General features: G+C 42.3%; 2 protein-coding genes and 1 non-coding gene across 3 annotated transcripts; 1 reads left to right on the forward strand and 2 right to left on the reverse strand.

Annotated features, from left to right (window-relative positions):
• Positions 1 to 4,267: 4,267 nt before the first annotated feature.
• TRNAH-GUG (transfer RNA histidin (anticodon GUG)) lies at positions 4,268 to 4,339 on the reverse strand. The gene has a single exon. It is a non-coding gene; the product is annotated as a tRNA-His (tRNA).
• A 136-nt stretch (positions 4,340 to 4,475) lies between these two features.
• LOC147898829 (transport inhibitor response 1-like protein Os04g0395600) lies at positions 4,476 to 8,317 on the forward strand. The gene is made up of 3 exons (XM_087378978.1): positions 4,476 to 6,020; positions 6,310 to 6,805; positions 7,102 to 8,317. Exons 1-3 carry the CDS (start codon positions 5,281 to 5,283, stop codon positions 7,852 to 7,854), a joined length of 1,989 nt encoding a protein of 662 aa, XP_087235104.1. The 5' UTR covers positions 4,476 to 5,280; the 3' UTR covers positions 7,855 to 8,317.
• A 24,298-nt stretch (positions 8,318 to 32,615) lies between these two features.
• Positions 32,616 to 55,209, reverse strand: LOC147898830 (guanosine nucleotide diphosphate dissociation inhibitor 2-like). Its single transcript, XM_087378802.1, has 13 exons — positions 54,993 to 55,209; positions 54,583 to 54,645; positions 54,420 to 54,503; positions 44,065 to 44,172; positions 43,679 to 43,851; positions 39,907 to 40,018; positions 39,657 to 39,737; positions 39,375 to 39,437; positions 39,177 to 39,278; positions 33,518 to 33,642; positions 33,168 to 33,378; positions 32,949 to 33,023; positions 32,616 to 32,802 (listed from the first exon to the last, which is right to left on the reverse strand). The coding sequence occupies exons 1-13, from the start codon at positions 55,077 to 55,079 to the stop codon at positions 32,752 to 32,754; spliced, it is 1,335 nt and encodes a 444-aa protein (XP_087234928.1). The 5' UTR covers positions 55,080 to 55,209; the 3' UTR covers positions 32,616 to 32,751.
• Positions 55,210 to 72,089: the final 16,880 nt, after the last annotated feature.

Here is a 72,089-nt window from a genome sequence, read left to right on the forward strand (position 1 = left end):
CGCTCTCAAATCACACGCTAGTTGAGTGGCATTTCTGCATTCCAATGGAGCAAGCCAGACCCTGAGACATCCTGTTCAAGTTTGCAAAATCCCTTCTTCAGCTACCGAAGTTTTGTGAGGAGGTCAGAGCATTGTGGTAGAATTCAACCGTATGGATTTCGAATCCATGCCTGAGGTGGGATATAGGGATATGAAAGGTACATGTGCTAGCGAAGGCGTGGCAACACAATTGGAGGAGAGTCAGAAAGGAGGCGAATGCTGGAGTAGTGGAAATTCGGTAGTCACTGGTACTAGCACTAAAAGCAAATCCAAAAGATCAGGTTATAGTGACTCTGTTGGTTGAAGTAGAAGAAGCGCTTCATGAACTTGAATTGGAGACGAGGGAGGTTGCGCATATTAATAGTAAACAATCATGGCTCGCCTTTAGGAACTATCCCTCTAAAGCCTTCTTCCACGCTTTGAAGGCCAAACAACAACGGGATAACATTGACTAGGTAATGGATGAAAAGGGTGAAATCGTCGTCGAGTTTTAGCACATGATTGAGATCTTCTGTAAAGAATTCAGGGCTATCATTGGGGAAGCCCCAGTACAGGATGGCGAATGGAGGCGCTACATGGAGGACACTCTTTTGGGTCTAGAGAATGCAATGAGTGAATAGATAGAGTTAAGGTTGGGTCGCCTATATTCTAATAAGGAGCTGGAAGAAGCCATTCATGCCATGATGGAAGAAAAAGCTCCAGGGCCAGACGATCTCAGCGTGGAGTTCTTTAGATTCTTTTGGGATACCTTAGGGCAAGACTTGATAGAGATGGCCAATGAGGCCGTGTGGAAAGGAACACTGTCTAAGGCTATTAATTCGGGGTTGATGAAGCTGTTCCCCAAGTGATAGGACCCCCTTAAAGTGGGGGATTGGTGGTCGATCACCACATTGTTGAATGTGTCCTACAAGGTGATCGCCAAAGCACTTACCATTAGGATTAGGAACATGCGTGTCAGGATGGTTGACAAGGACCAGAATGGTTTTGTGAGGGGGCGTGATATTTTTGACAATATCCTTAATATCTTAACAGCTCTAGATTATGCGAGGGTGATAGAGCAGAAGATCTTGTGTTTTGGGTTGGACCGCGACAAAACCTATGATAGAATTAGGTGGGATTTCTTGCTGACGGTGCTTGAAAAGCTAGGGTTCGGTGATGGTCTCATCCAAAAACTGTCCTGCCTATTCGACAACGCGGCAACCATTTTGTGTATAAACGGTGGAGTGGTTGGCAGGTTCAGCCTCCGCAGATCAATATGCTAGGGATGTCCATTGGCTGCTCTCCTCTTCGCCTTGGGATCCATACCACTTATCAGATTGCTCAAGCGTAGTGAGTAGTCGCATAATCTAAGTGGTGTCAGCCTCCCCTCTGGCAAGCAGTTCGAGGTGCAAATGTTCGCAGATGGTATGATGGTGCTATCCCAGGAAGACTTGGCCCAGGTGGCCATTCTAATGGACATTTTGAGGCAGTTTTGTCAGGCTTCTGGATCGAAATGCAGCTAGGACAAATCTTTCCTCCTTAGATCGGCACCAGCCCCCCACCTGGGTGGGTGACTCAATTGGGGTAAAGATTGCTAGACAGGGAGAGCTAATTAGGTATATAGGGGCACGGGGGTTACTTCTCAGCAAAGATAAGATTGGGTTTTAGAGAAGATCAAAGGTAAGCTTAAGAGATGGCATGGTAGAGTCCTGGGCTACAATGCATGCGCCATAAACCTGTAACACATTTTAGTAGCAGCATCGACAATGTATGTCACAACATTTTAGAACTTTAGGAAGGGGTTTTGGCACGAATTGGAACAAGTCCTTTGAGCCTTTCTATGGGCGGAAGACATAGGGAAAAGGAAGGCTCATAGCTCTATGGTCGGGATCGAAAGATGATTAGGCATCTCTTTTGCAATTGCGATGTGGTCAGAGAGGTTTGGTACAAGTTGCAAGGCGTGATTAAAGGTGTCGACTTGTGGGCCGCATGTAAGGTAAGCTCGAATTGGAAGGCAGCCTTGCTTGGAGACACCAAGGGGTTCCCATCGACTCTGGCAGCATGCTAGGTTCATCTTAGAGCGGCGGTGTGCTTAGCCATCTCAGAACTGCGTAACAATTGTGTGTTTAAGCGACAAGTCGCAATAGGGTCAGGATAGGTGTAGTGATGTCACTAGTGAAGACTCACCTTGTTGATTTGAGTTGGTTATGGGCAAAATGAAACCCACCTATTGGTAGTTCCCTAGCTCAGGTCGGTCACCTTTTGTAGGATTGTGTGCTGCGTGCAGCGTTTTTGTTGGTAGCTTGTCCCCTTTTGTAGGATTGTGTGCTGCGTGCAGCGTTTTTGTTGGTAGCTTGTCCAACTTTTTGTCAAGGTCTGCGTTTTGAGATTGACTCTCTCCTAATATAAAGTCAGTTTTTCCCCTAAACAAAAGAAAAAATAAAAATAAAACTTTGCTCTTCCAAAGTGTCGAAAATGTTGTACTTTCAAAATTTTGAGAGTGCTTATCTTGGCAACCTTGCTCTTCCAAAATGTCGAATATGTTGTACTTGCAGAATTGAAATTGTGAAATTTTGCAAGTGCTAACATTGGCAACCTTGCTTATTTAAAATTTATGGCGTTTTGCTAAGTTGAAAGCAAAGCTGGACAAGTGGAAGAGTAGCAAATTGTAGTTTGCAGGCAAGATTCTTATTACAAAACACATTTTGTCCTCCTTTGTAATATATGTGTTACAGTTTTTCCATTCTCAAAGAATGTGCTTAAGAAGATTGATGGCTTAATAAGGGATTTTCTGTGGAAGGAACATTGGCATGCTTTCCCATGGGAGTTGGTTGTGGTGGACAAGAAGAATGGGGGATGAGGTTTGAAGGGAGTGAATGTTGAATGCAATAGTTTTATGCACTAAATGGCTTTTAAAATTAGGAGGTTGTCAGCCTTGGGCCAAATTAGCGAGGAATTGGATATGTGAAAGTGGTCCATGGAGTATTAAGTCTCCATGGCACGAGCTTCTCTCGAACATGCCGGTCTTTCTTTTAGCCTTTTTTGGTTTTTTCATACTCAGCATCTTCGGGGCTGTTGTCTTGTATGAAATCTTTCAAGCATTAATAGAAGGTTCCTTTCTTTGAAAAAAAAAAAGAAGTCCCCATGGCATGATGTGCTTTTAAGTGACTGTCATTTGAAGATTCCTCCGTAAGAGCTTTTATCCAGAATGGTCAATGTATGGAAGTTAATGAGTGCAAATACTTTCTTAGTAGGTTGCAAGTCTTTGTATGGTGATGGTTCATTAGGAAGATCATTATGGCTTTCAAATTGGGCTTTTAAGGATTTCTTCCTCTTAAGACATTCCCAAGAGTTGTAAATAAAGGCATGTGAGTTTTTAAAGATGTGGAGACCCTCGTGGTAATAATTGGTTACAAATGCACGAAATATTTGTCTTCACAAGGAGAGAGAGAAATTTTATGAAGGAATTTATGAATTGGATTAAGGATGACTGGCCTACTAGTGCCAATTTCGAAGACACTAATGATTTCAAAGGTTTTATGCATTGCTCAAGCAGATTGTTGTAGAAATGCAATATAAAACAGGATTTGGGTGGAATTGCCTAATGGCACGCAGACAATGCTTGATTAATGCACCGCTTGACAGGATTGCTACGTGGACGCATAGATAGATAAGGGTTTGGGATGCAACTCCATCTTTCAAGCTGAATGTGCTTTTATGGAGAGTATTAGTGGGAAAGATGTCGATTAGAACTAGGTTAGCAAATTGGAACCTGAGAGTTTCACCTCTATGTCTATTTTGTAAGAGTTGCCATATGTGGTATATGGAAGAAAGTATGCAAGTGGCTCATGAATGCTTCCATTTACGTTACACTGACTTGGAAGCAAGTGCTATTACGGGACAGAGGAAAGCTAATTGAGGCTTTGTATGAGATTTCATGAAGTATTGGATGACTTGAGACTCTTTTTCAGAGTTTTTGGCAAATAGCTTTCTTTGAGAGTTTTGCTCTCTAAATGCCTAGGTGGAATTGTTCCTTCTCGTCTTTAATACAATTTTGGGTTTTTGGGAAAAAAAATGAATTTGTGGTCCTACTCCTACTTGCATTTTTGTATTTGGCCAAATCAGTCTAAATACAGTCGTAGGGAGAAAGGGTATTTGGCCAAGATCAATCTCAATCGAAGGAACAAGTCTAAATACAGTCGTATGAGAAAGGGTATTTGGCCAAAACATCAATCGAACGAAAAAATTGTGTGGCTGCTGGGATTCGAGCCCAGGTCTCCACGGCCACAACGTGGAATTCTAACCACTAAACTACAGCCACCTTGCGTTGCCAAGAATTGAAAATGTTAAAAAATAAACCAAGATATGAGTCTGAAGTCAATCAAGCAAATTGATGAAACATGCCCCCTCTCTATTTTTAGTGAAATTGCTCTGCCCCGTCTCACACTAGTTGTGTTTTGAGGCCCTTGATTCATCCACCTCTTCTTGCAGCAGCAGTAGCAGGAGGAGGAGGAGGAGGAGGAGCTGCCTGTGAGGCTCCGTTGCTGCACTCTCTATGACAGCATAGGTAGTCGCATTCCTAGCTCTCTGCCTTGTGAAGCTCAGGCAGGGCTTTTCAAACTTCACTCCTCCCGGTCAGAACTCAGGAGGGCATTCCTGCCCCGACTGCGACTCCCTCGCAAAAGCAGGATAGCTGCAGCTCTCAGCTCCAGAATGATTAGCTGGGGGCCTGCCGACACACAAACCTCCTCATAGGCTTGCGCAAATATAGCTCCCTCGAAGCCCTCCCACTCGACACTGGTCGGTCACTCGCAATATCAATGTTCCAATCCGCCAGTTCCTCCATGCTCTGTGGTCTCAGTCTCTCCACTGTGTACTTACCCCCCCAGGTCCAGACGTTGAATCCCTTCATCCACGAGCTAGATTTAGCTATCTATCCTGAAACGGAGCAGGCGCGCACTGAGGACGGAACGTGGTGGGTGGCTCTTGTAGGAAGCTGCTCTCAGTCGGCGTTGCTGCAGGTCGTGGAAGGTGAGGCCCGGTACAACAGCAAGTGGAAGTCGGCATTCTAGATGTTTGCGAAGGGGAAGGGAGCAAGGAACAGGTTCGAGAGTGTTCTTTGCAAACAGAAAATGGGCCACTGAAGGGGGGAGGGGAGAGAGAGAACGAAGAGATCAGCAAGATCGATCCTTTCTGGGCTGAGGAGAGAAAGATAGGCGCGCGCGTCTACACATACACACACAAAGAGAGGCTGTGGGAGTTATGTCACCGGAGTTGGAGATGCAACAAATGGGTGGAGCTGAGGATTACATAGCAAGCAGTCAGAACGAAGGTAACCAAGAAATTGAGGCCGAGGAAGAAGAGATTGCATCGTCTTTTTCCATAGACCGACATCCGCAGCGAGAGGCGATGGGAGGGATGTCGCTTGGTGTGGAGGTTCAAGCGACGGGTGCAGCAGAAGACTGCAAGGGAAGCATAGAGGGCAATAGGATCCCGAGCGATGGTGTCGAAGGAGACGAAGAATCTGAGAAACACGGAGAGATTGCTTCGTCTTCCTCATTCCCTGACGAGGTGTTAGAGCGCGTCCTGGCATTCGTGGCCTCTCACAGAGATCGCAATGCTGTCTCCCTCGTTTGCAAAGCCTGGTTCCGAGCTGAAGCATGGAGCCGGCGCAGCGTCTTCATAGGGAACTGTTACTCTTGCTCCCCCCAGATCCTCGCCAGCCGCTTTCCCCGCATCAGGTCCCTCACTCTCAAGGGCAAGCCGCGCTTCTCCGACTTCAACCTCGTTCCTCCCAACTGGGGCGCCAATGCTTTCCCCTGGATTCTGGAATTGGCAAGGTGCGGTCCCTTCCTGGAGGAGTTGCGACTCAAGCGCATGACTGTCACAGACGAAAGCTTGGCCTTTGTGGCGCACTGTTTTCCCAATTTTCGGGTTCTTGTGCTCACTTTCTGCGAAGGATTCTCCACCGACGGCCTTGCCATGATAGCCAGCAACTGCAGGTGCTCCATTCTCTTCAGCTGCCTGTACTTTGTTGATTTATGATGCATTTTTGCAGCTCTGCATCTCCTTTTAAGCTTGGAGAAAGCGAGCACCTTCTTGTCATCGTTCGGTTCGAGCAAATTCTTGTGATCATTTCGAGGATGACCGCAAGGTTTCGGTGCCCCGTTGATCTTCTGATGCATCCAGAGTTAATTTACTTACTGACTGAGTATGAACGTAAAGAATTCGGATCAAGCTACGTTTTGCGTTCCCTTCGGAGTGACTTCTTGTCTTTGCGTTTACTTGCAGGCATTTGAATGAATTGGACTTACAGGAATGCCCAATCGATGATCGAGGAGGCGACTGGCTGAGCGCTTTCCCCGATACTTGCACGACGCTCACATCCCTCAATCTCACGAGTTTGAGTAGCGAAGTGAACTTTGAGGATCTTGAAAGGCTCATTGGAAGGTGCAACAACATCAAGAAGTTGAAGCTGAACAGGAGCATCACTCTAGATCAGCTGCGACGCCTGCTTGTGCTCAGAGCTCCGAATTTGACCGAGCTTGGCACTGGATCCTTCACGCATGATCCGAGCGAGGCTGGGATGGATTCACTTGACAATGTCTTCCGCAAATGCTCTAATCTTAGAAGTATGTCAGGATTCTACGAGGTTGTGCCGATGTATTTGCCTCTGGTTTATCCCATGTGTAGGAGCCTAAATTTCCTGAACCTGACCGATTCTCCTATCGGGAGCTCCGAATTTACTAGATTGATCAGTCATTGTCACATACTTCAACGTCTTTGGGTAATACTCTCTTTCTCTCGCTGTCTGTTTTTCTGCTCTTTTACGTTTCCAATCTTGCGTGTGTTCTGAGGATTTGGACGTGAAGGTTCCCGGCTTTTGGTTGCGCGAATGGAGAGTTTCCGGTCTGATATCAGAGCCGAAGTTGCGTCTTGAAGCGCTTGTGAGCGATTGGGGAGGGAAGGGGCTTCGATTCTGTAGCTAGATAGTTCTGTGGGGATGGAAGAAACGTACAGCTAGATAGTGCCTTGTAGCTTGAAGTTCAAATAACGAGTCGTAACTCTGGATGGTCTCGGCAGGTACAAGATTTCGTGCAGGATAAGGGGCTCGAATCTGTGGCCGAGGTTTGCCAAGACCTGCGGGAGCTTCGAGTGCTACCTTCGGATCCATCCCCAGGAGAGCGCAGCCTGGTGACAGAGAGAGGCATAGTAGCGATATCCAGAGGCTGTAGCGAGCTGCGCTACGTGCTCTATTTCTGCAACCAGATGACCAACGCGGCGATGGAGGAGGTGGCTACGAACTGCCCCAAAATGACCCACTTCCGGCTGTGTATCATCACGCCGGAGAGGCCCGACTACACGACCGGCGAAGCGATGGACGAGGGGTTCGGGGCGGTGGCGAGAGGGTGCAGGGAGCTGAGGAGGCTGTCGGTGTCGGGGCTACTGACGGACAGGGCGTTCGAGCTGATAGGGAGATATGGGAAGGAGCTACGCTCGTTGTCGGTGGCGTTTGCGGGGGAGAGCGGGAAGGCGATGGAGGAGGTGCTGCAGGGGTGCGAGAAGCTGAGGAAGCTGGAGGTGAGGGACAGTCCGTTTGGGGATTTGGGGCTATGGGGGGGGGTAGAGGGGGGGAGATACTATGGGATGAGGTCGCTGTGGATGTCTGCGTGCGGGGTAACAATGGAGGGGTGCAAGCTGTTGGCAGAGATGATGCCAATGCTGAATGTGGAGGTAATGGAAGAGGGAGATGGCGAGGTGGTGGAGAAGGTCTATCTGTACAGGTCGGTGGCAGGGCCTCGAAGGGATGCTCCGGCCTTCGTTAACACACTCTGATGGGTCACTGAATGAAGCTGAAGATGAAGAAGGTGGCGATGGAGAGAGGATGAATGACAGAATGAAGCTGAAGATGAAGAAGGTGAAAGAGAGGATGAAGAAGATGAGGAGGAAGAATTTAAGCTCTTTGAGCTCTTTAGTTCACCCTGCCTATGAAGAACACCATCACCAAACAGCATTTTCTGAGTTGTTCATCCTTCAGCCATGGCTCTGAGGAAATCCATCAGCACAGCGTTTCCTTCCCCTTCCTCCCTACAAACTTTTAAGTATTCTACCCCAGAATGTACCTTATACTGCACAAAGGCCATGTATGATGAGTTCACATGCCACCCTGCATCCCAAGAAGGTGTGAAGAAGACGATGATCAGCAGCAGGATTTTCTTGCTGTTCATGTATGTACTACACACCATGCTTGCAGAAGGCGAAGTTCAACGAGCTGATTATCTTTTTCTTGTTATGAGGATTTGCTGCTTCCACTAGTTTTTTTCTCAAGTTTTTGATGAAGCTGTCAACACAGCAGGCCATGTAGGAGACTGAATTCAGAGAGCTCACCCTTTGATTTTTTTCAGTGACCTCCTATTTTTCCAGGGTTCCCTGCTCCCAACCTTGAGTCTCAGATCGTTTTTGGCCGTCTCATGAAAAGTGCACTGTATTTCCTTTTTCTTTCCCAGGATTTGCTTCCTCTCTCTTTGTCCTTAGCTTTTCCCTATTGGGCTCCTAAAGATTATTCTTGTGGATGATGAATCAGCACCGGGACAAAAGTGAAACAAACAGCAAGAACAAACACAGACAACTCGACATGAAGTTCTGCAAGAATCTTAATATTTGTGGTCTACAATGCATGTTATTCATCATCCTGTGATATAATGCCCAAAACCTCTCCAATGCCTTCAAATAAATGCAATGGCCCTCAAAATCTCTTATTCCTTCACACACAGGCATGAAGGCATGCAATGGCCCTCAAAATCTCTTATTCCTTCACACACAGGCCTCCCGAGTCCCCAAGATCTCCATGAATCATTTCCTTTCTTCCACATAGCACAAATTTGCCCCCCAATTATCGTCCCCAGAATGATGAGCTCTGCCTGCCTTTTGGTAAACCCAAACCCCGTTCATCATCATCGCTATCCCGTTTGTGTGCGCTCTGTACAATCAATCCAATCAATCAGCCTTTTTAACGCTTTTCCCTCGGGGGTTCTTTTTTGGGCCTTCTCTCAATCATGCTGTGCCCTCCTCACACATATTGAAATCACAAAAACCTTTCCCTCCAGGATATGTGTAACGACACAACCTTATCCATTTGGCTTTAGTGCCAAACATTATTATATCGCAAGAGCAAAAAAGGAAAAAGCTTAACTCTTTTATTTTATTGCATCCAACATTTGTTGTTCTTACCCTTCCCTTTGAGAAGATCACTAGGTTTGTAATTTTTCCTCCATTGTCACCTTTACTCACCCCTTACCCTCTAGATGAGATTGTTTTTTTTTTGGGTTTAATGGGACACATTCAAGAACCTTCTACAATGGGGAGTGTGCTCCCTTAACATATTGATGTCTTTGCAAACTAGGTTTTGTGGTCTTTAATGTAAAGCCATGATGTGTCTCCATGTGCATCAATTGAGCTAGCTAAGTTTTGGTTTGGCTCTCTCAATTATAGGTATTACTTTTGAGTCAATTATTCAAGTAGAGCCACTAGGTATTTACATACCAAAAAGGATAAGAATATGTTATATTAACTAAATGAAGGTATATGTTCTAATGAAGGGTATATGCAATGTCTTATTTCTATCAATACTTGCCCTATTATTTTACATAAGCTTAGCCAAATTAGGCATTTATAGATGATTTATTTGTACCAGATGTTCCTGACTTTCAAGACTTAATGTACAAAGAAGCTTGTGCTTTTTGGAGAAGGAATCTACCCTCGTGGTGACTCTTGTGAACTGAATTGCCCTTCAAGAGGGGATTCTTGTGTTTTCTTAGATCTTAGACTTTATCAATCTTTCGTAGGATTAGAGGCTGATATATATGATAAACGTGAACAACTTGAATATAGTGGTTTACACATTATAAAAATACCACACTTTGACTCAAACATTTCTGATTTGGCAAGAACTTCAAATTATAAGATCTTTTTTTTTCTAGAGAACCTTCAAATTATAGGATCTATGCTCACACGATTGGAAGAGCACAAGTATAGATGGAGCTATCAAGACCTATTCATCAAGATGTGCAAACTCTTAAAGCATCAATTGGACAATGGTAGGTGTGAATTTTCTTTTCAATCTATTTGATTATCTATCTTTTTTGGTGCAAACATGTAGCAATGCATTCATAACCATTGGAACATTATAACATATGTAGAGGCTATATGCAAAAGATATCTAGACGATATGGAGATACATAGAAATGGTTATGCAAACACATTGAAATTCCTTAAAAGAGAAATCTTTTCGTAAGTGCAAAAGAATAAAGTCCGCAAGGATTCATAGCGCCTATGTCTGGTCCTATCCAACCACAACTGATAAAAATCTAAAATCATGCATATGGATCTCATAAGATTCATAGTGATCTTTTGAATCCCAAGGACCCATATGAAAAACACGTAGGGGCCCATAAGGACTTCTAAGTGCCCACAAAAATCTTTAGCTATGTTATATTTACTCCAGAAGTCTTGTTTGATTTTAAAAATGTAACCAAAATTTGTGAATAAGATGAATTAATTCATGAACTAAGTTTAAATCACAAATTATGGTAATCTCTTGGTTCATATACTTAGTATGAAATATAATTAGTACTAATATTTTTAATGTCAAATAATATTTTTCATAACAAAATATTTTCTCTAAGTTTGTTTTTAAGTCCTTAAGCCTATTAATCTTTGCTTCTATAATTCTCTAAGGTTTTTTCTAGGTCTTTAAGTTTTTCAAGCCTCTAAGTTTCTCTATGCATTTATTTCAAGTTTCTAAGTTTTCCTGTACCTATTTGTTTTTAAGTCTACCCTCTCTATGCTTAGCATATCCTTTGAGTTATCTAGAATTTTGTTTTGTTGATGGAGTAGAATCTATAAAACATATTAGATTTCTATAATACTATGCCATTTTACAATGATTAGAGATGTTTTATTTGTCGTCATATTGCTTTAGGATATAGCTCTTTATCTTTTTCATTTTACAAGTGTTAGGTTTGTTGTGGATTGGGTAATAGTGGTTATCCCATGGTACTTGGTAGTCTAATGGAATTAGACTATAATTAGGTAGCAACGAATGCTAATAATAAAATAGGGAATTAGTAATTTGTTAATTAACAAAGCTTTTTAGAGCAAATTAAAATTGCATGTCAAAGTTTGGCCTTTAATTTCAATAAGTCAATATAAGAAAATTTTGAAGATAGATGAGTAGAAGTTTTTAAATTTAATTTAGATTTTCTAGAGAAATTCTACTTTAAAAGGTGGTATGCGCTCTCTTGTAAACACACACACACACTTGTGCCCCAAAGGGGCTTAAACCCCTAGAAGACTATGGACCCACCCTCATCAATGAGGGGGCCCGCTACATGATGAAAGAGCACTCCTTTGACGGTAAGTCGGTGATGAGACCCCACTAGCTCAATATACATCAAGGGACTAGCATGGATAAAGTTCCTTAATGGGGAATACATTTAGGAGATATAACATACACCGCAAAGGCTTTGGATAGGTTTAGAAGAAGCCAATGGAAAAGGAAAGATTGGAACAAGAAGGGCAATAGTCATGGGAACATATATTAATGCACATATAGAAATGTTCCCCTAAGTGACCACGGGGGATATATATCCTAGGAGAATAAAAAACTATGGACCTATGGCCAAAGAATTGACCCACATAGGAGAAGATAAAAAGGGACCATGGGGGGAAAAAAATCGGGAGGCATATAGATCCATGTCCAAGAATGCATAGCATGGTTCTACCCATGTATTTAGAAATAAAATGGATGAACCTTGTAAACCCAGCTTGAAACAACAAGGGCATATAAAGACATGAGTGGATAGAGGAGGATAATGGATATACTCCCCCACCAGGGAGTACTACATGGTGCGCCAAGGGCAATCAATGCAAATTTTGGTGTGACCTTGAGCCTCGAACCTTGCATTGAAGACTACCTACCATCCCCTTCTTGCCCTGAGGGCAAATGAACACATACAAGGAGATTGGGAATCCGATGCAGCATTGAGTGTGGACTTGGAGAGCACCATACCTGACGCTCCTGAAGAGGAGTAAACGGGAAATGGCTCGAGATAGGGAACGGCTTTGAAACCTTGACATCTTAGCTACAACAACTTGCCAAAGACGTGAACAGCGCTTGGGATCCACAAAACATGGAGAACACCCAGGTCTTATTACCCTTCTCCCACTTCTTCCTTGCTCATGGTCAATGCTTCTCTAATCTATCTCCCGAGGGGTCTGTCTGAGTGCTCATGAGAGCGCAAGGAAGGCAGAGGAGAGTTGAAAAGCTAATGAAACCGTACCCTACATCTCTTACAACCACCACTCCATGATAGCAGCACGAGAAGAATGAGTAGAGACTCCATTGCTCAGATATCGGGCCACAATATGCATGGATGGCACCCAATTGCTTCAGAGTGGGAACGAAGTCGCGTGGACGTATGAAATCATGTGCTTGTTGTTTAACCTCGAATGCTCTTGTCTGTTCGGGGTTTGCATATTGGATGCTAGGAGGCAGCTGGTCCGTTAGCTGGTTCACTCCGTGCTTTGGTCGCTGCCCGATATCCACCCCTGTGTCTCGCTACCCTCCATGCCTGAGATCTCGAACCAACTTCCTACTATCCGAGCATGCATGGGCTTAGAAGCAACTTCCCTTACGTTGAGTGTGTTAACAGACCTCCTTAAGTACTATATAATGCTTACTCTCTCCGGTGGAATACTTGCACTAATGCGGCTTTAGACACCTCACCCCTGTGATAGAATGAAATGGTTCGGTTGTTCATAATAACACACACCTGTTTAACATCGTAAGAGCCGTTCCCTCCATCCGTGTTGACCAAATGCATACAAGAGTACCGAAAAGCCCCAGACTGTATACAATGCATGGGAAAGCCTTACGCTCGTTCTGTTTTTGTTTTTGCTTCATGGATGTGCTACCCGGTACCCCTTTCAGTTTCTTTTTTGTCAATTTCTAATTGCGCTTTCGTGACCCCTTTGCTCATTTGTTTGCTTTCTAGCAGCTAGGAAGTTTTGGGAAGTATCTTGCGTCGCGAGTATCCTCAAACATATATCTACTATTAGCTATTGCTCCATTTAACATAATGCTTGGGAATCTTCGTGATAGGTGGAAGTTACCAGACTACACCAGTTGGTAGTGGCCTTCATGAATCATCATTGGAAATGATGAGATGGGTTGTGGCCTCTAGCTGATCATCACTGACTTATGCCCCATACTTTGTCGACATGGGATGCATTATCTTATGGAACACCTGGCTTTTCTCCATACTTGGTCACATTAGAGAGTCAAGATGAGATGGACTAAGTAATTTATTTCTCTCCTCACTGACACTACTAGATGTGGTTCAGCGGTCTCATCCCTACATGGTCTCCTAGATCGTCAAATGCTAGGTTATTGTGAGCCCTTGAAATGGCATGCATGTCCTCGACCTGAAGCCCCTAAATTGTTTATTTGAAAAAACCCCCAACTTGCCCATCTCTTGTGGCATATGACATAATACATGCCGCATTCTACAACCCTTCATGTTTCATTTTTACATGCTCATCATTTTAAATGCTTGGGTGGGCTATGGCCCCATGCTCACTATCATAGACCCCAATTTGAAGTTTTTCTTAAAGCATTAAACATGTCTAGATAATAAACTAGTATACATGATGTTTGGGTTTGAATATATAGATATATTTCATGATTTTGTAATATTCCTAACCTCTTACATATGCATTATAGAGGCCATACATCCTATGAGGTGGATTAAAAAAATAGAGCATAAAAGGTTCACTTAATAACACTTTGTTTTTTGAAATTCTAGGAAGCTCTTATCCCTTACACTAGGAAACTCATGGAAGAAGGTTAGAAGGCTCCATGAGCTCCCTCTATGCACATTAGGATTATGAGTATACAACTTATGAATCACTTTTTCTAACCAAGTTTTGATTTCATTAAGAACACTAACCCCCAGGCATTCTTTCTAGCCAGTTGTTGATTTCCTTCAGGATAATATTCTACAACAATGTTGTAGCACATCTCTTGCACATCTTTTGCATAGTACTATTCTGCAATGGAATGGCCCTCCATTTGTTGCTATACTAATATGCAATTTTTAGATTATTTCATGATTTCATTAAGGTCTTTGATTTTTTGGGGGATGTATGGAAAATCATGAATGCCCTCATAGTTTTGAAAAAATAATGATGCAATAATTTTCTACGATTCCCTAGAGCAATGAATTACCATGAATCACCGCACTAAAGGGTTGAATAGATATAAACACCCCTTTGGATCTTGAACTTGCAAAAACATGTTGTACGTCATAACCCCCCTTCTTTTTGATTAATCACTGAGATGGACAGGGATAACAACTGTAGTTGGTGGGCCTCGAAGCCTACATTCCCACCCTTAAAGAATTTTGTTCTAACGCATCCTTTTGGTGGATGGATGCAGGTGAGTCTAGCTACCTATCTCAGTGTTTTGATTAAAAAGGCCGGGGACAATGAGACTCCTAGGCAACTTTGATCATTATACAGCGCCCCTCAGTTAAAAAATGTTTATTAGCACAAAGCCTTCTACCCCCGAGGGGACTTGGACACCTTTTTGACATCTTTTGAACAACTCCATACAAGCAATAACAAAAATGACACCTCAATATCTACTGTAATGTGGATAATATAAAAGCAGGACTTAAGTATTAGATGCTCCTTATTATACTAGAATTTGGAATATTGGAAATAATAATTAAAAAAGATGGAAATGATTATTTTGAATCCTGCATTATGTAAATTGTTTGTGACATTATTAATTTAATACGGTATGTCCACAGAAATACGATGGAGAATCAACCTTAGATGGAGGATCAGCATTATCAAAGTATAATGCACCATAGGCTACACTAATGACATGGAATTGGATGATAAGGGAAATTTGATACATGAGAGACACGGAGATGTAATTAGAGAGAAATAGATTTTACTATCTTAGTAGAGGTAACACACACACACACACACACACACACACACACACACAAAGGTGTGTATGTATGCATTTTTTTTCAATGTGTATATTTGCATCTATGTGTATATAGATGCACACACACACACACAAAGGTGTGTATGTATGCATTTTTTTCAATGTGTATATTTGCATCTATCTGTATATACATGTTTTGAATCTAGGATTTGTAAACCAAAATTTGCATTACTTAGGGCATGGCAAAGTGTTTAATACCATGAGGATGCAAAGGCTCGTATTGGGATTCTTAAGATCTCATATGAATGCATTAGTAATAGTGACCTTTAAATATTTATTTCAATATGTAAAGTGTTATGTGTGCACTTTTTTTTTGGGGGGGGAGTGTAGGTATGCATCTATGTCTGTATGTACATAAGTATGTATGTGTGGCATATGTAAATAGAGGTGTACGTGCGCCCACGTGCATGCATGCATGCATGCATGTATGTTTGTTTTTTTGTATATATGCATGCAGTGCATGCCTGCATGTTTTTTTTTAAGTGTATTTGTCCATCCATGATTGCTTCTAGGACAATCTAATGGCTTTGCATTACTTTGGACATCCTCACATTAGGATGTAGCTCTCTCCAAATTTGCATTTGTTAGGATATTACTCGTATCTTTTGCAATACACATGTGAGGCTTGACTGACCTAAAGATATGATCTTGCGCCATGTTTCAAGATTTAGCATGGATGTTTACTCATTACACAACCTCCTAATTATAAGAAAGGGAAAGGAGAGAGGTGGAGAAGGAAATAAAATAGAAAAATATTGAGAAGGGGAGGGGAAAGAAGGGGGAGAAAGAATGTATATTAACATTTGCAAAGACCTCACGGGTCTATGAGAGAAAATACAGACAGCCAAAAAGTGACTTACCACATCTAGATAATATAGAGTCGAGGGAGTGACAAAGCCAATTGCTCCCAAGTTATTATAGGGCATAACTACATTCTAATACTACCATATGGTGGCCTTTATAACATCAATTTAAGACTAATAGTCTTTGGGTTTAATCAATGCTTCCTGATCTTGATAAATCACCAATTTTCTTGCTTTGTATGCTTCTTTGTCTTTGGTGAGTTCACAATTTCTTTGTTTGAGCTAGATTGAGTGAGCTCCTTGGATATCCCATCCTTGTACCCTTCAGCTTATGTGTTTGTATGAGGATCTTAATTCTTGCTGCACTCCCTTTGAAGTAGAGCTATGCTTGTGTGACATTTTTACTAGCACTACATATATCGTTTTCATCCCATTTAACTTGCAAGCTTCCTTGTTAAGGCATATGATTATATCATCTATCTTTCTCCTGATCATCATCATTTTGTGATGATGATATCATCTATCTTTCTCCTCCTCATCATCATGAAGGCAAACATATTCCATCATGAAGGAAAACTTTTTTCAACCACCCAAAGAATAAGATCATTCTATTTTTCAATCTAGATTTCTACTCTTTTATTTCCATCTAAAGGTCAACTTTATTTAGTTTTTTGCTAGAGAGAGATAGATAGATAGATAGATAGAGAGAGAGAGAGAGCATGCGAGAGAGAGAGAGAGAGAGAGAGAGAGAGAGAGAGAGAGAGAGAGAGAGAGAGAGAGAGAGAGAGAGGGAGGGAGGGAGGGAGGGAGGGAGTGAGGGAGGGAGAGAGAGAGAGAGAGAGAGAGAGAGAGAGAGAGAGAGAGAGAAAAGGATAGATAGATAGATAGATAGAGAGAGAGAGAGACAGAGAGAGAGAGAGAGAGAGAGAGAGAGAGAGAGAGAGAGAATAGGGGAGCAAAAGTAGATATGGGCCTGCTTTGTCATTCTGTCAACCACCACAAAAATGCTATCCCATCCCCACTCTGTGGAAGGCAACCCTGTGATGAAATCCATAGCAATGTGAGTCCATTTGCCTTCTAGAATAGGTAATGGCTGCAAGAAACCTGTGGGTAACCAGCTGTCCACTTTAATCTACTGGCAGGGCAAACATTCACTACAAATTTAACTACATCTTGCCACAAGCCATCCCAGATAAAGCTCTGTTGGACCTTGTCATATGTCTTAGTAATACCCACACGTCCTGCCGTAGGAGATGAGTGCATTTCCTAGAAGACCAGTAGTCGGTACTTTGAATCTGGCACCAAATAAATTCTGTCCTTGCACCACATTAGCCCATTATGCAGCTTAAATTTAGCATGCCCTTGGCTCGATGGCCTCTATAACTCCACAAATATGGGAGCTGCCTTAGAATCCTGCATGTATTCCTCCTTAATACTAAGTAGAAAAATTCGAATTCGTGATTCGAAAAAATCGAGAAAATTGCTCGAATGATTCGAATGGAAGAAAAAATTGATTAACAAAATGGTGACACGTCACGTTTTTTATATAAATCGCCACATCATCACCACATATTCGTACGAATAACTTTTATTCGTACGAATAAACTTGTATTAGGACGAATACATTCCTTCGATTTTGCATATAATCTCATTGTTTGCCAATTTTTCTTATCTCACGCTTGGTTTCTCAGCCGAGCATAAGAGATCTAAAAAGGAAAAGAAGGAGAACGATGTTTAAGGTTGTGAAAGCAATCTAGAAGGTCTGAAATAAGATATATTTTTGTTAGGGAGCTTTAGGATCTCATTCTGAGTTTATGAGATCTCTTGTTTGGATTTTAGTTTTGATCTTTTCTTTTATTTGTTGGAGTTCGAGGTTCTCTTTATTGAGTACCTTCGATCTCTTGTGATAAAAATATTTTAGATATTTATGTGTTTGAAATTTGTTTGTAGGAGTTGTAGGTTCTCTTTATTGAGTTCCTTCAATCTCTTGTGATAAAAATAATTTAGATATATGTGTTGAAATTTGTTTGTGGGAGTTCTAGGATGTCCTTGTTGAGTTCCTTAGATCTCTTGTGAGATAAATTTTTTTGTGAGAGTTTGAGGATCTCTTTGTTGAGTTCCTTAGATCTCTTGTGAGAAATATGTTTGTTTTTATGTCTATGAAATTTGTTTGTGGGAGTTTTAAGATCTCCTTGTTGAGTTTCTTAGATCTCATGTGAATAGATTTTTGTATGTGGGAATTTCAGGATCTCTTTGGTGAGTTCCTTAGATATCTTGTGATAAATGGGCTTGTTTTTGTGTCTATGAAATTTGTTTATGGGAGTTTTAAGATCTCCTTGGGATCTTTTTGGTGAGTTCCTTAGATCTCTTGTGATAAATGGGCTTGTTTTTGTGCTATGAAATTTATTTGTGGGAGTTCTAAGATCTCATTATTGAGTTTCTTAGATATCATGTGAATAGATTTTGTATGTGGGAGTTCTAGAATCTCTTTGGTGAGTTACTTAGATCTCTTATGATAAATGGGCTTGTTTTTGCGTCTATGAAATTTGTTTGTGGGAGTTCAAATATCTCCTTGTTGAGTTTCTTAGATCTCATGTGAATAGATTTTTGTACGTGGGAGTTCTAAGATCTCTTTGGTGAGTTCCTTAGATCTCTTTTGATAAATGAGCTTGTTTTTGTGTCTATGAAATTTGTTTGTGGGAGTTCTAAGATCTCCTTGTTGAATTTTTTAGACCTTATGTGAATAGATTTTGGTACGTGGGAGTTCTAGGATCTCTTTGGTGAGTTCCTTAGATCTCTTATGATAAATGGGCTTGTTTTTGTGTCTGTGAAATTTTTTTGTGGGAGTTCTAAGATCTCCTTATTGAGTTTCTTAGATCCCATGTGAATAAATTTTTGTACGTGGGAGTTCCAGGATCTCTTTGGTGAGTTCCTTAGATCTTTTGTGATAAATGGGCTCATTTTTGTGTCTATGAAATTTGTTTGTGGGAGTTATAGGATCTCCTTATTGAGTTTCTTAGATTTCATGTGAATAGATTTTTGTATGTGGGAGTTTAGGATCTCCTTGTTGAGTTCCTTAGATCTCTTATGAGAAATGGGGCTTGTTTTCGTGTCTATGAAATTATTAAATTAGTTTGTGGAAGTTCTAAGATCTCCTTGAGTTCCTTAGATCTCTTGTGGGAATTTTCGTATGTGGGAGTTTTAGGATCTGTGTTTGTATTCTCACACTTTTTTTGAATGAATATGTAATATTCTTTTAATAGAATGTGAAAGAATACAAAGAGTTTTAAAGTGTACGAATTGAAAGTTTTAAAAGTTATTAGAAGAGTTGTCTCATTCTTATACTTTCTTTTGAATGAATATTTAATATTCTTTCATTAGAATGTGAATTATTTTAAAAGAGCGTGATTGAATGACAATTAATATATTGTATGCTTGAACGTGTTTTTCAAAGCATATGTGTTGTTTTTTATAAAATGTGTAGTGCAATATGTTTCTATTGTATACTCAAATTAGTTTTTTTTGCATTTTGTTTTTGGCAACTTCAAAAGCATGGTGCACGGCAAGATTTGGTCATACGTGACAGAGATACAAAAAGTACATGCCTCAGTCTCTTTCTTGCAGTGTAAATATGTGGACACAAATTCACAGGTGGTTCTACTCGCATCAAGCAACATTTTCTTGCAATAGGCAGTGACATTGGAGCTTGCACATGCACTCCGTTTGATGTTCTTCCATTATGCAAATCGTATTTAGAGAAAGTGAAGAAAGTGGTTAATCCGATCCTAATAAGAAATTGTGCAACTCAACAAGATGTGAGCACTGAGATTGATGAGACGGTTGAAGGAGAAGCACCAATAAATGCGAGGAGTATATCCATACATAAAGGTGATGTAGATATGCTAGCAAGCGGGTCGCAGGTGAGTTTTGATGCGACTAATGTCTGTCAGGTAAAGAAGAGAAAAATTGGAGAACAATCTTTTATGGAGAATGGATTTCTTCGACAACAAGTGCATGAAGGGCACTTAAGATGGACAAAAGCATTTGTTAAAAATGGTATACCATTCAATGTCATGAGAGATGATACGTTTCGTAATGCCTTGAAATCATGTGCTAGATGAGGATTTATTTTGCCAGATTATAATAAAATGCGTACCGATCATCTTGATAGAGTCAAACAAACTGTGGCAGATTGCTTGAAAAAAAAGATATTGGACTTTATTCCTATATATGCATGCACTCTTACGTTTGATGGATGGACTAGCAAGCATGCCAGACCCTTGATAAAATGTAATGTGCATTACTCCCAAGGGAACTATGTTTTTGGAGAGTATTGATACGTCTCTCAAAGAAAAAACTTCGACATATATTATAAAAATATATGAAAGAGCAATCCGCAAAGTTGGTGGCAGTGAGAATGTTACTGCATTAGTAACAGATAATGCATCGAATTACAAGAATGTAGGTGAGATGGTCATGGTAAAGTATCCCACTTTGACATGGGTGCCATGTGGCACTCATACTCTCAACTTATTGTTGAAGGATATTGGACAGTTACCATTTGTGCAACCAGTACTGCAAGATGATAACATCGTGGTGAGTTTTATAAAGAGTCATCAATACTTGCATGCAGTATTCAAAGAGCACTCTGTGAAGCAACTCATGCAATTTTATCAAACTAGATTTGCCACTTCTTTTTTAGTTCTTGCTAGATTATTGGAAGTGCGTCAAGCTTTAGTCGAGACTGTTACTGATAGACGATGGGCGAATTGGCTAGAAAAGAAGACGCAGTACACAATACCAGGCTCTAAATGTGTACATCTTGTACAATCATCTCTACTCTGGAAAAATGTTGAAAGAATAAAAGGTGTAGAACCATTTGTAACAGTATTGAGGATGGTTGATGCTGATGCCTTTGTTATGGGTAAAGTGTATTGGAAGATGTCAGAAGCAATACGACAAGTTAAAGAATTTGTGCGCTTTGCTCCTAGGGAGAAGTAACAAGTGGTATATTTGGCCGGTAAAAGATACACCCCTTTGCATGGAGCTGCATTTATAGTACATCCACAATATCAAATGAATGCTCAATCACAGAGTCCTGAAGTCATAAGTAACTTTCGAGAGGTTGGTAAAATGTTACTTCCTGGAGATTAAGGAAAACTGGCCTACTAGCAACGAGTGAGATATACGAATCGTGAAGGCTCTTTTAGAGATCCTTGGAATCTTGATGCTATTAAGACAACTATTGCACCTACTTGGTGGAAGGAATATGGTGGAGAGACATTGAAGTTACAGCATGTTGTAACTCGTGTGCTCTCTGTTGCTGCATCATCGGGTGCATGTGAGCGAAATTGGAGTGCATACGATTTTATTCATTCGAAGAGACACAATCGCTTAAAGCCATCAAGAGTTGCAGATTTGGTATTTTGCTTTGGAAATCTACGATTGTTGAAAGGATTTAATGTTGCAGCTAGGGCAGCAAGCAAAGCTATTGTAATGAGAATTGCTGGACAATGATTGACTATAGAATTAGTTGCTGAGGGTGCATTCAGTGAAGACAAAGATGAGCTTGAGCTACTCAGTGACAATAGCGAAGTCGAAGAGATAGACGATATTGTACTTGTGTTGAATGCAATATGGAGTGATAGAGAAATATGATAGGTGATAGAAGTGGTGGATGAAGCTCTAATTATATCGGATATAATGTTGTATGCGAGGGGATGTTGTAATTATTGAGATTGTGGATGATTTTGGTATACATAATAGTTAGAGACAACCTTGTGACTTGCAAATACTTTCAAGGCAACATCGAAGGGAACATCAAAAAGTTGGAAAGAATAATCAAATATGCGCAATCGAATTTTATATTTTTAAGTCTTAAGGGTTGATGTAGCTATTATGTGCACTAATTCACGTCGATATATTTTAATATTTTTGCATTAACTTTACAAGTCCACCTAATCCATTGAAAACCACGTAAAACACTTATCCCACTTAGTTCACTTAAATCACTTAGTCCACTTAAATCACTTAAATCACTTAGTCTAATTACCACTTATACCACTTAATTCACTTAGATCACTTAAATCCATAGAAAATTACACAAATCAATTATACCACTTAGTTCACTTAGATCACTTTAATCACTTAAATTACTTAGTCCACTTAGATCACTTATACCACTTAAATCACTTGGTCCACTTAAATCACTTATACTACTTAATTCACTTAGATCACTTAAATCACTTAGTCCACTTAAATCACTTAAGTCACTTAAATCATCTAGTCTACTTAGATCACTTATACCACTTAAATCACTTAGTCCACTTAACTCACTTATATCACTTGAACCATCGTTGTAGAAGAAGAGTATTATAAAGTTATATATGAAGTTTACAATGTACATAATTATGGAGTAGGGTCCACATCTACCATTCCCTGAGTGCTTGGTCCTCCACCCTACGAAATGAGGTCCTTAAAATCAAAAATATCGGTATCCTTAGCTGCATCCAAATCTCCAAGGACTGTCTGTAGCGTCCAAGCTCAGACTCAAACATATGTACATGTGCTTGTAGGTCCTCGATCTCTTTAGCTTGTGATGCCATGCGATCTTGTATCTCCTCAGTAGTAACACCTTGTTGACAGAGAGGTATGGCAGATGTGGCCAAGTCAATAAGATCACTGTGTGCCTAGGGAGTTAGCACATGAGGTCTCTGAGACATGGGCTCTTTGTTCTCTGTCCTTGCTCACTTGTGCTCTGCAAGATGTCCCTTTCCTGTTCCTGACAAGTGATGCTTGTTATTCCAATCCACGCATCGATGCAAGACATCGTAGACATACACCTGTTGGATGAAATACATGGGAATTTGCTGGTTATTGGGAATGCTTCCTTCCACCTCTATGAATCGTTGGAGAAGGATGTGGGCTAGGGTTTTATGCCGCAAGTTTGACAACTTGGGCTGTGCATATTTATTCCTAGCACTTCCTGAACGAAGAAACAAGGTGTTTCTTACGAACTCTGATGGGCATAGTCTCTGTACTTGTCAAAGAGAGACCGGGTCGCCTTGCATGGTATCCTCATCCACTGGACTAGCAGCAAAAATACCTAGTCCCTCTTTGCCCAGCATCTCTCTTTGCGCTTGTAAGATAGCCTGAGCCTTAGCGTGATTTAGCTGGCCTGCTAAATCAGCCTCTTGAGGCACAAAAGCACTTGTGGGCCCTCTTGGACTGGAGGTTGCTTTGGTTAGGGAGGATCTTGAGGGAGAATGTTCTCCAAGTTCTCTCTCTCCATGCTCATACTTAGCCTAAAAAATGACAACAAGATAAAACTAATTTGCAACCACAAATAATATTAAATATTTAAACAATATTAAATAATTAAATCATATTAAACCTATACAAATAATACTTAAATATTTATTATCGCATCATTTATCATATTTTAAGATTGGACCATCATTTTTATCGCAACATTCAATTATACAAATAAAATTTAAACATTAATTATTGCATCATTTATCATATTTGACAATTGGATCATCATTTTTATCGCATTATTATACAAACAATATTTAAACATTACTTATCACATCATTTATCATGTCACTGTAAATATACAAACTGTTCGAACAATGGAGTGGATCCAAACTTGGATGATAAATAAAACTAAAAATGTTACAAGTTCCATGATCGGTCACTCATGTTACATCTTGGCATCCAAGAAAGACTCAGTCATTGGCTAGTCTAAGTCCTCGATTTGGACTGAGTTGTATACCACATCTTGGAGCAATGTCAAAAATCCCACAAAAATCTGCAGTACTTGGACGTCTATTCGGTTCGGTTGACTTTCCCTGAACCGTAAACTGTCGTAAGTGCCTAATTAAAGCTTCTGCGGGCCCCGTACTTGGCGATGGTGCACAAATGTCCAAAATTTTTAGGATGTGATGAGACATGGCGTACACATCCTGAGCAACATCGAAAGGTGGGGGATTGGTGCAAAGGCACTTTGGAGCAACGTGACGAAACCTAGCAATGGAGCTTCGCACAGTGTTGGGGCTATCACTCAGTAATGCAAGATAGTGCTTTCTAGTGCTGCATGGGGTCATCATTCCCTAATCACAAATGCCCAGATACACCTCCTCGGATGACTCCGAGAAGTGTAGCATAATGTTTTGCGCATGCAAATCATTATACAAGACATTGTGTTGGTGCATGTAATGAATAGTGCGAACTCGTGCACTTAAAATATCAAATACATGCTGACGGACCCGTGGAGCTCTAGCATGCATTTTCGCATCATCTCTGTGAAACACCGGAGATGGTCTCTTTCCGTCATGTCCAAGGTAGGTTAGCCATCTTTCCAAATGATTTCCATTCCAAAACCGAAATAGTATCATTGGGTTATCATCATGGACTAGACCTATTGCCCGGATGTACGACATTGCCCAAGCATCTGACTTCTTCCAATGCGCTAGCCTTCAATGCATCAACGGACACAGAAACCCTCAGCACCTTACATGCATAAATCTTGTCCCTTTCAAAGGGAGCGATAAGAATATTGCACATGTTGACTGTTCCTTTCATGCCTGTGCCCACAGCTGCACTAGGCGTGAATCGAATGTCTCGTTGCTAAAGCAGTATGGGCCGCATGGGTCTTGGCACTTCTACATGATCACGCAAGCCATGTGATGTGCGTGGTGTTGTGCAGGAAAGAATGAAGGAGATGGGAATGTATCTGCTTGTGCAAATAGATTGTGCATTTGTGGTGCAGGCAAAAATATGAGAGATGAAAACTGGTCTCCACATGCGGTAGGAGGCACAAATGGAGGCACAAAAGATGTGAAATGTGATCGTGCATGTGGTGGGAGATGTGAAAAAGGAGGAGGAACTTCTAGGTATGAAAGATCTTGGAAAAAAGGAATGACATGTTGTGGTGGATGCACTAGTGCATATGCGTGGCATGGCTGCAATGGTGCTTGTGGCTGCGTTGGGTGGAATACAACATATGACTATGGATGTGGGTGCATTGGTGCTTGTGGTTGTGGTGGATGTAATGCAGCATCTGACAGGGGGTGTGGGTTCATTGATGCTTGTGGTTGCGACTATGCTTGGGGATGCGAGTGCATTGATGGAAGGGAGGTTGAGGCAACTCCTTTGCCTTTGCAACCTCGCCACACATTCTTGATGTACGTGACCCTGGCATCTACAACAGGACCCTCCCACTTTGTGTCACATGAGTTTATGTCTTGATCTATTTGACCGAGGCATCATTGACCCTCCATCGCTAAGTGGTACAAATAATCTCTATAGACTCTATTGTGAAAACATCTGGAAATCGATCACGCAAGGTCCTCCTTCCACGCTCTGCCATTGTCCTCACCAAATTTTGTACACCACTTTCACCATTTTGGAAAGCTGTCTCAATGATGTCCTGATCGACATTCATTAAGAAGTGTACATTCTCATTTTTTAGCACCTTCCTCTGAGACTTTGTGAGATCAGGTTGTTGACACTTCCTCTTCTCACTTGCGTGAGCCATCTCATATGCAATAAGCTGCAACATAGAATTCAAAAAAGAATTCAGTGCCAGGTGCAATAAGAAAATCAATGCAAGCAGTCTAAGAAATTACTTAGGTATAACATCTCAACTCAAGCTCAAGCCTCAAATCATGTAACATACTATAGAAAATCAAAACACAAAAAATGACCTAGGTATAACCTAATTGTGGACTGCACCATCTAACACTAGGATTCAACTGCAACACACAACTATCAAGGGATAGTTGAGTGCCAGACTAAGTGTCTAAAAGCACATTGCATGATTTCTAACTTAGGCTGCAACACACAACTATCCAGGGATAGTTAAGTGCCAGACTAAGTGTCTAAGACAAGGTCGCATGATATCTAACTTAAACTGCAACACACAACTATCAAGGGACAGTCAAGGGACAGTTGAGTGCCAGATTAAGTACTTGAAAACATCTCTAAACTTAGACTGTAACACACAACTCTCAAGGGAGAGATGAGTGCCAGAATAAGCATCTATGAAAACATCACTAAGCTTAGACTGTAACACACAACTCTTTTAAGAGAGATGAGTGCCAGCCCAAGAGTTCCCACAAACAAACATTTTTATACAAACTGAGACTGCAACACAACTCTCTTAAGAGAGATGAGTGCCAGTCTCAAGTAAAAGATAATTATTTATATTATAATTAAAATTGCAACACACGACAAAAACAGACTGCAACACACAACTCTCGCAAGAGAGATGAGTGTCAACCTGTCTACACACTTAAATACAATACAAAATAAATATCAAACAATTTAAAAAGACTGCAACACACAACTCTCCTAAGAGAGATGAGTGCCAATCTTAAACAACACAAGAGAGAGAGAAACAATGATTACTAATGAAAGACTATAATAAAAGTAAGGTACCTATGACGAGAGCTGGTAGGTATGGAAGTAAGCAAGAGGTAGCACGTAGGCAACCAAGAGGTGGCAAGCAGGTGGCTCAAGAATACAGCTGGATGTATTCGTACGAATACAAAAAATAACAATTGTTTCATATTTATACTACATTTATTCGTATGAATAACCTATTCATACAAATAAATTAGGAAAAATCGTTGGATTCGTTTTAATTCGAGAAAATCGCAAATCGAAAAAAAAATTCGAGTGAATTAATGCAACTTAGCCTGAATACCATGAATCCACTCCTAGTAGATGGTAGAAATGGCAGACAAACTGCAAGCCCACATACACGATAAGGCATTTGCAACCACGTTTTCTTTCCCTTTCTTGTACTCAATGTCAAAACCATAAGACTGAACCTTAGCCAGCCACCTCTTCTACTTCATTGACAAGTTAGGCTACGTAAGGAAATACCTGAGTGTCCTATGATCTATCTTAACCTTGATTTTGCTATCGTACAAGTAGTGGTGCCATTTTTCAAAAGCATGGAGGATAGCCAACATCTCCTGATCATACACATGATAATCTAGTTCCTTGACATCCAATTTCTTGCTTTCAAAAGCAATTACCCCGTGTTCTTGCCTTAGCACAACCTATAAGCCTTTTCCATTGGCATTTGGCTCCAGAATGAAAGTACGTGAAAAATTCAGGGCATACCAACACAGGAGCATGAGTGAGAGTAAATTTTAGGTCTTCAAAGCTATGTTGTGCATTTGTAGTTGTAGACCACATAAAAGCATCCTTCTTCAAAAGGTCTATCAGAGGGGCTGCCCTCTTGGCAAACTTGCGAATAACGCGCCTATAGAAGGAAGCAAGACCTAGAAATCGCCTCAACTGAGTAGGGTTGCGTGGCTGCGGCAATCCTTAATGCATTTCACCTTTGCACGATCCACTCGAATGCCATCCTTGCTCATAATGTGACCAAGATACTTAACCTCTTGTGCCATAAAAGTGCATTTGCTGGCCTTAGCATAAAGCTGATGCAACCTTAAAATTTCCAGCACTTGCTTGACATGTTTGATGTGCTCCTACTTATCCTTGTTGTAAATGAGGATGTCATCAAAAAAATACCAGCACATATTTGAAAAGGAGAGGCTGCAAAATCTTATGAATGAGTGCTTGGAAGGTAGCTGGTGTATTGGTCAATTCAAAAGGCATCACCTTGAACTTATATAGTCCCCTCTCTGTGCGAAAGGTTGTCTCATGCTCATCCCCAACTTTCATTCTAATTTGATGATAGTCGGACCTCAAATCAATCTTAGTGAAAAACTGAGCACCCTTGAGTTCATCCAACAGGTCATCTATCCTCGGGATTGGAAACCTATTCTTGATGGTGACCTTATTCAAGTCTCTGTAGTCAATGCACATACAGTAAGAACAGTCCTTCACCAGGAGCACAGGGGATGCAAAAGGAGAAGTGCTATGAGTGATGAAACTCTTCTAAAGTAAGTCCCTCACTTGAGTTGCCACTTTCTCCCCTTCTACTTTAGAGAGCCAATATGGGGCCTTATTGATTGGCTTACTGCTAGGTTCCAGGACTATGGCATGATCTACATCTCTTCTCGGAAGCAACTGTGATGGCTAATCAGCAAACACATCTACAAACTCTGCATATCACAATCATCAACACGGGGAGTGCCACCCTCCTTAGTTACTGACACATTTAATGCATATATGGCGCTGCCCCTCTTGAGCTCTCTGGCCAACTGCCTTGTTGAAATGACCTACAATTTAGGAGCTGTAATACCATGCAATGTAACTGATCCATCCCTGTGGACAAAGCCGAGTGTTAAGGCATTGAAATCCATGCTGATTTTGCCTAGTGATTGCAACCAATCACAGCCTAGGACATCTATTGGGCCCATGTCAAGTGCCAATAGATCACCTGCAAATGTATAGTCATCAGAGAACTTAATCCTTGCATCTTGGCAACAAAATCTACTGACCATATGTTGTCCATTGGCCACTTCTACTCTCAGCCCATGGTCTATCTCAGTAGCAATCAATCCCACCCTTTGTAAGGTCTTGCGATTAACAAAACTATGGGTGCTATCGTTGTCCACCAACACATGCACAATCCTGTCATTAATCATCCCTATAAATATGATAGTATCAACACTTTTGGTACCCATCAAGGCGTGCATGGAAATAGTATAAAGTGTTGGTTGGGCATCCCAATAAACCTCCTTGTTCACAAGAGCATTACCACCTGCATCTTCACATGCATAAAAAGGTATCGCATTATGATGCTCCATAGAGAAGAGTGTGGGCCTACGGCCTCTCATGCCACTAGTGGGCAAAATCTCATACGAATGCGAAGCATGATTTTCATGCACAGTAGCACCACCAGGATCAAAAGAAAAGTCAGTGCCCTTCATGGCTCCAGTGTCGGGAGCCTCATCTGCATCATGTGTATTTGCCATCTCATCCTGAGACGTATCCAATGAACCTAGGGCATCAAACAATTGCTCGTCATCTGAGAGGTCAATGATCATGCTGAGCTTGGTAGTACCATTGTTGCTCATCTTGCACACATTCTTGTGCCCAAGAGTCCATTTCTCGCCACATTTAAAACATAAGTTGGCCTTCTTTCTGTTGTCCATTATTTGCTCGTGTATGCTGTTTTATCTCACCCTACTCGTTTCCAACAGTAGGCTTGCCTCCATGCTTGGCATCAGGATACCTGTAAGGCCTGGCATACGGCATCTTACTACCCGAGAGAGTAGGAAAGCGAGGAAATGGTGTTGCTGCACATTTCTTGTCAGTCCACTCAGCAAACTTAGGCTTTGACTCAGCGTCGTACCGAGTAGCATGCAAGCTACCCATGGCATTTCTATGCTTGCCAGCATATTTAGGCTCCAATACTTTTGCAAGCTGAGCTGCCCTCTCAACTGTTTGAGGGTTATGTGCCTTCACATCTGCAACGAGAGAAGAATTTAACCCATGGATGAAACGCAACAGCTTTTCCTTTTCAGATACGTCCTGCACAAACAGGAAAAACCTCCAAAAGCGCTACAAGTACTCTTGGATCGTACCGGTTTGTGACAAGGCATAAAATTCAACCAAGTATTGATCCAATACAAGTGGAGATACAAATGTAGTAACCATTAAATTCTTTGAAACCTCTCCAACTAGTTGGTCACTGAGGCAAATCCCTCATGTATCGCCACCATGTGTGGGCATAGTCCCGCATATGCATATCTGTAAAAATGATGCGCTCCTTCTTAGACTTGGGATAGAAGCGAAAATAGTCTTCTAGCTTCGTGAGCCACTCCTCCAACTCATTGGGAGTGTGAGTGTTCCCTTTAAACTTATGCACTGTGAGCTTGTCCTTGATATCCTTGGCTACATACTTCTTGTGTGTGTAACCTCTAGAAGTCCGAGCATCATCACGCTTGAGGTTCACATAATGAGAGAAGGGCATCTCAAGTTTGATGGCCTTAGGTAGGGTCCTATATGAAAAAGGAATCTACCAACATGTCATCAAAAGTGGCTTGCTGCCCACCACCAACCCCTTGCTACGTAGAAGTTGCTGCCATCTAATGCACTGGCTATGTCTAGCTATATGTGCTCACTGGCGGAGCAATAGGTGCATGAACCCCGAGCTAGGTCTCTCTACCAAATGCATCTCTCTGAAATGATGGCATACCAAAGGTTTGAGAAGAGGACTGACCTCTCTCCCAGGGATGTGGGTTGCCATATAAACCCAAGCTAACTCCAGGCATACTCAATGGTGCGGTGAAAGGAGCACTAGCCGGATGCACACCAACTGATCGTCCCAAAAGAGACGGCTCAACTTGCATAGATGCACAAAGCTGAGAGCCAAAAGATGGCCTGACATCCTATAAGAAGGTGCTTTGTGGCACGTAAAATGCATCATCTATGTCTAAATAATCCCCAAGTTGGGATACACGCAATGGTCCAAAAGACTGATGCTCATCGGCACAACAGGCATCTACCATAAAACCCCTGCATGAAGTGGACAAAACATCTTGACTGTTTGAATGGTCCCCTTGCGAGGATGCGGGCTGCTTACCCTTATCCTGATAGCAATGGTAGATGTGATTTGCTGACCAATCTACTGTCCCATTTGGACAAGAACGGTATCTTGCATAGCCATGGTTGTGGTAAGCTGCTGGCTGAACTCTTGTCCTATCTGGCGGAAAGTACCTTGAGCATAGAGGAAAGGGCATCCAGAAACTGCATTTGCGCTACCTGCACTTCCCGAGATGCATGAGAGAGGCTAAGTGGAAGTCACCTCTGCACCACCAGTGGATGCAACCACTGGGACAGGGACGTGCTTATACTGAGCAGTCTCATCAGTGTCATGCAATATATCACCTGGGACACGTTTCGGTGCCATGGTGACTGGCCCTGGAGAGAAGCTCGAATGTAGCCAAGGAGAAATGGATAGCAAAACCCTACTATAATGAGCCAAAATGGCTCCAAACGGCTCTAAAAGGCACCTAAAAAGGAGGGAGCTTTAAGTCGCCTAAGACAGTTAGGACTCCTAACCCATGACTGGTAGGACAGTTAGGACATTGACCTAAGGTAACCTAACTAGACCATTTAACCCTAATTAGTACTAACCTAGCCTAGCTAACTAACTGAACCTAAATCCAACCAAACTAACTAAACCTAAATAGAGTAACTCAACCCACAAACTAGCTAGACCGAACAAACCTAACCAACCAACTAACCCACTGTAGTTTCCGAAAACCTTAGAGGCGAAGGTTTACAGGATAGGAAACAGGCGAAGCGGAGGCAGCACGACGTGGCGACAAGGATGCGGCATGGGTAGGCGGTGCACCCGACTGCATGGACGGAGCAAGAGACGACCATGGCCAAGACAAACGACGGGATGCTCACGTACGGACAGTGAGGCGTCACGACGGGGCTGGCTCGACAGTGAACGATGCTCACGAGGACGCCGCACCAAGACGAGCTTATTGCACGAGACGTGATTCGGACGGAAACCCCCGGTTCACGGGAACTCACGGACATCTGGTGACACAAGGTTGGGCACAGCGACTGAGAGGGTGTTGTGGGTATAGACCTTGATTCAGGTCTGAGAGCTGGGAACAGCAGATTCGAGGTGAACAACTTGTAGTGTCCATCTGCTTCGTGGAGACTTTGTTTGAGAAAGTTGTTTGAGAAACGACCAGCCATTCCTTGCCAGTCCAGTTGCACGTTTTGGCTTGGTTGTCTACCAACACCTTGCGTTGGCCAATGTAGAAAAGGGGGAAGGGCGAATTTGGAGATGGGGAGAGAATAGCAGAAGGAAGGGAGGAGAAGAGAGGAGAAGGGGAGGGAGAGAGGAAGAGAGAGAAGGAAGAGGGGATAGAGAGATAGAGAAAGGAAGGAGAGAGAGTGTGTGAGAGTAGGCAAGGAGGAGGAAGGGAGAGTAGATAGGATTAGATGTCACATCAAAAAGTACATAGTAAGGGGTAGCTGGAAACTTACATAGTCTTTTCACATTTTCCACCTAAAGGGCCTCTAACTTGGCCTCTTTTTCCCCTTCATTACAAAGGCATTGTACTTTCTCATGTCAAATCAATCAACTCACTTAGAGCTCTCTTGGTCATGTAGGTTCTATTGGTTATTGCATCCTTTTGTTTCTTTTTCTTTCATTTCAGTTATGCTTTTCATTTAGTTCTTTGCCTTCCCATTTTCCATTCAGTTCCTCCATGCCATGTCTCTTCAACAACTTCAAGGGGTACTATGATTGCCCATATTAAAAACAGCTGAGGACTTGTGAATTGACCACAGATTTCTTGAATTAAACCTAAACCTTTTCTTTTGACTCTTTGGAATGGGTTGACTCTAAATGTTATTTGTAGGTCAACTGCAAACAAAAGGGGAAAAGAATAATATCTGCCTTCCAAGCCTTCTCACTCTCAAAGCTTTGTCTATCATTAATCATAACAAGATGCTTTGTTTTAACTGTCATGTTTGCCAATAGAATGACTAAAGAATACCTATGCTTCTCATCAAGAAAGAAGCAAGATGCCAAATCAACAGTCATGCCAATGGCAATCTTCTTGACTTCTATGTACCTTGTCTTTCATAAGCAGTATGTCGCTAGGAATATCACAAAATCCGTAGGATGTTTCTCTCTTTCATTATCCGAAGTTCACTGCTGAGTCATTCCCTGACCATACTTTAAAAAGTCAACACCATAATACATTGTAACTTCAAATGTAAAAGACAAAAAATACCAAACGAGGCACAAAAATATCTAGAGTTGAACAAAAAAATTGGAAATCAATATATCCATTAAGACTATATATAAGTATTTACAAAAAGGGAAATAGGCATAGCAAGAACACTCAAAGTCTCTCAGAAAACATAATTTCCAGAAGAAATGAATAAATATCACTCCTCAGCAGCACATGCTGCACTTAAATCAATGCTCAAGTCCAGGACCTGTTACAAAACACCATGTAAGTCTCTGCAAAGATTCGAAGATGCAATAGCCAACAATGTCAAGATAGAGCATAGCATACAATGAAGCACCTTCTAGTCCAGCAATAGCAGTGCCCCAATCTCAACCCAAACCAGAAAATATTTACCTTTCCAGTTACGGAGGTATAAATCGCAAGCACATCTTGGACTGTTGTCTCAAAATGGGTTGTTGCATCATAGCTCTGAATTACATGTGTAAATAAGATGTTAAACGTGAATTTCACCTCTTCCAAATTTGATGAAACACCTTGAATAAACAATATTCAAAACTGCAAGATAGTTTACAATACAAGACTGATAAAAGTTTGAAAATATGAAAAACTCACTCTGGATATGAAGCAGTTGTCCAAAGACGGTTCATTAACAGGTTCAAATCTGTCATATGTGTCGTAGAATATCTCATCAATAGGTCCCAGGAGATTAATCCCCGGTTGCAGTTCTGCCTCAGGTCTGTTTGTTTCAGCTTCAGTTGAAACAAAAGCAACAAACTTACCCTTTGGGGCTACATTGTGTGAGTATGAGCAGCAGAAGACATACCTGCAATGCAGGCACAAGAAGAGCCCATTAAGGTGCCATTACATTGAATCCAAAATACTCAAGCTACGACTAAGATTGAATAATGTTATAAGTCAAAATCTTCCTTGTTCTAAAACATAATGTTAAGCAGAAATAATACATGTCAGACTTCCGGCCCAATTGTTTTTGGGGCAATATAATTTGTACTGAATGAGAATCATTAGTGTTAGGGATTGGATGACTCATTATGCATATTGCTCGGGCAACTTTTCCAACTCTCCTTACCTGGAAAAACATGACTCGTCAGTTTTTTCATACTAAAATGACAAAACAAGGATCATTTTAAGATATGCATTACAAAACCATACAATATTTTATGACAATAAGCATAAGTATGACCTATCATACAAGACATGACAGTATTACGAGTAAATATGCTCTCCATGAGGACTAGACAAGGCATTCACTATAACATGCCATGTCAAATACACTGCCTAATTTATGAATCTCAAGATTATTTTAATCCGATCCGGCAGCATTAATTTGTGAGAAGTCTCACAACAGTGGTTCATTCTTCGGCTACCATAACAAGCCCCCCCTCCCCCTGCTGGCACCCAGGCTGGCTGTGTGCCTGCTGCAAACCGTACAGCCCCCTGCTCTTCCACTCCCCCATCAGCCCCCCTTTTACCCATGGGTCTGTCTATCACAACCCCACAAGGCACTCTTCCTTCCCCCTCAGTTACCTTACCTCAACCCGCCATTCTCCCTGCCTGCCATTTCCCCTTGCCTTCATCACTAAAAGCAGCCATCCTCCCCAAGGGCTTTCTTTCCGTTGTAATCAGCTGTGGGGAAGCTCCTCAGTGCCCTGCATTTGCAAGAAGGGAGTGCAGGAGCAAGGACAGCCCCTTTCACACCTGCCCCCCGCCCACACCTCCCTCTTTAGTTCACCTTCTACCACACCTTGATTGGTTTTTGTTGGGCTATCAACCAGCTAAGAAATCGTTTGCCCATGAGAGTTTATATCGCCATTCGGGAACTTTGTCCTCGCAAGAGCGGCCCACATGGCAACACCCTAAACTCCTACCACCATTCAAATCTCTCTTTCACCTAAGTACAGGCAACAAGCTGAATACATAGCACAAGAGCTCCACAAAATGGTGGGGCATTGTTGGCCTCGATCCCATATGACGCCAGCTCCATGGGTCCTAGGTGAGTCTAGAATTGAAAAGTCTCCATATTCAAGATGTCACCCTTATGGGAGAGGAGTCTTTTTTCTCAAGCTTACCACTGTTTGACTCCTCCTTTGAAAACTCAATATCTAGGCTCACGTCTGGTTTTTGTCATTCCTTGGTACCATGCTTCACAATGAAGGAGACCAAGCACTGCATGCCACGCTTTCCAATCACTACACCTCATAGGTTTACCTCAAGAGCATAGGGACATTCTACTTTCTATTAATGCCACTTTGGTCTCCTTTTGGAATCCTCAAACACAATGGCCTCAGTTCATGGACGACAAATACTAGGGTGTGATTAGTTGTGGATGACCGTGAATCTTTCCCTTCGTAGATCATCATAGGGACTCTATGTGGAAAATCCTCCAATGAATGGAGTTAGTGGAATTACCTTGATAGTGCCTCCAATGTAAAGAGTTTGGCCATCTGGCCTACTTCACAAGTCGCACCCCTCTACGAAAGGGGGAGGACAGAACCCCGCAATGGTTGTTTCACTTGCCGCCATAGAAGGACCCTCACAAGACTGATATCCACTAGACACCCCTCCACACAGAGTCTAGAGGAGAAGAAGATAGAAGCTTCGGACAAACCTGACATCCATTGAGGGACTTAAAGAGTAACAAGGGGACTCCTCTTGGTGGCTAATGAGTACGAGTAATGCCAGATAGAGCTGCATGCAATTAAGGTCAAAGACTGCATCTCGTATCTACCTCCATTGGATCATCTCTCGATGGGAGGCGTCGCCTCTGCGATCTCTGTATGTGATGGGGGTGTGGCCTCCGCGATCTCTATATGCAGTGGGCCATATCAAAAGTGATACCTTCCCTCTGACAATCACCTTTCAGTAACGACAGGATAGATTGTATGTGCTTTGATCTCTCTATAGATTGTGCCTGGTCTCTGTGGCTCTGGCTCCACTACTACTCATTTCCTCTTCCCATTGATCCACCTTGTCCTCATCTCGACTATATCCTCCCTCCCCTCCCCACTATGACCCAGTGCCCAGTCAAACATGTAGACGTCTGTGACATGATGTTGTGTCCTGTCTAGCTCTATCTCCAATATCATCGTCTCCTCTTGCTGTCTTATATGTCTTTTTGCACTCCTTGGGAGCTGCCATGTGCCTTCCCTAAAGCAGATGTACTAGAGGGTTTCTTGCTGTCCCATAGACCTTTTGGTCTCTAGTGGACATTAAAAGACTTTCTTTCTTTCTTTCTCAAGAGAGTCTATGTCATCGCATCTTGATCAAATAAAGCCTCATGCAAACCTGGAAATGAAAGTGGATCAACCAAGATAGTGGTCCAAACCTATGCCCCTCCTAGAGGAGATAGTGATATCGTCCACGAATCTCGTAGTAAATTGGGCATGTACAAAGAAAGGATCCTTTGTCTCCACTTCCTCCAGTGTGCATAGCCTGTAGATCCATTGCTTTCTAGGTGTGCCTGCAGCCCTCCTTGTCTCAATCCTCAATGCTCATTGTTGTTTCCCTCATTGAAGAGGGCATGCATCAGACTCCCCACTGAAGGGTTATGCTAGAGCTATGGAACTGTCCATCATTGAGGCTATGAAATTGTTCAAGACTGAGGCTATGCTATAAATGGTAGGGAAGACTTGCACTGCATGGGCTGCTGAAGGACTAAGTGCTGCTACTGGAGCTGCTGCCACTGGTGCTGCTGGAGCTGGGAAGGATGCTGTGCTGCCTGCATCGAGCTGAGGAAGCTACTGGTCGAGATAGTGCTACATGAGGGGAGGGCTGCTTCTATAGCCCTCCAACCCCCTGCAACTGGCCGACCAGTCTGTGACTACAGACCGGGTCTGTGGACCTGCAGACTACCCACAGGCTGCCGCAACCTGCAGCAGACTGCTGCAGCCTGCCCTAAGCTGCCCTAAGCTGCCATGTATCCTTCTGCCCCTGCACTCAATGCCTTCACCTTCTCCTGCCTGCTCTCTGCCACACAGCATGTACAGACACTGTACGAACTGCTGCACTCTTCTGCTGACCTGCTGACTGTATGACCCTGTACGGCTGCTGTATGCAGCCCATCTGCTGACTGTATAGATGACTGTGTGGCAGTCCATTCCTGTACTGCTGGCTGACCTGCTGTACCTGCTACTGTGGGCTACAGGATTGCAGAGCTGCCATGTAGGCAGCCATGCTATGGGCCCATAACCGTTAGTGCTGGTATATTAAGTCATCTGCTTTCTGTGGTTGTGTATATGTGGAGGATTTCAACCATTACATACATTCACATAGGCAACTAGAATGGGGTAAGTAAAAGAGAACAGCTGATTTCTCTAACCAAGTAACCAGACTATAAGCTGTGTCTAGTGCAGGCAGCAGTGCATTGAACACAATGCAAGTAGACCAGAGTACAAATGTTCTTGCAGGCATCCTATGCAATTGAAATCTGTGAAGGCATCCTTGCAAAAGTTATTACAACTGCTGAAAGCAAAGCTGCATGTCCAAAAAATATATATTCAGAGTTGGAAATGGGACCCTTGCACAAAGTTAAACTTTAGGGACCAAGAGCATTAACAGAAACCAACTCTTGCCATTTAAATCCTTGTGGTTTGTTTATATGCACTTTCTTTACATCGGTCATAGTTAAGTGCAAGAGAAACACGGTATAAGTTCCTGTAAGAATGTCCAACCTCCCAATGTTGCACTGGGCCCCCATTGTCTTGTTTTGAGAGCCAGTTTTCTGTGTGTGCACAAACACACACCAGACTCTCATGGAGAACTCTTTCCCCCCACCTTATGTATTCCGTGCACCCCAAGTCTGGATCCCCCTTTGTGGTTTGTTTATATGCACTTTCTTTACATCAGTCATAGTTACGTGCAAGAGAAACACGGTATAAGTTCCTGTAAGAATGTCCAACCTCCCAATGTTGCACTGGGCCCCCATTGTCTTGTTTTGAGAGCCAGTTTTCTGTGTGTGCACAAACACACACCAGACTCTCATGGAGAACTCTTTCCCCCCACCTTATGTATTCCGTGCACCCCGAGTCTGGATCCCCCTTCCATGTCTCCTGAAAGCATTAGTCCAGAGACCCATGTATCTTTACATCTCTCTACGTATCAATTGTATTGAGGATTTCATTGGACCAGCTCATCACACAGATTGAGAATTTAGACAAGCCCTCTTGACCAGAGGGGGCATGCTTTATAGTGGTTCCCAAGAGGTTGATACCAAGCACAATTAATTATCCGCCTGCAGGCCTTACCATGAGATCAAAGGATGGTTCTGTTGCTTTCTTCAAAGGGTTTAAACGACTGCCCTCATTTTATCAGATACCCAAATCAATGATGCTTTGTTGCCTTTTTAATTTAGAAATGAAGAAGACATAGATCACCTATCAAGAGCATGCAGTTTTATGTGCACACATACCATCTCAGCAATCATAACATCACTGAGATCTTCATTCTCATACGCTTCCATCAAGAGGGGCCTGTGTTGATGCATCCAACAGATTGGCGGCAACTAGACAAAGGGTCACACAAAGACAATAGATCATGGACATGCACTGGAGAAAGACAAACGACACCTCCCAACTCAGTCTATTGACATACATAGGGAGAGCATCCAGTGGCACATCACTTCAATACATCCATCTCCATTGTGTCAGCTCACAAAACTCCACCTCAACCTATCGGAATTTCATTGTATCACATGGCAAAACCACACCTCGGCCAAGTTGAATTACATGCTTTGAACCTTGAGTGAGCCATGGTCCCCATGCATTGGGAGACTTATGCTTATCATGGCAAGCAGGTCGAGACAGTATTGATGTGTGAAGATGAAGGGATCGTTTTTCCAGGCCTAGCTTTTCATGAAGATTGCAAAAGAATCCTTGTCCATTGCAAGAGTACATGGTTAGTGCTTCCAAGCACAGTTCCAAGATGAATCGTTGAGACCAAGAAACAATCAGTCTTTCAGTAGAGTTCTCAGATCAGAGAATTATTTTGTTTCCCTTTCAGGCAAGGAGCGTCCTATCCTGTTTCATTGGATGCCCTGACCAGAAATTTCTTCCATGTTAATGCAAGGGATGAGACAAGGGTACCATCTACTGAGAGCCGATGGCACCATATAGACAGATAAAACACAAACACTCATCGCTTCTTGCTATCAGAAGGAGGATGAGGAGGAAGAGGGAGACAAGGATGGGTACCACGAAGCAAAACCATTGAATAGTTTCCATGTGGCATGGACTAGCAGCCCAGAGGGCCATACCACCTCATCTACTAATACACACTACATTGCTATTATACAATAGCCAAAGCAAAAACACGCTACTAGTTACGCTAACTTCAACCATACGCTGTCAAAAAGAGATTCTCTACGTTGGCTTGAATGGGCACAAATTCATTGAGGCTATGAGGGGGTGACAATTACATCAGCTTATTTCCCTAGCAATCAAAATGAATTCTTTTTTAAGTATAATGGATCATGTATGAGACTAGATAAAGATTTTTCCTAGGTTTGTCATCTTCCTGCATGCAAGCAGAGAAAGAAAAACAGTAAATATTGGACTTTTCATGTCAATTTTTCCAACATACACGTGAGTACCTTTAGCAAGATCATACCTTGTTTGGAAGATATGACGGATCACAAACCACTTTCTTTGTCTTCACAGTTTCTCCCTCAGATGTAACACCATACACTTTTCCCTCCTCATCAAATTCCACCTACAAAAGCATTGCAATGAGATCAAATCACAAAAAGGTACCATGATGTCTCATGTTGGACTACCTCAACATTTGTTCTATTTAAAAAACAATCACCTTGCATTCTGGCTTCGACAGCATGTAAGTGCCACCATATACAGCACTCAACCGAGCAAATGCCTGCCAAATTGAAGGCAACTTTTAAGGAGAAGATCTAACCTGCACTTAAGCAGCGTGAGGCAGGGAGCAAAAAAATGTAAAATAAGAGAGGCCATTGTGCACACGCACATGCACATGCACAACAAGAGTTAAGAGGGGGTACTTACAAAGTCAAAGAACTAGAAAACAAAACTGCTACGATTGCAAAACAAAAACTCAAAATCATGACAAAAAGTTCACCTGTGGTAATTCACCGAGTCCATACAATGGATAAATATAAGGTGAGCCCCCTTGGAATCGAGCCAATGATTCAGTGTATAGCTGCAATAACGTCGAAAGTATCAATTCCAAGCTGTATGCCACTAATTTCATGCCTTCACACATTGCTGCCATGAAGCATGAGATGAGCCCTTAAAGCATATGGAGAATCCATCAAAGACCTAAAAGAAGTACAACAAACAGAAGTTGAAAATCTTACTAGTCTTCATACCTTCACTTTCTTGACAAACTCTAAAGCGGGTTCATCAAGATAGGCATCGTCCCGGTGCAGTGCCAAAGCATGGCCAATACAATCAACAGTATTCTCATCCAATCCATATTTCCTGTTTTATGACAAGCGACGTCTGCTTGTAATTATTATAAATGATAGGCACATCAACAACTGAGTCCATCACCGTGCGTACCAAACTTTCACACTCATCCCACAACTTGTTAACTGTAAGAAAAGTCACAATTTAGCTAAATTGTATCGAGGACATTGCATAGACTTTGCTTAATTCAGCTGTTAAGAGTGCATGAGAATCAAGCCGATTTGTATATGCCATGTTAGGTCCTCAGCATATCCCTCCTTCCTTGGCACCCTCACATTATGACCTCCTCCTGTCTAGGCCGTTCCCCTCCTCTCCCAACAGCTACCACCAAGCCAGGACAACTTGCTGCCTTTCTACCCTCCCTTTGAGACACCTGTGTCATCCGCGTATCCTCTCCCTTGCCACCCCAATCAACCCAGACCTACCTTCCCTCCTTGCTACCATGCAGCCAGCAGCTTCTCCCTCCACTTATTTTGCTCTTTTTCATCCTTGCTCCCACACATGCAGTGTTAGAGTTGTGGGTTAGTGTAAAGCAAACCTAAGCAGGTTGCTTAACATGCAAATACTAGATGCTTGGTTCACTCACGTGACAAAGACGTGGTATAAGCCATCAAAGGTTCCCATGCATATCTATAGGAGCTCAAGAAACTATGTAGGCTGGGAGAAGCGTTCGCTATCTACCACGATGTTTTGTCTGCTCGATGTGCCTTTTCTTTGTTCTCTCTGACCGTCTGGATATTGGAAGCATTGCACTTTCCACCAACTGAAAACCTTCGTTGGCTTCCGGCTTTGTCAATTTGTACACTGATAGTATTGGTCTTAGCAAAATGTTTGAAATAAGATCAACTCCGTATGTGTTATTACTTTGATCATGTTGACCATCATCTCAAGCAAAAGCATTTTATTGTTCATTGCTACAGCTCTTATATTCTTTGCTGTATCAGCATTCACTCGTATTGCTTTGTGGACCAGTTCTGTTCGGTGTTGACTCTTGAGAGGTACCTCTAAGGAAATTGGCCTCCTTTCTGCATTCCAGGAGCTGCCCTGACACCAGTTGGAGCATTTTTGGGTAGAAACTCCTGCAATTTTGGAGCTCCAGCTGCTTGAGAGCCTTTGCTTTGCAGGCATCTGCTGGCCACCTTAACTTACAAACCTGGTCACCTCATTCAAATTTCAGAGGTATTTTCACTGCTGGCCAACCATCTTTCGGAGTGGAACTTTCACTTCAAGGCTGCTACCGCTGTTCCATTCCTGGCCACCATCTTTCAAGCATCAAGGAATCATTTCGACAATGTTCCTAAGCAGCACGAGCTATCCTCAGTTTTTGAGTTTTGTCTTTGTTTTCTTCATTGTTACAACCAGGGTGCAATCTAGTGAGCTTCAACATCAAAATCTTCTTAAGAATGCAAACCATTCAATCGCTTTGCCTACAAACGTGAAGGGAAAGTATATCAAGTATCATTGTTCATGTTGCACTACAGAATTTATGAAGTACGAAGTAAACTTTGCTCATGAGAATGAGGGTTCTCACCTCCCTCCTAAATTACTTTCAAAATGTGCAGCCATGACTGAGGAACTTGGTGGTAGATTATGTTGTATTTATTGGAATTATGAGAATCGTGCTGTCGGCTGGAAATTAGTCTCCCTTGTGCTGGGATTGGTGATGTACTCTATTCTTCCTTCGAAAATATGGATGACTCAGCTTTTGAGTTGGCCTCTTTGTTTTGTTTGGTTCCTTCCTCTTGAGGAAGTAGTCTTTGCACAGGAGAATGAGGAATCTCACCTCCCTCCCAAAATACTTTTAAAATGTGCAGCCATGACTGAGGGATTTGGTGGTAGATTTTGTGGTGTATTTCTTGGAAGTGCCATACTTAGATGCATTGGTAATTTTGGCTTGAAATTAGTCTCCCTTGTGCTGGGATGTTTGGTGACGATGAAGTTGGAGGAAAATTGATACTCTATTCTTCCTTTGAGAGTATGGATAACTCAGCTTCTGAATTTGGCCCCCTTGTTTTTTTTGGTTCCTTCCTCTTCACTATCTTTAGTCTCAAATCCAAACTTGAAGCTTGTCAACTTCAATCTCCATGTCCCTTTTACTTCCATCTTCTCCTTGCAACACCTCTACTTCACTTCGTCTAACCATTTTTCTCTTTGTTGCCAATATCTTTGTGCTTGTCTTATTTTGTCATATTCTTCTCCACCCAACCTTCATCTTTTTTAATGGTCCTTTCAATATGAGCCATTAGTGTGATCACTGTGCTTGAGCATTCCTTTTTCCATTCTCCTGTCTTCAAGTATAATACCATAGTCACAAAGCATTTCTCTGTGAAAGAAATGTTTTGAAGTGTTTCAAAAATTTTCTGCTACCAAGAAACGTTTGCAGAGTAGTGAGGTAAGGATTTAGGAGTTTTTGAAAACGTTGGTCACTTGTTTTGTGGATTGCTCCGTAGATTGGTTGCTACACCACTTTGATTCACGTGCCATCGATTCACTTGCCTAGACCTCTAAGTTGATTTGGTGCTCCATGTCCTGACACAGCTGCATGACATGTCGCAGCAGGGAGCGCAGAGTCTACGATTCATCTGACGACCAGTCACCCAACACTTCCTCACAGCCTTGAGCCACACGCTTCAGATGCTTCTCATCGAATCTTCAATCTCTACGCTGTTTTTCAATGCTGCATGCTAGAGCCTCATAAGTTCATTTGTTGTGGCAGCTGATGCTGCTTGCAGCTTGTCTTGACGTGCAGATTCTAAGTACACTGTACTCATTTTCACTGTAGTCTACGCTCAGGCTGAGCATTGTTGAATGGTTGTGCATGAAAAGGTCCTTGGTCCTTGGATTAGCTCCCCACACAGCACACAGTACCTTCTCTATTCTCTAGAGTCCGTTCCATGCTCCTACATCGTGTAAAGTGACTAACAGGTTTGCAGTTGATAGCTCTCTTTTTATGTGACCAACAAGTGTATGCACGTATGGCCAAAGCATCCGTCATCAGTCAAGGGACCTCTATCTATAAGTCTCACTCATGATTTCTTTGCATAGCTCTAACTTGCATGCTTCACTGCTGACAATGACAACGCTGCTTCTACATCTGCTCACACCAGAGGCACATATGTTGAAACCCTAAACCACCTTCCCAATCATCTGACGCTTTGAAACCAATGTAACAAATCCTACAACTCATAACTATGCTGAAAGTGAGTAGCAGCCTCTCTCCTCCGAACCACTGTTTGCATGGAAGCCATCCGTCTTCTTGGGGAATACCCTAGGATGCAAAGTGGCTGCCACCTCACACACCCCTAGCCCTATGGGCTCATTTTACCAACCCTCAGAATAAGTATTTCTCTATTAAGGGTACTGTGTCCCTGAAAAGTCCTCTTTCATAAGGTATGAAGGACATGATAGCACTCATGTGCTAGCTTTTAGCCATAGGTCTAGCACATGGCTCCCTGCTCATAGCTCCAGTCCCTAGGCATCATTACAGCTGACCTGACAGCCACACGGCAGGCAAAAAAACTCCATCGCCCATTACATTTATAAACTGCTCTAGCAAATGTTGGATTTAGATACAACATTTAAAAAATCGATACCCTATGGCAGCAACAAAAATGTATCTAATAGGCCAATTATCCAACTTTTAAAATTCAGCAGACTTTGATATAGACTTACGCAAAAATCTCTCTTGGAGTCACCCTTGTAAGGTCCAAGCCTTCGTGAGTTTTTGGATCATTGTCCTCATAATTTTGCACATAAATGAAAAATTTTTGAGCTCGCCGCTTCTCGAAAAGTCCCATCAAAGGTGACTTCAAGGCCTCCACATCTGTTGCAGGAACCTTGTGTGTCTGGAAAAGAAAGACACACTTTGTTGGGGAAATAGTTAAATAAACAGCACCTTGTCCCATTAAATGAAGGCTGTATTGGCCAATTATAGGAGAGGCTGGTCCACCTGATTCATCTTTTTATTATGTTTATCACATAAGACTTTCAAAAAGGACTAAACAACCATACTGAGAAGTTTAAAAGCAAGAAATCTTGGGTTTTGCCACAAGCTCTACCTTCCCCTTATTGAAGACATAGCTTCCATCAACTGCTTTGAACATCAGATATTTTGTCACATCTGTGTGAATTAGAACGCGAACAAGAGCTCCATTGGCCATCATAAACTACATAACAGAAGAGATGCTCAGTTCAATAGCATGAAGTGAAAGATGAATGCATGTAACATTTTTCTTTATTGCATGTCATGCCCCTCCTACGTGTCAAATTTTTCTTTACTGCATGTCATGCCCCTCCTACGTGTCAATTGGCAACTATAAAAGAGTCCAAAAATGAGGCACTGAGGGCACACAACATCCACCAAAAACAATTCACCCTATTAATGGCATGTTGCTTTAGTTCAAAAATCATTTCACTGGAGCATCACAACCCAACCTTGTAGCTGAACGACTTTAGTTGGTAGATGATACCAAAAAACAGTATTGAAAATATTGCAGTAACGATAGTTTTTTCCCCCAAAGAAAAGAGCCTTCTATTAATGCTTAAAGAAAACCAACCAACACAAGTCCACTCATGGACTCCCAACTCCTCTTCCATCCGCAAGTGATGCCTTCACTTTCTCAAATTCCTTTTTGGCAGTATTTAAATCAGCTATCCATGTGGTGCTGATCAGAGAAAAAAGTAAAGTAAAGATCAGGCTATTGTCCAGCCTGCTTCTGGAGAACCCAGCTCACTGCCTAGGAACAAGGGCGAACAACCAGGGTGGGGGGCTATACAACCAACGAGAGCCTCGATCCATGAATGTGTAGAATACACCTGCAGGCCAAACCTTGCAGAAACGCACTCCCCTTTCAGCAATCATCCCGGAACCCTTCGCCCCTCACTCCCATATGGCGTGCACGGTATATAGATGATATCCTGCCACATGGCAACGAGGGTGGCTCTAGAGATACATGCTGGCCTCCCATCACCAAACTGCAACTGACGACCCAGATGTTCCAAGCAATGCCTCCCAAACACTATTCCCAAGTGAGGAAGGTACACACCACTGACAAGAACAATTGAAGATACTATGACAGAGGGAGCTGAATTACCCACAAAATTGACATGAGAGATATGCTCGCCCTAAATACTATTCTATGAGATATTAAAAGCCCAAAAAATTGCTCTTCTATGGTATTACCTATAATAACATGAAAAATACTGCAAGAATAACAAAAGGTATCACAATACATCTAGCATCGAATTTTCAAATTCAAGGGAATCCAAGAAGACTCAAAAAACTTGAGAGGTGCTTATTCAACGATCATTTAGAATGACAAACCAAGAAATAAGATAGAACTCTTTGCCTACGGTGTCGAAGGGATGTTGAAACATGGTCCAATCCCTCATGTGGTAATGAACTTGAGGGGGATGAAGACATAAAGACTTGTGACATACGGCAATGGGGAAAAATAGTCCCCTATTTAATGTTGTGAATTGAAGGTCCTTGAATATATGACCTTCAATAAAGACCCTACCCCTATCCCAAAGGGATTTTTTTGGGATATGGGAGGCATTGAGATGTGGGACCCTCTTACCCGGTGCTTCCTAAGCGTGTGTCACTTGGCACTAACATGGTGTCAGAGCAAGTTATGCTCGTGGACTAGACTGCACTGTGTGACACGGTGGGCTGCTTTAGCCTGTGGATAGACTGCACATGGGCAACAGGCACGGGGTTCATGCCCCGTGAAACAATCCTTGTGTACTTGTCAACCTAGCCCTCTATGGGTGGTCAAATCTGATTGGTGGTTCAGCCCTGTGTGGATGATCACATCTGATTGGCGGCTCGGCCCTACATGGGTGGTGACATTTCATTCACGCTTGATCGTGCTTGGCCTATGGGGGATGTTGGAACTATTGGAGGTCAACATCTCTTGATTCACACGGTAGAGAGAGAGGGCCTTGCTTGTGGGTGTGCCCACCCCGTGAGAGGTTAGGTTAGGCTGACTGAGGGCTTTTTTTGTGGGTGTGCCCACCCCCCCCCCCCCCCCCATGAGAGTAGAGTAGGGTAGGGTTGAGGGCATATCTGCCCCTTGTGGAGGTCCCACTTGGGGATCCATCTAGGCTTTTGCAGCCACATGGCAGCCTATATGAAGGTGTTGTGTGCTGGCCTGTGTGGCGATCCTGCGTGGTCATCCCCAAATGTTGTAGCCCCACCCCTATCATGCCCTTTATGGGCAAAGGTGGGCCGACCTGCAGTGTTGTGTGCTGGCCTGTGTGGCGTCCCTGCGTGGTCATCCCCAAATGTTGTAGCCCCACCCCTATCATGCCCTTTATGGGCAAAGGTGGGCCGACCTGCAAGTCGGCCACCTACGTCTGCTGGTCAGGCAAAGTTGGGCTTGGTGGTCAGCCCCTAGAGGCTGTGCAACAGCCCTCTCATAGGGCAGGAGAGAGTCGGCCATAGGGTGCAACCCCCAGTGGGCTTTGGAGGCAGAGGGGCAGCCCCTTTATAGGGCAGCTCCTATGAGCAGAAGAGGGGGTCGGCCCACTTACGGCAAGGGTCATCCCACCTACAACAGGGGTCAACCCACAGACCAGCCAACTAGGAGAAAGGGGAAGGGGGGGGGGGGGGTGCTGGGGGCTGCCTATATATAGGCCCGTTTTTTCACTTGTTGCATCAATCAGTTCGGAGCAGTTGTGCCTATACATGGCAGAGCTTTTCCCCACGGTTTTGCGGTTTTGTCCTAAGATCCCTTGCAGTCTCTCTTGTCTCTTCCAATCCTTCTCAGTTTTGTTTGTGTGAAGTTTGCTCTCTCTCTCTCTCTCTCTCTCTCTCCATTTCTATTTAGATCGGCTGCACTTCTCACATGGTATGAGAGCCAAGATTGGCTAGAGACCTGAGGAGTGGAAAAAGTGTTGAGCCAGCAGACAGAGAGGAGGTTTTGTCACATGCACCCCTGCACTTGGGTGCAAAATGACACACTGGCTACATTGACAAGTGCATAATAGTTCCCTAATAAAAGATTTTGTCGTATGTTATGACCCCTTTGTGAGCCCTTGTCCAAGGATAGTCAGGCACAAGCTACGTAAGTCAATCTCTCAGCCTTAGGTCAAGTCGGAAGATCAGTCCTTGTTCACTAGTACCCATTGGAGAACCGTAGGATAGTGTTTCCCTCTTAGGTTTAGGGATAGGTTTAGGTCCAGCCTAGGATGGGAGCCATTCTAGGCCTCCTCAGGGCTGGAACAGGTGAAGAGAATGGCAGGGGAAGGGCTGCCTCTATAGGCTACCCTGCACCCCTCCCTAGGGCTGCCATTTATGGGGCCTAGGGCTGCCTATATGGGGCCAAGGGGCCGGCCAACCAGCCCAAAAGCCCTATAAATAGGGGGCCTCCAGGCCCTCTTTCCTCATTCAGTTCTCCCAGCACTTCAGCCTCCTACAGCTCCTCCTCAGCCCCCTCTGAACAGCCTGACATTCACCCCCAATGGCCCTCTGACCAGCCTCAGCCTTTGGCATCAGTTCAACCCTCTGGGAAGGTGTTCACGCAGCGCATCAGACGGGGAGTCGGGACAGCGAACGAAATAAGGTTTGGGGTCTGTTTCAGCAGCTCTTTTCAGTTATCTTTTACAGTTTTACACAGCTCATTCTCAGCTCTTTATTTCAGTCATCTCTTAGCTCTCTTATAGGATCTATCACTCCTAGCTTTCACTCTCTCACTCACGCAGTAACCCTGCATCCCGGTGGACAGCACAAGCCTCTCCCTTGCCTTGCACAAGCGTCCTAATCGTCAGTGTGGACAGCATCAAGGTCTCGGTATTGGTCGGCATTGCCTCTCAGGTCTTTGGGTCTGCTATACGTGTGCACAGTGAGCTCTTTAGAAGCCCATTTTTTGTGCTCTCTCGAAGAGTGTTCTTTGTATTTCTCAATTTTCCAAAAGTAAATTATCCCCTAATTGGGGGAGGGGGCCCTCAATGGGTACAGGGACCCAATCAGTTGTCGACTCTACTCTCTCTCTACCCTCATCTCCTTTCTCTCTCTATAGTGTACAACGCTAATTCCTCGCTAAAGGTTTAAAGAAGGTCTTGCTGTGAATTACACAATCAGATTACTGTTGCATGTTACAGGTTTAGGGCTGCTGTTCGCAGGTGTTCGTGAGGAAGAGTGTGCAAAGGTGTGGACCGCACAAGTGCCAAGGAAGGCATGGTTCCTTTGAAGGATGTTTTCAAATCCAAAAGGAGGAGCTCTCAAGGGTTGGGACAGTGAAGGTGTGAAGGTACATAGGCCTCAAGCCTCTTCATCATCTTCAGCCCTCCCCTCTCTTTTGTTCCGCCAATCCCCTTCTCTACCTTCTTTCCCATCCACTCTCTTCCAATTCGATCCTCTCCTCACTCCAACATGTCTACCTTGGTTGAGAGGGCGGAGAGCAAGTCAAAAATTTTGATTTTGCCCACCTTCCCGATCTTGGATGGCCTCAATTATGGTGTTTGGCAGGTCATGATGGAGTCTGTGCTACAGCCGTATGATTTGGCAGACTTCATCTTGGTACGAGTTGATAGGCCTGATCCCCTTGCGTCCAACCTAGGGATCTTGCAGCAAAAGGAGGTCAAGACCTGTCTCAGTTGTGGGACCGTGTCAATGCAAGGGTAACGTCTTTCATATTTCTAAACTGTACTCCTCGGGTGATTAATCATGTGAACCTACGCTGCACTAGGCTTGAAGGAGCCACAACCGAAGTTGGCCCAAGCTGAAATGCTTTCAGGTAGAGTTGAACAACTGAGGTATATCTGTCCTCTTCCAGCCACTTTGCATGCAATGGTGAATAGTTCCAAAATTTCACCAAGTAGCAACGGGAAACTCTACCTCTGATTTTCCTTCCCTTAAGTACCAAAATCTGCTCTGGAACTAGGATCTCATCCAGCTCCTCAACCTCTGTTTGCATCTCACAAGGCATATCCTCTGGCACATCCCCCTAGAAAGGCTTAAGGAGACTCACATAAAAAACATTGTAAATCCTCCAATGCTTTGGTAGCTTCAACCTCTAAGCTGTGTCGCTGATCTTTTCTAAAATTTGAGAAGGCCCATAGTATCTCATACTCAGCTTGGGGAACAACCAGTCTTTGCCCCTCTTCTTTTCCAGCCTTGCCTTTTCAAAACAATCACCTTCTTTAGACACTGGTTCATAGCAGTGACAATCAGCTGCCTTCTTTTGCTTTGCCTAGGACTTTTGGAGAGCTTGCTTCACCTTCTGATAGGCCACATCCATGCTTTCAATGTACTTATCAACCTCAAAAATCTTATCTTTAGTATGCGAGATAGGCAGGACTTTCCTCCCTCCTTCCACTATTTCAAATGGAGCTTTTCGAGTGGAAGTATGCACAGAATTGTTGTAAGCAAACTCCACGAGTGGCAAATACAGCTCCCATTGTGTCTTATACTCAGACACACAACATTTCAGCAAATCAAGTATAGTGGAACTAGCCACTACAGACTGCCCATCTATTTGAGGATGAGAACTTAGACTTGTCATGCACAGATCTCTGTCATTAACAATAGACTGAGGCTGTTGGAGGTCAACGTCTCCTGATGTCACCGTAGAGAGTGAGGGCCTTTGCTTGTGGGTGAGCCCGCCCTCGTTAAGTTAGGTTAGGCAGAGTAAGGGCCTTGTTGTGGGTGTGCCCGCCCCTCGTGAGAGTAGAGTAGCATAGGACAGATCATGCCCACCCGGGGCCTTTGCAGGCCGGTTCATATGCCATGTGGCAGTTCATATGAAGGCGTGCCTGTGTGGCCACCATTGGGGCAGCATGTATGTAGCAGTCCAACCCCAAGGAGCCTATGTGTAGCCAGAGGTGTGCCAACCTGTCAGTCAGCCACTGCTGGTTGGCTTGGTTGGGAAAGGTCTGCCCCTTATGGCTGTGTGGGCAGCCCCTATAGGGCATGGAGGAGAGCAGACCAGTTGGCCCCCTAGGGGTCTGGCAGTTGGCCATTTTGGCAGGGGATTAGCCCCCTTTATAGGACTGCAGGGCAGGCCCTACATACAGCAGGAGGGGTTGGCCCCTAGGGTTGTGGGTTTGCCCACATACCAGGCTGGTCGGCCCTATAGGGCAGTGAGTTGGCCAGCATGCTGCAACCGACTGGAGGAGGGTGAGGGACTATATATAGGCTCCCCCTCACTCCTTGTTTTGCATCTCAGTTGCGGAGCAGTTCCCCCTTGTATAGCAGAGGTTTTTCCCAGTAGGCTGTGGGGTTTTGAACTGTTATCACTTGCAGATTCTCTCATCTCTCTCTCCTTTCTTGCTTGGTGTGTGTGAGGTTGGCGCTCTCTCTCTCTCTCTCTCTCTCTCTCTCTCTCTCTCTCTCTCTTCACTCTCGTTCATTTCCGCAACACTTCTCACATGGTATCAGAGCCACGGTTGGCCAGAGACCCGAGGTGTTGAGGGAGTGTTGAACCAACGCACAAAGAGGAGCTATAGGGCTGTTTTCGGAGGTGTTCATGAGGAGGATTCTGTGAGCCATGGATTGTCTAGGAGTCAGGGAAGGTACGCAAACTTTGAAGGGTGTTTTCAGATTCAAAGGGATGGTTTTTTTTGAAGGGCAGGACAGCGAGGTGTGAAGGTTTTTAGGCTCATAGCCTCTTCATCACCATATCCAGGCCCTTCTCCTATTCTTTCCATCCATCCCCTTCACTCCTATCTCATCCACACCCTCTTCATAGTGTTATTATTTCTTCACTCTGACATGGCGACTTTGTCTGAGATGGTAGAGAACAAAACAACCCATGTTCCCGATCGACCGTCAATTGGATGGACTCAATTATGGAGTTTGGAGGGTCATGATGGAGACTGTGTTATAGTCATGATCTGGGGGACTTTATTTTGGTGGGAGTTGCAAGCGTTTATTTTGGTGGGAGTTGCCACGCCTGCTCCCCTTGTGTCCAACCTTAGCCTCCTAGAGCAGAAGGAGACCGAGAACATGTCTCAGCTCTGGGACCGTTCAATGCAAGGATAAGGTCGTTTATATTTCTTAATTGTACTCCTCAAGTGATTAATCACGTGAAGCACATGACAACGGCAAAGAGTGCACTTGGTGTCCCTGTATAATCAAACCTCTCCCATAAAGAGGGTTTCCCTAGAAGTCCAAATGAGATTGTTGGATCCCAAGAAGTCTTCATCGATGTGGGAGCACATCAACAAGTTACAAGAACTTCACCAGGAGATCCTCCAGGCAGGGAAGCACATATCATCCGAGGACATGGCCATAACTCTACTATCCCAGTTATCCTATCGGCATGGTGCCTTCTATTCGCCCTTGATCACCAGCGGAAGAACGAATGCATTGACCTAGAAGGAAATGGTCCCAATGGTGCTTGACCAAGAGGAGAGATTTGTAGATCGTGCCTATGAGAGTCAGCCTAAGGCTTTGGCAGCTGAGCAGAAAGGACGGAAGCAATTGACAGCTGAGGAACGCAAGGCACATACATGTAACCGATGTGGCCAGAAAGTGTGCCCTTAAGCCCGACATCCACATGCATCGGTATAGTATCGGGAAAGAGACAGGGCCAGTGAGCAGAAATACCATCCAAGGCACTCATTGCAACGTCGCAACATCTAGCTTCTTTATGGTGCTGACCCTCAGAGCAAGCCAGGAGTCGACAGAGACAGAGCTTGGACATACTCCAAAGGCAACAAGAGTACTGCTGGGATCACAGCCAAAATCATTCTCAATCTTGAGCGCTAATCCTTGACCCCGAATCAACCCATGATGCAAGCTGTAGATTGGCAGTAGCAGGTGACAAATGAAGACCTCAGACATGTTTAATTGATATCAGAGGCCACAGTAGCCGTGTCGCTCTCTCTCTGAAATCTATCTTGTTAGAAACTCACTGTGCCCACCTGAGCCCCCGATTTGAGGGGACAAGGGACAGTGAGAGGTAGGAGGGCTGGGAAAGAGAGAGACTCAGGCTGGCATCATAGGCAACCAAACATGGGCTCTGCCTCTATAGATGAAAGGGCCACTGTGGGTTGAGGTGGATTCTGGAGGACATGGACGTGTGTCAGGAGGACGCAATAGTGCTGATGTGCGACAATCAGAGTTGCATAGCCATTGCCAAGAATCCACTGTACCATGCGCAGACCAAGCACATCGAAGTGCATTACCACTTTGTTCGAGAGCTCATCATCGACGACGTGATCGAGCTTATCTACTGCCCGACCGCCGACAACTTGTCCGACCTCTTCACAAAGGCACTCCCTCGAGAACAGATGGAGCACCTCATCAAACGCATGGGGATTGGCCCACAGTTGTGACATTGACGGGGGGTGTTAGAAACTCACTGTGCCCACTTGTGAGCCCCCGATTTGAGGGGACAAGGGGCAGTGAGAGGTAGGAGGGCTGGGAAAGAGAGAGACTCAGGCTGGCATCATAGCAACCAGCACACGGGCTGGTTGCTGCCTGCAACAGCAGGGAAACAGGGGCCTTGGGCCTCACTTGGAGGCGCCTGCAGCTGCACAGACTGGCTGCACAGGGCACCCTTAAATAGGGGCCTATGGCAGGCCAAGCCGGCCCAACCAGGGCCACCGACCAGGGCCAACCCTAGTTGGTTTTCTAGGGCCATCTCGTCGGCCACCAGACAGGATACCGACCCTGCTGGTCGGTCAACTCAAGGGCCTGGGCAGTGCCTATAAAAGGCCCACTCCTTCAGTTATTCCAGCATCCAGTGCAAGACTGAAAGCCTCCTTCCAAGGCTGTGATGTGCACTCAGAGCTGGTTCAGTTTGTGAGAGAGAGTTCCATCAGTTTTCTCCAGCACTTCGCTGAGTTTTGTATTGCTCCCTTGGAGCCATTTTCTGCCCACCTTCCGATGGATGAATATACTCTTTCTCTCTAACCGTTTAAGTTATCTCTGAGTGAGTGTTTATTGCATCTGTGATCATCTATCCGAGTTGAGTGTGTGGAAGAGTTGGAGAGATCTTGGGTGGAGGTTTGAGTGATTCATTCCCTCCTATTCTCTAACATATCTTGCTAGCAACATTTGTTTCGTAGTATTCTTTTGATTACATATCACAGAGGTATACTAGACACCCCTAGTCCCCCTACATGGGGGTTATGAACATGATGTACTTCATTGCTACTTAGAAACATTGCCAGTCACTTTACAAGGACAAGGGTATACTTTGAAATCTAGGATAATCGCCAATTTTGGCACGAAGAAGAAAAGTTCCTTCAAATCGTTTGATAGCTTGGTGTAGAATCTTAAGCTTCCACTCCCTGTCCTCTGCATAGGCAATTTCGCCAATGTAATCAATCCCTTTAAATTAATGAGTAAAAGGGGTCCTAAGCCATTCAGGCAGATGGCTTCAAGGAGGTTAATAGAGAGTGCCTAAAAAGTGAGACCCCTTCACGAAAGGACCTACATGCCACCTAAACCGGCCTGAGGATGCCTCTTCCCCAACGTGTGAGAAAAGGCAGCGGCTGTTGCATTGTAACTGGGTGTAGAGCTTCATCTGTTGGTTATTTTGACGATAAAAACCAACGTAGCAACAGGACAAGGCTTCGATCACTACAATCACGTGCATCTGTATATGTAAGAAGCAGTGCTGATATCAAAGGAATAGGTCTCTTCTTGCTCAGTGGAAAAGTCCAGAACTGCATTTCTCTTCCACGTTGAAGTATTGTTTGATTGTCTGATATATGCTTTGAATGAATTTGTATCTGCTTTAATTGCCATGATAATCACACGCAGATAGTCAATTCATCAGAAAGTAGCTAGTATGACATCCACATAAAGTTCATAGTAGCCCACGTGCTCTACTGCGCACAAAACCAGCATAGCTTTGTGGGAATGCCTTTAAATCTAAAAATGAATGGCAGGCTTCATCATGATAAGAGGGCAATCGGAGAAAGGGGTAGCCAGTACAACGTTGACTTTATCAGAAAATAGTTAGTACAGCTCACCAGTAGCCAACAGGCCATCTTTCTTTTGCATGCACAAATACCCGGCCTGGGTCTTTAAACTCAATATCCTTAAAAGCTCAAAAGACGACTAGCAGAACCCATCACGGTGAAGACTGGACCAGGGCAAAGGCGCAGAATTTTTTCATATCCCATCATCCGAGCTACCACACCTTGTGAGGACAAGCATATATCAGAAAGGTACTGCATTTGATAGGGGGCAGTGTTCCTCCAAGGAAAAAACCTCAAATGTGATGGTAAATGAATTGAGTAATTTTGGACGCCAAAAGACCAAATATTTTGAATGTGCTCTTTTCGTGCCTTTGTATGATGTCTCTCGCAAAGGTTGATCAATGATCCAGTCTTCTTTTAGAATCCTTATGTTTTATGGGAAGTGAAACTACTTAACGATCTGAAAATAACACGAGGCTTTATCCGAGTGCAGAAAACAAAAGCCAAATTTCTCAGATCACGTAGTCCGTTATACCTTAGGAACCATGTCCACATTGTAGTCTCTGCTTGCACCCAAATGTGGGGGAGGGTTGCCACTTCCCCTGAACTTCGACCACAACTGCCCAAAAGAAACCACCAGTGTGAGAACAACTACTTTCAAAACCTCAAAACCCCCTAATCGCACTCCAGAAACGCACCTGTGTCAAATTAAGAGATGCCGACTCTCCACCATAGTAATCATTTCTATCCATATGTAGAACCTTTCATCCATCAATCAAAACACGACGTAAGTGGATCAATTAATCTTTAAACGCAACTTTAAAATATAAAAGCTGGTTGCTTCCTTTTAGTAGACGAAAAGCACACATAAAAATTGCGCACACAGGCTGAAGAGAGGAGGCAACTAGTGATCTGTAAAGTAAATTCTCATGACATGATAAATATAAGTGATCTATTGACAGGGGCTTTGATCATCAGCCAGCGGATAAAAGTTTGGCTTGTGTATAAGCAACAGATGAAACCTGCCGCTTCTCTTGATCTAGCGTTCCATTTCAACGATGGACAACTTATCTACCACTCGTATAAGCATTGTTCAAAGTGCACTAACCTTGAGACCGTCAACAGAGAGAAGTCCACTAAGGATGCATTCTTTCAGACCGGTGCCGAGCACCACAACGTCATACTCTTCATCCATGGAAGCAGCTTTTGCAGAAATGCAGAGGTGAGTAGTGCAGATCGAGGCTGGCAAGATGCAAATCTTGGATGAAGAGTGAGCCCAAAGAGACGTCCACGACAAACCATGAAGACAAAGGTCAAAGCATCTTCATGCGCGTGTGCTTTAGCTCCACCACATCCACAGTTTGAAATGATTGCCCAAGCACATCGGTTACAAGCTTTTGTCTGTCTTAGCCTTCTAATGAAAACAATCATCGATATTTATGTATTAGGGTGCTTTGGTTTTTGGCCCTCCAAGGGTCCTATGGGGGTTATTCTTGTTAAGGAGAGCCATTGTTTGGGGATCAGTTTGTTTAGTCAATTTGACCAAGCGTTAGTGTGGGCTAAGTCTGCATCATTTCTGACAACGTGACTCATGTGAACCTCAACAAGATAGCAAAAGAGAGGAGTATTCATCAAGAGCCCAGCTGGCCAAGCAATCTAGTTTGCTTAATACATGGGTTAGGATTTTTTAGGGTTCAACATTTTGTCTTGTTATGGAGGTTTGTCTTTTGTTCAGGTGGTGGCTAAGGTTCTTCTGTGGCTCTCCTCTCGCTCGTGGGCTGACGGAATCCTCTCTCCTCTCTTGCCTGTGGCTGTGCTCTCTCTAGTGGCTTGATGGATTCCTCTCCTTCTCTCCTTCTATATGCTCTCTTAGTGAAGCCTCTAATGCTCTCTCTGGTGGTGGCTTGACGGAATCCTCTTCTCTGCTCTCTCTGGTGGTCTGATGGAATCCTCTCGTCTGCATGCGCTAAAGCCTCAAATGCGCTCCCCTTTCCATTGCCTAACATGCAGAGCGTTGTCCTGCTTGGCGCTGGCTATCTTTCATGGCGGTTCTCTCTGAAAGCTTCGTTGGCCTACGTGTTCGATATACCGTCGTGTTGTCAGTGCGGATGTTGTGGCCATCACTTCCTTTGTGATGGCGATGACGATCTGTGCTCTGTTTTGATGGAGGCCACGGTGGTTCCTGATCTTTCGAGTTGTCCTGCGTATTCCTTATTCCACCAGATCTTGCATGTAGATTTGCCATTAGAGGCGGATCATTCGTTCTTGCATGTATTTGATCTGTAGGTGCTAATAATCGAGTTAGAGATAGTTGCATCCTCACGAACATTCCTGATTAGTGTAGATTTCTAAAGACCCCACATCTGAAGAGTATTTCTATTCTCTGTCAAATGATTAAGGGGTCTATTATGTCAATAAACTAGGGCATATCGTTCGGTCAGCTCATAGCTGTACCGAATCGATATAGAGTAGAGCGTGCTTCTTGTTGTGTCCATGCTTATCTCGTTTTGTTCATACGTCCATGTCTATTTAAGCATGCCTACTTCATAAACATTCACGGTCGTTTACACTTTGTTATGAGTCTTGGTGGTGCTATTTCATTTGCTTTCGACGTCGAGATGCCTGATTGTGAATGTGCCTCTTCACAGTTCTGTTCGGTCTGGGCTGTGTTCTCTTTTCAGATCGACTTTAGAGCACACATACCTGTTCTCCTTTTCATTTCATAGTTTAAAACGAGGGAATAGAGGTCTCTTTTGTTTGGGTTCTTGGATAGTTTCTTTGTACGTCGTCTACTACATAGTGACTGTTCCAGACTGTCTCTCCTAGACTGCATTGTTTATTTTTTGTTTGCTGAGTTTTATATGCATGTGAGAAGGTCTTGCTATGTACCTCATCTTCTACATAGTCAGTCTGAGAGAGAAGTCCACATCGTCTATTATAGTAAAGATTCTAGAAAGAGCATTTTTGCTCAAAGTTGTTTTTCATATTTATGAAAATGTAACATTATTTGAAACTGTAATATACGTTCAAATGTATTAACTATGGATCTGTTACTTTTACTATTGTCAACCTTCATTTATAATTTTCAGTTAGTAATAAGCTGCAATATCAAATTGTTTTGTATGTTTTCCATTACATAGAACAAAGTAAATGGAATTGTGAAATCGTATTTGTTTTTCTTTGAAAGAATGCATGTTAATATTAAGAATACAATAATTTCCTCTTGTATTTCCTTGTTCCATGTAGCAGTAGTAAATTAATCACTTAGTTTGGTGATTCATTTCAGAAATATTTTTCGTGCTATTAATTCTGTGACAATCTTTCAATAAGACAATCAAATAAGTTATTTCATTAGCTTAAATATGTAAGTTGCCATTCACCAACAAATATAACTGTTAAATACTGCCACATTTTGAAAAGTATTTTCATTTCAGTGGATAATTATACTGAAACAGTTTTTGAACTGTATTTATTGCACCAGTAACTTGTCTCTTTATGTAAAGACGGTAGAACCCATTAATATGTGGATTGAAATTTTGGAAATAAAAGCAAATGTTTGGAATAGATTGACTGTTTTTAAAGACAAATAAGTACAATTGATAGATCTGTTTACTTTCAGTTTATACACTAACAAATGCATGCTTCTCATGCGAAAGAATGGTATTTCAAAAGAATAGCAATTACTTATCTAAAACATATTTTGATTGGATATGTAGTAAAAAAGATAATGTGTATGAGGTCTTCAAAGACAAAGAATACATAATATGCTATGATTGCAGTAAATCAGTAAAGCATAACTCAATTCCAAAGTACTTCATTCCAACACACATCAGTTTGAACCAACAATTGGCACCAGCTAATCACCTAAATGAAATTGAGGAACGACTAGTAGCTCCAAGGTTTCAATGGACAACTAGGAGTCTTTGGAAGTATCGTAGATGTGGTTGTTGACACCAACAAAATTCAAAGTGTTCTTCCACGATTTTTGGAAGACGAAGCATCAATAACCATAGGGATTAAAAAGAGACTTGAATACAAATCCACTTACGCAATAGGTAATGTTCAACCAAAAACTCTAATGAGAGCTCTTAATGTACTAATAGATAAACCTTTGTATATTGAAAACAATGTCACTATTAACCATGAATGGCATAAACATATACTAAGGCTGCAAGAAGAAGACACCAATGCAAACTTAGTAGAAGGTGCAAATAATAATGAAGATAATGATGAGAATGCTAATATTGATATTGACACATTGATTCACAATATCATGAGTGCCGAACAAATTATTGACTACGAAACAAAGGTGACGTAAGTTGCCCCTAGAGAGAACCAATAACCATTATGCCGTTTTCAGGATAAGCATAGTGAAGAGCTAAATCTCCCAACCCTATTCTTTGGATGTCCTAGAGAGGGGCGCAATCCGAAATTGTCATATTTTGACATTGTGAAATGGGAAATCATGCACAAATCTTTAAAATTCTCACATAACATTCCAAACTTGTTTTTCAAATCAATCAAGGTTCTCATACATCAAGTTATGCAATCTATATAGGTACGATTAAGAAAAGGAATGTTGTAAAACAAAGTGTTATATGCGAAAGACGTGAAGAACAATACAAACATAGAAAACATACAATCATGAATAGGATATCGGGACTTTGAGAGCTTGCGAACATCTCCAGACTACAAGGAGAAACTAAGGAAAGACACATTTGCAATGATGAGGCAATTGGGACCACCTACATTCTTCATTACGTTTTCATGTGCAAAACGCCTATGGGATCCTCTAGTGAATGCTCTCCAAACAAGATACAACTCAATACTTGCAACACAATGCAACCACTGACGAATAGGGAGATTAGCCAATTGGTGCGAAGAAACCCTATAGTCTGCGCTAGATATTATGTTCACAAACTACAACTAATGCTCTCACTTATCCTCAAAGACTCCACAATACTAGGAAATGTTGTTGATTACTTCTCCATAACTGAATTTCAAAGTAGAGGAAGCCAGCATGAACATGGTATTCTATGGGTGAAGAACACACCAAGATACAATTCAGATAACAATGAAAAATTAATAAATTTCATAAATGATCACATCACATGCGATAAGATATTCTTAAATGATAACATAAAAGAAATTCAAACACATAAACATACAGACGGGAGAAGCTCCATGAATGTGAACATGCTACGTGATGGAGGCACTATGATGAAATATGGACCTACAAGGGAGGGCTAGGCAAAAGGAGATTGAGCATATTCGACAAAGGTGACACAAAGGCTCTATGGTGGTTGGCCATTAGACTATTAAGATTTGGAGTGTGCCATTGTGAACATCCATTTTTCATGGGAACTGTGGCATAGCTGTGGGGTAGTTGCCATTGAGAAGAGCTACCAGTCGAGTGTTGGTGGTCTAGGAGCCATTTCGTTGAAGCTTGCTATGAGCTAAGCAAAGCTGTGGCTAAGTCTGGGTGTCTGTCGTTGGCTTGTGAGCCACCGGGCTATTGTAGGAACCCATGAGAGCGTGGAGCTTTGCCTTCATTGGCTAAACCTATAGTGGGCATCAAAGAGGGCTTGCAGTTGTGTGGGTCGGTGTGGCTATTGGATGGGCTATTAAGGCACTGTAAGTCGTTGAGGCACCATTGTGTGAGAAGGAGGGCAAGGGCCATTGTGTGAGCCTTGTCTGGAGTCGATCTTGTTGTGATGGAGCCCATTAGGGTCGAAGCTGCTACAACTCTGGTCGTAGGACATTTGTAGTCTGTTGATTATGGTAGTCCACCTTTGGAGTTGCCTCAGTCTTTGGAGATGCATGAGGCATCGAGTAGTTTTCTTGCCTTGCTCATTTGAGAGTTTCCCATCAGGGTACATAGGCTGCCTATGGGTCATTAGGCATTGCGGTCTAGAAGTTAGGCTTTCTCACAAGCCGCTATGCTTGTATGCCTTGCCTTTGCTATAGTCCATGGGTTGTAGCTCTAATATCATGATGGCAGAAGTGAGAGAGGGATAGAGAGAGGAGTGCACACGATGTAGCTACCTATACACGAAGTTGTATTGAACATGAAAATGAAGATATGCATGTGAACCCCTTACGGTTAGGGTCAAGGCTTGCCCATATGCCCTAGAAGTATGGTGCAATTTACCCCATCCTTAACAACTTTGCTTGGAAGGGGGAAGAAAAATGGGCATTTTATCAATTTTGACCCTTTTTGTGTCTTATTGAATCTTAATGAATCAAAACCAAAAGAAAAGACACATATTTTCAAGGTAATGAAGTCATTTTGCTTTCAAAAATGTCATTTTACTCAGTCCGTAAGCTTTTATGTGACATTCTATCTATACGTTTGTTAGAAAAGATAGAAGAGGAGGGAAAGATAAAGGTAGATGATATTTGAAGCTATAGTACTATTTTTGAAGTCGTTTCTTCTTTGGTATAAGAGAAATAGAGAGAAAGAGACAGAGGTAGAGGGAAAAAAAGAGAGAGGTATTGTATTGTAAATTGGTTTGAGTTCTTTTGTTTGAGGGTAATAAGAGGAGGAAAGAGTGAGTGAGAGAGAGAGAGAGAGAGAGAGAGAGAGATTATATTTTGAACTACTTTTTTGTTGAATTGTTTGAGGGGGATATGAGAGAGAGAGAGAGACAGAGAGAGAGATGATATCTGTATTTTGTTTGTTTATGAGAGAGGTAGGGGAAAGAGAGTAAGAAATAGATTTCATATTCCAAACTAAGTATTTAAAATATCTTTTTTTTGGTGTGTGAGTAAGTAGCTTGAAGGAAAGAGGGAAGGAGGGAGAGAATGCTGGGTGGGGGGGGAGAGAGAGAGAGAGAGAGAGAGAGGGAGGGAGGGAGGGAGGGAGGGAGAGAGCGGGAGAGAGTGCGAGAGAGAGAGAGAGAGAGAGAGAGAGAGAGAGAGAGAGAGACTGAATCTCTGTCTTAATGAGGTGATCACAGATGATGATGTTGGATATATCTGGGGCCCTATCTTGTGAATGGGGCAAAAGCATATAATGAACCCCCATAAAATTATTGACAATTCTTGTCAACAATGAAAGTACATAATGTCGGATTCAAAAAATAAATAAAAATTAATGCAAGTAATAAGTCAAATAATAAATTACCTGTATTTGTGCATTAAATAATGGATTGGTCACTTAAACTTATGGAGAATCATCCACAATAGGTGGTAATAAGATCTAGATTTGGTAAAAGCTTGTATTTAACCCTTGATTATAAAGGAGGCACAAAAAGAATATGGGTAGTGGAATTACTCACGAGGGTTTTGGGGGAATTTGAGAAGCAGATGACCCTTCATTTTTAGGGCAAGCGGCCCTTCAATTTTTCTGCATTGGATAGTCGATTGGCCCTTCAATTTGTTTAAAAAAAGTGGCCCTTCATTTTGGAAATGACCCTTGATTTTTTAAGTGGCCCATCATATTTTCGTGGGGCACTTCTTTAAAACACCACCTCTACATCTACTCCTTTAAAAACTTGTCAAAAGGGTGGTAGTAAATGGCAACCATGGACTAGTGGAGCATCAGTTTTTTCATAAGCACAGCTCATGTAAGACAGGCTCAAACTTCTATTGGTGGTGTCCACACAAGGCAAGTATTTTCATTGGTTTGCATGGTTGAATTCCGCACACTATCTTCAAGCCTAACCCTTGAAATGCTTCATTGCATTAAAGAGGTACTGTAAATGTACCATGCATCAAACTTTGCAAGCCATTCCAAGTGTAGCCGTATTGCAAACTACTACACTATACTCTAGGAGCTGTTGCTACACCACATTAGCATCTCGACCTCTGGTCCTCCTCCTAGTGCACAAATGTTGGATCTGTGTTGTGCTAGTTTGTGGATTATTAGTTGCAGGTCTCTAGTGTAGAAGAGGGGTGGCAGTGTGGAATTCAAGACACACACTTGAATGTGTAGTTGCACAATGAAGCGGGTCAGTGGTATATCCCATGGAGCCTATATCCTTGAAGTCTCCAACGCATCAAATGCCAATAAAGATAGGGCTCATCGTCGACTCTGCCTGCACAGTCATGCCTTACAAGGTAGCATTGGGCTTCATAGCGTCGTCATGGTCACAAATAAATACATTGAGCCAATGCCCACACGGTCATGCCATTTAAGGGCATGTCTCAAAATGCACAAAACGGTGCATTTAAGGGATTGGCAGACTAGTCCATCATTGCAGTGGTGTCGTAGTGAACTCATCACCACATGGTAGGCCCTTACACTTTGGTCCTATGGCCTTGAGCCACGGAGTGATGTGATACATATGACCATCCATCTGAAAGGCGTTAGGTCCTTTTAATTATAGCATAGGACCTTTTAATTAGACTTGTGGACCTAAGGGCCCTAGGACCTTTTAAGTGGACCTTAGGACCCTTTAATTGGACATATGGATCTTTGCCCCTCTAATTGGACCTTAGGACCTTTAGACCTTTGTCCATGAGGTCCCTTTTCAACACCTTTGTGCCTTAAATACCTTTTGGCCCCTTTTTTTTAAATACAAAATCCTTATTAATTCTTTTTCATTATGTTTTAGGCAATACATGGGCCTTTTGGAAAAACAATTTTTGAAAAAGAAAAGCCTTTTCACTTTGGGTGGAAATTTTAAAATTTTATCTCTATACTTTTCTATGATTGTTGGCCTTTTCTTTATAAAGCTATTATCCTTTATAATGAGAAAAATATTTTTTGTGCATGTGTGGTGATATTTTGTGTGTATAAGGGGATTAAGGAAATTTCCAATCCATTTATTTTCCATAGATTAATCTTTTACTTTACTTTGGACATTGATAACAAGTCCGGTAATGTTATGACACCTATCTTTCCTTCTAGTTTAAGCTGTCCTAACTTAAGCGTGTTGGGATGGTGGTAGGTATCAATGTTGCTAGTTGAAGTTTGGTACAAAGGTTGTTACCTGGAAAAATTCTTTTTCAAATCCTAAAAATATTTTCTTTTTGGGATTTGACCACATCTAGTCTTTATAAATACCTTTTCTTATATTTCCTTTTATGTTAAAGTGTTGGTCATATATTCTTGGACCTTCTTGAGGGGTTCTGATCTAATCTTCACACACACACACACACACACACACACACACACACACACACACACATACTATTCTCATTTTATCTTTTATCCTTGCAATTTACTTTCCTTCCTTTATAAATCCTTTGCCAACCCTTTTTAAACTATCTTTGCCCCTACCCTTTCCATTTCCCCCCCTCCCCCTTTTGTTTTTCCTAATCTCTCTCTCTCTACCTCCTCCCTGTCTCTCTGTACCATCTCTCTCTCTACCCCCTTCCTCTCTCTCTCTCTTTCTCTCTCTCTCTCTCTTTCTCTCTACCCCCTTCCTCTCTCTCCCTCTCTCTCTAAACTCTTCCTAATTATTTTCCTATTTATTTCCTAATATATATTTTCCCCTAATTATTTCCTTTGTATCCTAGACTTTTCTAAAATTGCAAACCTTCCTACCTTTCTCCCTAGTATTTCAAAATTTCTAAGCCTACTGCTAACCCCTCCTTCTCCTACATTGTTAATTTTTTCCGTTTAATTTTTTAAAAAAAAGATCTTATCTTTTCTATTATCCAAGTTTTTTGAACTTTAATATTTTTCTCTTCTTGATCCCCTGCGTGCACACACACACACACACAGAGGGAGGGAGGGAGGGAGGGCGGGAGAGAGAGAGAGAGAGAGAGAGAGAGAGAGAGAGAGAGAGAGCAGTTTTAATGTGGTAGGAACAATCCCATGATGCCTCAAGTGTTGAACCCAGGTGGACTCAACCTTGAATAGTTGAGAGAGATGTCACACACACACACAGACACACACAGAGGTCTAACTAGAATAGGTGGAATAAGAAATTGCCAAAAAAAACTCGCTCAAAAAACTTGCTCCTCGTATATTCCTCTAAATTTCTTTATTAAGTTTCCTTCCTTGCTTTTTCCCTTTTCTAATTTAATTTTTAAAAAATTCCCCTTCTCCATGTTTATATTCCCATCTTTTTAAGTTTTAAGTTCCCTTCGACTTAATTTTTCCCATCGCTAAAACTACCTTCCTTCCTAGCCCATTTTTCTCTCTTTCCTAAAAAATATTCTTATACTTTTTTATCCCTCTATCTATTAATTTTATCCTACTCTTAATAAGCCCTATTTTTTAAAATTTTACCTTTAAAAATAAATCACCCCTCCTCGCGTTCACCACTGGCCCGCCTTTCAATTTTTGCCTCCTTGCACGTGTCTCCAACTTGTGACCTCCCTAACTCTTTGTCTCCCTGAATCACCCCTTCCACCTATTTAAATCCTTGCTCTCCACCTCCTAAACCCATCGCCTGCACTGTACTTCCCCCCTGGCCTACCTCAACTATGTTTACACCCCCGCTACAGTCGCCTTTGCTACTACACCCCCGCTATAGTCGCCTGATCTATGCCCTTAGGCTCCCTATTGCCATCCAGTTTGCTGGTTCATTCACCCTCCTATTCACCATATGGTTCGCGTCCCCTCTACTCACTAACTCCCTTCTTTTTGGCCTTCTTACCCCTTTTGGTCCGGTTCACAGCCTCGATCATTGAATTGCTACCTCTTGGGTGGTACTAGACTATCATGCCTCTCTCGATTACCGCATCGACTACCAAGCTCCCTCCCTCTGTGGCCTCTTGTCTCACCCATGGCTCCTCACTGTCCATGCCTACCAGCAACCCTATGACTGTACTGCTCATGCTATGACATGGCAACCCACCCTTCTTCCTTGTACACTTGAACCCAATACTACCCTATCATCAACTCATCCTCTGCACTTCTCTATGCCGCCTTCGATCACATGTATCCTCTCCATGGATAGATAGGTTCTTAATTATTTTGTAATTCCTACCTTCTAATTTACCTATTTTAAACCCCCTTCTCTATTTCATTTATTCCCCCTCTCTACTTATTGAGTTTTTACAAACCCCACAATTCCCTTTTTGCTCTCAACCGCTTTTCTAATGTTTGAAATATCCCCACCTTTACATTTTCTAATGGTTAACTCCCCCCCCCCCCCCGTTCTTTACGTTTTTTAATTGTTAAATTCCCCTAATTTTTTCTCCCTTTGTTAGTATTAAAAATGTTTTCCCCTCCTTTTTTCCTTACTTTTTAATTTAACCTCTTTTGCTTTAAAATATTTTTTCTTTGATTTTTATTGAATTTCTCTCTCCTGCATGATTGGGACTCCATAGCAACACACGATTTGATGCTTCAACAATGACCACACTTCATAGAGATGATCAAGCCATTGACACCCTCAACGGTCCTCAACAATGTCCACAATGCCATGTAGCCTCAAAATGGCAGCAACCCGCAATGGCAAGCAACTCCAAACGAGCCATCACGATGGTCCTCAACTCCATAGCCACGACCATCAAGTGCTACAATGCCATAGCAAGAAGATTTTAAAAAATTATTTCCTTGATAGAATCTTCCAGATTTCATCAGAATTTGCAAAGATTCTATCCTATCCTTATCCTTGGTTCATAGGCTACCACATGGCAGCTTCATCGTAACAGTTCTCCTTTCACATCACTCATCAGCTGGACTAATGCCACTTCATCTGGCTCATCATGGCCATGCCAGTTAACTGCCACATCACCTAGGTTTCTTTAACCATGGTCAGATCTTCTTAACCCATGTTGGTAGCCACCTCAACCTGCCCAATTAGCAGTGCCATTTCACCATGTGCCCTCCACATAGGCACATTCCTTCCACTAGGCACTGTTCCCTCTACATAGGCATATTCCTTCATCAACATGTGACCCACAGTGCCACATCATCATTTTGATAACCCTCTTGGGATAAAAAATTAGCCATCCTTTCAGAAGCCATAACTTTTGATGCAAGGGAATTTCGCAGTGATCCAAATAGCAAAAATTATTGCCAAATTATGCTCTATGCATTGAGCACCTCAAATCTTCCCATTTGACTTTTCCACACGTTAGTATCATTAAATCCTCATCATTGGAACCAGATCAACAGATCATTCCTTAGCATGAAGACATTTATGCATCAGTGCGGTCTTGCCCCAGTGTAAAAGACATCATCAGGTTCAGTCATAGCACAACATGGGGAGACTCAGTGCTTCAGCATGCCCTTATGGCTGTAGTATACAGTCCTTACTTGATGTAGATTAGTGGTTGGATCCACGACTTCAAATCAATCCCTTCATCAAAATTCGGCACTACATATGCCTTAGGGATATCTTATGCATTCTCAGTTGTATTTCAGGCTTCTAGGCCTTTATACTGTCAACTCCTTCTTGACGAACCTATGATAGATATTACATCCCTACTGATGGATGTTTAGCCATGCACACATTAGATGACCTTTAGCTCATGATAGTTGAGCATACAAGTTTGACAGGCTTCTTCATCAGCAGAGTAGTGTATCATACTTCACCTTTGGCCCCAGCTTTTATGCAGCCCCTGGATCACTCTATCCACACCAACTATGTGGTCGTCTTTGATCTCGTATCATACGACAGAGATTACTCTACTGCAACATACCTCCAACCTTGCCGTCAGTTCTTTTGGGTTGGTGACACTCTACAAGATATTGGATCATATCTCCATAGTTACATCGACTAGATTCACATCTAGATGCCTTTTCTTTAGAGCAGCTCCATAGTCCATGGTGGCTCATGACATGTTTAGCTTTGACATGTTTGACATGCAGCCATACACAGTTCTTCACACAGTCATCTTTCGATTGACCAGTCTTTCAGATGGACTTTACTTTCTGCATATTTCCTTCCCCTTCCCTTCGGCCTATCTTCTGGGCTTTATTCCCAAAGGTGTAGGATGACCCACAACTTAAGAGGGGGAAATGTACGTTATGTAAAGGATCATAAGTTGTACTCATTGTACATGCTTCTGCTATGTAGTAACTATGCTTGCATACTCTAGTACTATGATTTCTTTTCAGTTTTCTTTTTAGTTTTGGATGCTATCAATGCACCAAACGAAACACAAAAAGGTCTTGTACATGCACACTCTACTTCTGAGTGCAATTTAAGAGGGGGTGTTGAGGCTGATGTAAATTGCACCATACCTCTAGGGCATAGGGCAAACCCTAACCCAAACCCTAAACCTAAGGGGTTCACATGTATATCTTCGTGTTCATGTTCAATACAACTTAGTGTACAGTAGCTATATTGTGTGCACTCCTTATCTCTCTCCCTCTCGCTAACAAAAGTCAAGTCGAATCTTTCATTTCTAAGAGAGAGAGGAGCAAGTGGAGAAGGAATGAAAGAGATAACGGAATAAGAGAGAAGAGCGATAAGCAGATCTTGGATAGAAGGTTTCTCTCAGATATTTGTGGAGGTGGATGAAAAATGTGAATAGAGTAGAGGGAAAATGACTAATCATGAGTGGAATGAAGATAGTTTGAAACTATTGGTATATGTGTGATCAAGGGCTTGCTAGGTGCATGTGTGCATCCACTAGCAGTCATATGGTTATGTGTGTGTGTGTGTGTGTGTGTGTGTAGAAGAGGCACACTTAGTGCCATAGGCCATAACACAGGTGGTGATGCAGTGCAAGGCCCCCCACATGGGGTGGTACCTATGATTGTGGAATTCTGATGATTTAGGAGTTACCTCCTTTGATGTAGGAGAGGTGCCATTGATTTAGGACACCCTCTCTCCATTTCTATAAAAGAGGAACTTCCCTCTCAAATCAATAGAACACACATTTCAATATCTTATGTGTTCTCACTCCTCTTGCCACAATGCATCTATTCTTCCCCACATTCCAACATGTGGTATTAGAGCTATGATCCTCTAGGCTGCCACCTCATCATCTTCTTCAACCTTCTTCCCTCTCCCATTTTTCCCAATTCTACTTGAATCTTGTAGCATCGAATTCTCCAAATCCAACCATTATCTTTTTAAAATGCCTTCGACTTCAGCTTTGTCACACTAGGGCGCACCTCTTCACATTGGGATTGATGGAATTTTACTCTGGGCTGCCATGAAGCTTCATTTTTTGCTTGCTAATCTTGCTCAAAATTTTGCGTATTAGAACACAATTTCGTAAAACCCTCCTACTCATAGTTGGGCAACCTCATTAGCTACTTTTTGTTCAAGTTTGAGCCCATTTGTTCCATAGATAAAGGAGAAATCAGAGAAAAACCAGTCAACTTTCAAGCTTCTGACCTAAGAAATGCCACGCAAAATTTCATCATTCCTCTTTGCTAGAAGTAGTCCTTAGTAAGAGCTTTACTTCCAGGCCAAAATCCCCTTGAATGCTTCTTCTTCCAGCTTTAATTGCACCCTCCAACTTCAGACTGTTCAATTTGGGGTTAACAGTGATATTTGCTTCTAATATGAACCGTTGAATATGGTTAAGTGCTAGAAAGTTTCATTATTATCTCAGTTATCTTTGGGCTTTTGGATGTTTGACCATTGGAAGTGATCTAAGGCATTTTTCAGTCTTATCTTTGGAGCACTGTCCTACAGTTCAACACTTTTGGTAAATGCTCATGATGCATTTATGATATATTTTGAATTGAATATGTTTGAATACTATTTTGTAAGAGTATAGACACTGCCCTTGAATAATATATCAAATGGTAAGACCTACTTAATATCATGTCTTCACAAGGTGAAGGAGTTGCCCACAGGTACTTACTTGTTCATAGTGACATATATAGAAGATCATCACTTTTCATTGGGTGCTCTACACGTTGATGGCTAAAAAGATTGTAAGTGATGACCTTGGATGTGATATGATCAAGATGATACATTGTGGTACCAAGATAAAGCTTGGACATTTCAAGAAGATTATGGAGAACAAGAAGTTCACCATCCTAAAAAAAAGGGAAGTACAATGGAGAGTCCAATATGAAAAGGCCCTTGCTATCATAGCATTGGGACTTAGTGACTCATACATTCATCACATACATGGGTGTGAGACTTCACATGAAGTTTGGGTGCAACTTGAAAAGATATTTGGTGTACAAGTTTTACTCAAAAGTTTTCTTGATGAAGAGTATAGCAACACTTTTACATCCAAATTGGTGGATATTGAAGCTTCTCTTTTGGAAGAGGAGGAATGACTCCCACTACAACTTTAAAAAGAATGAAGCATATCATGTGAAGAAGAGCTACATCAACAACAACACAAATCTTGCTAAAGGAAGAACTCCATCAACAGATGAAGAATCAAATTTTGTGGTATATTGGGCTTTCTAGAGTCCAACATATTGAACTTTAGTCACCACTTGGTCATGTAGTCAATTTTGAGGTTCTCTGCCTGGAATAGTACTCCAAAAAGAATGTTATGTGTTTTGTCTTTTGTAAATTACCTATGGTCACCATGTGATGTAGGCAATGTGATATGTGTTTGCCCCCATGGTACCTCTTGCAGACATGAGAAATGAGGTCCACACAAAGGCCTAATATTAATCCTTGTACATGCAAGGGAGATAACCATTTGAGGGGGTCTATCCCATTTATGTAAACCTCGACCCTTGGGCACCCTTGCTAGCATGAGATCCTAACCATAGATTTACCCTTGACCATTTCCCTTAGAGATTCAATAAAGTAGGGAAAGACATCAAAGGATCTCTGTTTGACAGTGAAACATACTAAGGACGTTGCTTATTGAGGGTGAGAGCTATTGGATGGTTGCAAGGGCTATTGAAAGGGCCTGATAGAACTTTAGTAGAGGTTCAATAACTCTTCGATCAGACAAGTGCCAAGACCATGCAAACCACTCTTCTTATATCACAACACTAAACTTAGATGTTAGAGTATGATTAACACTGACAACACTTAATTTAGACATTAGAGTAGTGATTAAAAGTGATGTGTCTAGATCTTTGCATGTGCCAATTCTTAATGCTTATTTTACATTAGCATTCAAGAGTCAAAGAAGTTTAGTTCATCCTTATGAATTCTAAAAAATGGCAAGTCTCTTACCGAGATGTGTAATCACTACCTTAGTTGGCATTCTACATCAAGCTATCATTTGGGTCTTGTCATATTTTTTCCTCATACTTAGGGGATTGGACACTTGGAATTATTTCAATTCAAAGGACACTTCAATGTAAAAGGATTTTGAAAATATGAGCGTTGCTTCATGAAAAATTCTGCCAGCCTGCTCGAATGCCTGCAATGCATTGCATATAGTTTAATGAACCACGCATTTTAACTAGCAACATGTCCATTCTACTCTTGATGGGACAGAGTTGTAACATTTTACATTAGTTTACTATTTTCCAAGTAAATGGGATAGTTGTGAAGACATAAACTATTATTTTTTGCTACCCTATGCAAACAACCAACAACATTGCGATTGCATTCTGATTTATATCTAAGGATGTATAAAAATCATTAATTTCAAAGCAAACAATAGATATTATCATCAAAGAATGTTTTGGGTATTAGAATGTCTCTTCTTTATTTTATTTGTTTGATTAATTAATAGTTTTGCTTGCATGGAATGCTTTTATGCAAACGACCAACAACATTGCGATTGCATTCTGATTTATATCTAAGGATGTATAAAAATCATTAATTTCAAAGCAAATAATAGATATTATCATTAAATAATGTTTTTGGTATTAGAATCTCTCTTTTTGGTTTTGTTTGTTTGATGAATTAATAGATTTGCTTGCATGGAATGCTTCATTGAAGCAAATGAAGTAGCATTTGCCCCATGCAAATCATCAAGTAAAAGTTGGGATTAATTGTGAAATCTCATCAATACTAAAGGGAGAGAAATCACTTGGAATAAAAAATAGCATCACTTAATCATGAAATGTGAATGATAATTGCTTGTACATGGTTACCCTTTCTTACTACACATGCAAGGAAAAAAGCATATACTTGAAAAAAGTGGCACACAAGCAAGTTCTTATGGCAAAGAAAATTAGAACAGTGGTGGCAAAGAAAATCAAAATAGCGGTGGCAATTTTGATGATGAAGATGAAATTGAGACTGACACATTGATACATAATTTGGTGAGTTTTCAAAACGTGAGCTATCTATGTTGCCCCCTCAGAAAATCAAACACTGCTCGCCAGTATTTCTAAGGACACCTATAGTGAGTTAAACTTTTTGACACTATATTTCGGGTCTCCCTGAGCAGTCCACAATAGTAGGCTAACATATCAGGATATAGCCAAGTGGGAAATAACACACAAATCCTTAAAATTTTCTCATAATATTACAAATCTTTTTTCAAAGCTATCAAAGTTTTGATTCATCAAACAACTGATGCAATCAATTTGGGTGCTCCTAAGGAAAGGCATGCCTAGGAGCAAGCTGTTGTGTGCAAAGGACGTTAAAATCAACACCAACATTGACCATGTACTAAAATCAAGGATAGAATACAAGGACTGTGAGAACCTCCGCACATCACCCAACCACAAAGAGAGACTATGCAAAGAGGTGTTCACAATGATGTAGCAACTAGGACCTCCTTCCTTCATTGTCACATTGTTCCTCAAACATCACCCCAAAGACATCTTCACAAATGCATTCAACAAGAAGATGAGCTTCCTTTGGCAATCCAACATGGACATACAACTCATAATGGACCATATGCTGTTGCCTCATATTGCACTTTGTATATCACAAAAATGGATAGTACAATTACACAATTGATGCATGATACAATGAGAACGTGTATGCAAGAGAACAATCCCACACAATAGAGACTAAGGAGAATGGGGAATACATTTCTACATGATGAGCAAATGAGTTCACAGCTTGCGGCATTCATAACCTTATCCCTACCTTTGCACATTCACTAGAGACTTCCAATTCATCAACACAACTAAGAAGGGTAAAAGAGCATTTATTGTAAAGACAAACTGCTTGCACTAGACAATAATTCCAGTGACATCATGTGCCAAACCATTATCGACAAGTACATCAAAAGGAAACACTTAGGCAATGTCTGCCTTGCTACGTTCGTACTAGAGTACAACTACATTGTTGGCAACACCTCAAAAAAAGGAAGAAGCCTAATATTTTGAGGTTTGTGAAGTTCAATAAGTTCAAAGACCTAGCTTATTACTATCGTGAACAAGTCTTGTTGTATTTCCCTTTCAAAAGAGATGAGGAAAATGAGCTACAAAACTGTGGAAGTTGGATGAATGCTTATTACACAAGAGAGGCTATGATACACCAAAACAAAAAGAAATATAACTATA

Source organism: Dipteris shenzhenensis, chromosome 9 (assembly GCF_047967505.1).
Source record: "Dipteris shenzhenensis isolate YYH24624 ecotype China chromosome 9, Dip_SZ_1.0, whole genome shotgun sequence".
NCBI lineage: Eukaryota > Viridiplantae > Streptophyta > Polypodiopsida > Gleicheniales > Dipteridaceae > Dipteris > Dipteris shenzhenensis.

Bases quoted from the DNA above. Each gene is read 5' to 3' on its own strand.
- LOC147898829 (XM_087378978.1), top strand. From the start codon at position 5,281: ATGTCACCGGAGTTGGAGATGCAACAAATGGGTGGAGCTGAGGATTAC. The intron at 6,021-6,309 runs GTGCTCCATTCT...GTTTACTTGCAG, and splicing joins ATGATAGCCAGCAACTGCAG to GCATTTGAATGAATTGGACT. The intron at 6,806-7,101 runs GTAATACTCTCT...TGGTCTCGGCAG, and splicing joins ACATACTTCAACGTCTTTGG to GTACAAGATTTCGTGCAGGA.
- LOC147898830 (XM_087378802.1), bottom strand. From the start codon at position 55,079: ATGGATGAAGAGTATGACGTTGTGGTGCTCGGCACCGGTCTGAAAGAA. The intron at 44,173-54,419 runs GTATAACGGACT...TCTGTTATGTAG, and splicing joins ATGTGGACATGGTTCCTAAG to TTTATGATGGCCAATGGAGC. The intron at 39,279-39,374 runs GTGATTGTTTTT...ATGCTTTTGTAG, and splicing joins TGTCGAAGCCAGAATGCAAG to GTGGAATTTGATGAGGAGGG.